Source organism: Ceratotherium simum, chromosome 25 (assembly GCF_057802395.1).
Source record: "Ceratotherium simum simum isolate JZ-2026a chromosome 25, ASM5780239v1, whole genome shotgun sequence".
NCBI classification, from domain to species: Eukaryota; Metazoa; Chordata; class Mammalia; order Perissodactyla; family Rhinocerotidae; genus Ceratotherium; species Ceratotherium simum.
In genome coordinates this window covers 10,952,093-11,002,969 of record NC_141924.1, presented here as the reverse complement: position 1 = coordinate 11,002,969, position 50,877 = coordinate 10,952,093, and the positions used below count along the sequence as shown (strand labels likewise).

The following is a 50,877-nucleotide window of genomic DNA, read 5'->3' as shown; positions in this document are numbered from 1 at the left end:
TTTTTTTTCCCCCAAAGCCCCAGTAAATAGTTGTACGTCATAGTTGCACATCCTTCTAGTTGCTGCATGCGGGACGTGGCCCCAGCGTGGCCGGAGAAGCAGTGTGTCGGTGCACGCCCGGGATCGAACCCCGGCTGCCAGCAGCGGAGCGAGTGCACCCAACCACTAAGCCATGGGGTCGGCCCCAGTTTTACTTTTTATTTACTTTTTTTTTTTTTTTTTGGTGAGGAAGATTAGCCCTGAGCTAGCATCTGTTGCCAATCCTCCTCTTTTTTGCTGAGGAAGATTGGCCCTGGGCTAACATACACGCCCATCTTCCTCTACTTTATATGGGACACCTGACACAGCAGGCCTTGATGAATGGTACGTAGGTCCCAGCCCAGGATCTGAACCTGTGAACCCCAGGCCGCCGAAGCGGAGCACGTGAACTTAACCGCTGCGCCACCAGGCCGGCCCCCCTGCAGTTTTACTTTTTGCTTGCTTTCCCAGTGGTGCAGGGCCACCCCTGTCCCTGGCTTCAGGTGGGAGCCTGGCTCAGGTTCTGTGTCTTGTGGAGCGTCTTCCTCTATTACTGTGCACAGGCCAAAGCTTCAGCGGCTACGTGGACCGGGAGCCCATGCCCCCGGGGCTTCAGCCCTCTCTCTGTTTTGTATTTCTACTCCACAGGGTTGTTTATTTTTGAGCATATTTTGGTCTGTTTAGTTTTCCCATCTTATGTTTTAGTTACCGCTGCTCTGGGTATGGTGCAGAAGTTTCTGTTGACTTGTTATGTTGTCATCTATTGCTGCACAACAAACGACTCCAAAACTTAGTGGCTCAAAACAGCCATTTTATTATATGTCGTGACGTTGTGCTTCAGGCGTTTGGTCAAGGCTCAGCTGAGTGATTCTTCTTTTCCATGTGGCATCAACTGAGCTCACTTGGTGTATTCAGCTGGTACATGGGTCAGCCTGGAGGGTTCAAGGCAGTGGTGGTGACGGCTAGAAGGCTGGACTCAGCTGGGACTCTTGACTTGAGTATGTGCATGAGGTCTCGGTGGTCTCAACATAGTCAGACTTCTTACATGACGGCTCAGGACTGAGAGGGTTCTAAGAGATGGACAGGGCAAGCCGATATTTTCTTAAGGCCTGGGCCAGAAAAATGGCACAATGGCATTCTATTAGTCAGCTAATCACAAGCCTGCCCACATTCGAAGGGAGGAGACACAGACTGCACCTCTCTACCGGAGGAGGATCAAACAACTTGAGACCATATTTCATCGTCACCCTTGTTAATTTTTTCCCCTGGGCTGTAAGATCCTTTAGGGCAGAGACCATGTGCTATGTTACTGTTGGATCCCAAGGGTCCTCAATGACCTGGTACACAGTGGAGTCACATATATGTTGAACAACTGTCTAGATGAGCGTGCACTACATAGTCTTAGAGCTAACGAAATCTGTGCGCACTGCCTTCCTCCCTTCCTGGAGAAAAGAATGGGATTGCTGGATCAAACGGCACATTCTTTAGTCAGTTGAAACGCATTGCCAAACAGCTCTCCAGAAAGGTACCCGTGGCAAATTTTTAAGATTATAATTATGCTGTGGCTCATTCATCAAACGCAGTGAATGCGTTTCCCCCTGCCAAGGCAACTCCACGCTCTCAACACCCAACAGACCTAACACCGTCCATACGAAAGCCGCCTCCAGGGGGCAGCAGAGAAGGAGCAAAGACAGATGGGGCGGGGCCTGGGCTGGGAACTGGAATTACCAGGCAGAACACGGCAAGATCCAGACAGCTCTGGGTTTGCAAAAGCTTGACCTACAAAGAACAGCCTGACATCCTCCTTCGACCTTGCACTAACGCGGGACACATAAATACAGACGGTAGAAGAGGAGGACATTTCTATAACCTGCAAGGATAGGTATAAAGTAGATGTTCATGGGCGAGCCGGGAACCTACCCACCGTTATAGATTTGTGTTTCTAAGAAAATGCCTACATACCTTATTGCACAGACCCACCTTGAAAACCAACCGGGAGGGGGAGGCTAATAACATTTCCTGAGCTCATTCTTTGTATCAGGCACTATTCTAAGCACATTTTGTGCATTCTCTCATTTAATCCTGACAGGATAAATAAGCATAGTACTATGCTTATTTCCATTTTTCAGATGAGGAAACAGGCCCAGAGAGGTGAAGCCATTTGCCCAAGGTCACACAGTGAGTGGGGGCAGAGGGGGCGCCAGGAGTTCCGCCAAAGAATATCTGAATCTGAAGCTCAGGTTCCTAAACATAACCCTTTCTGAGATTTAATTCATTAGTATGATCAAATCTTAGTGCTGGAAGGGTCTAAATTCCTCACCCTTTATGCCCCCATGCCTAGCACACTGCCCTATGCAAGGTGGGCTTCAAATAAATATTTACTGAATGAATAAATGAATGAATATTACTCACTGATCTGAATATTACTCACTGATTCCACCCATCACACTTGCACATCTTTCCTCCATTTTTAAAAAATTAGGTATAATTTACATATAGCGAAAATCACCATTTTTATGGACAGTTCTGCAAGTGTTGACAAACACATGGTCAACTGTATAACCATCACCACAAACAGATATAAAATTATTCCATCATCCCCCCCCAATTTCCCCACGGCTCCTTAGTAGTAAATCCTACACCCTCTCCCCACGCCAGCCCCACTCCCAGCCCCTGGCACCCACTGATGGTTTTGCTTCTGTGAGAATGTCACATAAAGGGAATCATGCAATCTGTAGCCCTTTGAGTCTGGCTTCTTCCACTCAATATAATGCATTTGAGTCTCACTCATGTTGTTGAGTGTATCAATGGTTCATTCCTTGTTATTCCTGAGTAGTATTCCATTACAGGGATGTTCAATGGTTTGTTTATACATTCCAGGTGAGGGCCATTTGGGTTGTTTTCAGGTTTTGGCTATTACAAATAAAACTGCTGTCAACATTCCTGTATAGGGTTTTGTGTGAACATAACTTTTCATTTTGCTGGGGTACATACCTAGGAGAGGGACTGCAGGGCCATATGGTAAATGAAAAGTTAACTTTATAAGACATCGCTCAACTGTTTTCCTAAGTGGCTGTACCATTTATTTTCACCAGCAATGTTTCCGGTTGTTCTAAATCCTCATTAGCACTTGATATTGTCAAATCAAAATCTTTTTAGCCATTTTAATAGGTGTGTGGAAGTATCTCATTCTGGTTTTAATTTGCACTTCCCTAATGACTAATGATGTTGGGTATCTTTTCATGTGCTTAGTTGCCATCTGCATATCTTTGGTGAAGTGTTCAAATCAAATCTGTTCAACTCTTCTGACCATTTTTTAACGTGGATTGTTTGTTTTCTTATTATTGACTTTTTAGAGTTCTTTATATATTTGGAATACAAATCCCTTATCAAATATATGTTTTGCAAATATTTTCTCCAGACTGTGGTTTGCCTTTTCATTAATTCTCTTAATAATGTCTTTCCATGAGTGTTCTTAATTTCGATGAAGTCCAATTTATCGATTTTCTTTTATGGATCGTGCTCTTGGTGTGGTATCTAAGAACTCTTTGCGTAACCCAAAGTCGCAAAAATTTTCTCTTATGTTTTCTTCTAGAAGTTTTATATAATCATAGTGTATATAAAATCACCTCATAAAGTTGCTGTCTTAAAAGAGATAATTGAGATAATGCATGTAACGCCCTTAGTACAGGGCCTGGAACAGAGTTAACATCCAATAAACATAGCCTAGGATGGCCATTTGCCCCTAATGTTTATAAGAGGTCCCCTCAGGCCCACTGCACATTTCCTCCGCACAGATCTGGTGTCCTGTCACCACCAGGGCGGCAGAGGCCTCTGTAGGCATCCTTGTCCAGCCTGCTCCTGGAACCACTGTAGGTACTGGAGGCACAGAGAGAGGCCCTGAGGCCTACGGGTCACCGGAAGAGCCAGACCTGGAAGGTGGTTCTTTCCACTGCACCCAGCCCTCCTCCATCCAGCCTGTTTCCATGAAACCTGGAGCTCTAGCCCAAGCCATGATGGGGTGATGTGGACTAGGGTCTATTTATTGAGCACCCACCGTGTGCCAGATCTTTGACTACAGCAGTGAACATGACAAGCAAAACCTACAAGCTAGCAGAGGAAAACAATGAACAAATAATTACATAATAAATTATTGGATTAAGGAAAAGGGTAGGGTGCTGCAGGGGGTGGGAGGGATGTCTCATAAGAATTTATTGCCCTTCCTCATCCCCCGCCTCTGTGCCAGGTGTCTCGGGCCCCTCCAGGCTGGGGCTGGGAGGTGCTCAGACACAAGGACCCACGTGACGTCAGCGTGAAAATAAGGTGGAAAGGGCGCTGGGGCGGTGGGGGCTGTGCTTTGGGGGGCGCTGGGAGAAGGGTTATTAGTTCGTGGTTCATCGATTCATTCAAGAACTCTTCCTGCGGCTTCTACTGTGTGCCAAGCACCCTGCGAGGAGGACAAACGCGGCCCCTGCCCTGTCACTATATTGGGGGCAGACAGAGCGACCGGAAACAAGCAAACATAAATAACGAAGATGGTTTCCGCCCGAGCCTTCGGCTTGGAGGGGCTGTGACGGGAGCAGGGCGCCCGGGGACCTGCCGCCCGGGGGCGGGGACACGGCCCGCGTTTGCGGCACACACGCCCCGAGCCCCCCGCCCCCCACTTGCAAAGAGGTCACCGCGCTAGCGACGCGCGCGCCCTGCGCCCGGCCCGCAGCACACGCGCCCCCGCGAGCCAGGGCGCGCGCGCGGGCCCCTGCCGCCTGCCGCCCGCCGCCCGGCCCGCGCCCTCGGCGCACGACGCCCCCTCGCGGGAGCCCGGGGCCGCGCAGAGGAGGGGGCGGGGGCGCCGCGCACGCGCACGGGTCGGCGGCGCGCGCCGAGCGGGGGGCGCCGCGCGGGTGCAGCCACGATGGAAGGGGGTGCGTACGGAGCGGGCAAAGCTGGGGGCGCCTTCGACCCCCACACCCTGGTCCGGCAGCCGCACACCATCCTGCGCGTCGTGTCTTGGGTAAGGACGGCTGGGCGGCCCGGCCTGGCCGGGGGTGGGGGCGCGCGGGCAAGGGCGGCGCGCCCGGAGGGACCCCGACCCCAGAGGACCCAGGGCCGGGGCGCGGCAGCCGGCGGGGAGCCGTCCTGCGCGGTGCCGGCGCCCGCCCCTCCCTCCTTCCTGGGCCCCGGCGGGGGTCCCCGCGCTCGCGGGGGCGCCTGCTGCCGCTCCCGGAGCCCTCGCTTCCCGGCGCCCCCCGTTCGTGCGCTCCTTCCCCCCAGTCGTCGTGGCCTCCAGGCTGCGGCCCTGGGGTGCCAGGGCCTCTCCAGGCTGGGGTGCAGCTCGCGGCTCGGGTTTCGCGCGGCCGCCCGGGCGGACCGGCGACCGTGGGGACGGAGCCCAGGTTTCAGGTGGCCTTTTCGGGGGGTGGACCAGGGCGTGGATCATCTCGTGGGGGTGCACGCCGCGCCTGCCGTGGACGTTCAAGCGGGAGAGGGCCGGGAACCGGGTGATTTGGCTTAGCCCGGCCGGTCTGGAGCGATGCGTCCGGAGCCGGATACCTGGCTTCCCCCCGAGAACGGCCTCTCCTTGGCGGCGTGACCTTGGGCTGGAAACCACTCAAGAAATGTTCACGGGAAACGAGGAGTTAAACTCCGGCGTGGGGAGCGTCACCTCCTCTCCCGTGCCTCAGTTTCCTGATTTGTAGAGAGGTGGGAGGAGCCTCCTTGAGGTCTTCTTGGGCTCTGATATTTCATCAATCTCTGACGACCTCCCCAACATACACCTGGATGCCTGTGGGGGGAGACCCGGGAGAAAGACCCCCTCCCCACAGTGAAGAGCAGAGAGACCCGCGGACCTCCAGTCTAGTGGAGGCGGAGTCCCCCGCTGGGGTGGGGGAGAGGAGGATGGGACAGAGTGAGCACAGAGGGAGGGGTTCACGTGGCCGGGGCAGCACCCCAGGGCAAGGAGGCCCGCTGCAGTGTGGGGAGGGGTGCCTGAGGCTCACTAGAGGGTCTTGCTCTACAGCCCTGGGGCCTGTTCCTGTGGGATGCTGAGCAGGGGCACTGTCAGTGACTCCAGGACGCTACACCCAACGCCAGCTGTGGCCTTGGGGTGTTCACACTGCCTCCTGTCTTGGGTTTTCAGGGCCATATTAGGGTCTGATGGGTGGGACAACTCAGGTGTTTACCTCCAGCCTCCAGGAGGGAAAGGGGCTACTTTTCCTTTGCTTAAAAGCGTTAAAACCTCCTCCTGGTGCCACAAGAAGGGTGGTCACGTTTAAACCCCTTTTTGCTCAAGTGCCCACCAGGTGGAAACTCTTTGAGGGCAGGGAAGCCCTGTTCTGTTATTCTTTGCGGCCCCAGTGACTGGACGGAGCCTGGCACCTCCATGCGGGTTTGGGGTGCTGGCTTCATTCCTCTGTGCCACCCCTAGCTCCCCCAAGACCCTGCAGGCCCTCGGCAAAGGTAGAGCTCTGGGGGGCACCTGCCTGATCAGGGGCTGGCTGTGTGCACTGCTCCCCTTTGCTGGTCCCTAGGCCCCTGGCCTGGGTGAAGGGTGCAGTGAGGGTGAAGCCGCAGGCTTTGTGAGGGGGTCCCTCCCGCTTGTGATGGCTTCATTTAGCAAAGCTTGACTGAGTTTTCGAGGCCCAGAGGGAAGGCCAGCATGACTCAGAGGCAGCCCTTCGTGCTCATGGAGCCTAGAGTCCCACTGCAGAGTGAGCCAGGGACCCCCAGGCAGTGGCTGAGAGAGCCAAGAGAGGGGCCTCCCGCCACGGGAATCAGAGAGGCTTCGTGGAGAAGGTGATGTCCGTGGAGATGTCCGTTGGGCCTGGAAGGATGAGGGGAGTTTACATATGTGCACCTCGGGATGCGAGGAGGACGTTCCAGGCAGGAGGAAGGAAAGGTAACTCTGATTGAGCACCCACTGTGTACAGGGGTGCTCTCACGATTACCCAGCTGGTTCCCAACAGCCTGTATCCCGCTTGAGTAAACTGAATCTCAGAGAGACCCAAGGTTGCTGAGCAAAAAGTGGCAGAGGGAGAATTCGAATCCAAATCTTCCTGTGTCCAAAGCACAGTGCTTACCCTAGGGCAGGAAGACTTCAGAATCCTGGGATTTCAGGATTGGAAAGGATAAGAGTCATCTGGGCTGACCCCCATCCAATGCCCAAATGTCCCCCTAGCCTCCTAGCCCTGCTCACTACCTCTGTTGGAGGAGAGGTATCTGACAAGATCTGATTGACACCTTTAAAAAATATATAGTTTTTTTTTCTGATCATAAAACTAATACCTGCTGATTTGGGGAAAATATAAAAATCACTTGTGATGGTTGCACAACAATATTAATGTACTTAATACCACCGAACTGTTACACTTAAAAATGGTTAAGATGGTAAATTTTGTTATGTGTATTTTACCACAATAAAAACAAATTTTGGGGGAAAAATCATGTGTGACCCCCCCATTTAGGGAGGGCTGCTGTCTCCTTCCAGTCTTTTTCAAAAGTCGGCGGTGCCCCGAGACAGTTTACACATCGGGGGGCGTGCAGTGGATGTGGTTGGCGACCTGCCCTCTGCCCTGGCGCTTGCTCCAAACACCGTGGGGTCTGGCCGGCGTCAAGCTTCCCCATGGAGCTAATGAAGCCTGAGCTCAGGGGCTAGGGTGACCAGTTTTTCCTGGTTTGCTGGAACTTTCCAGGCTTTAGCACTGAAAGTCCCGTGTCCTAGGAACTACTCAGTCCCAGACAAGCCGAGACTGGGTTGGTCACTCTCTCCAGGACTCCTCCTGTGCTGCCCAGAGCCTGCCCGCAGCCCTGGAGGGGCCCAGCCATGTGTGCACGTGGGCTCATGATTTTGTCAAGTTTGCAAAAGACAGATCTTTTTCTGTTATTTTTCTGAAAGAGGACCTCCAAACCCTATAAGCCTCAGGGCCTCACCAAACCTGAACCCATCCTGCAACCTGAGCCCCCTGAGCCCCAAGCCTGGCTAGGACCTTGTCTCTCGACTGAGTCCTGTGCCCCCCCCACACACACACACTCCTGACAGGGTGATTACTCACAGCAGGAATCGAGAAATTGGCTGTGTTGGTTGAGGTGGGGAGGGAGCTGGCGAGCCCTCTGGCAGATCCCAGCTTGGACCCTCCCTGCCCTGGGCCAGGAGGAGCTGCTGCCTCTGACTCGGGTTGGGGGGGAGATCCACTGCCACTCTCAGCGCCCCCAGGCACCAGCTGTGCCCACCCCCTGTGCCTCGGTCTCCCCATCTGAACGAGGAGGCTGGGCGAGGTCAGAGGTGCCTGGTGGCTGCTCCTGTCTTTGTTCTGGAGCCGGGTGGGGGAAGTGCAATTCCAGCAGGGAGCTTACTGATTTCTTATGAAGGACCACCTTCTCTTTGGAATTTATACTCTGACTTTTAGAGGGTTGAAATGACCTTTGGGAAAAGAATACTGGTGTTGGTAGATGAGAGGGTTTTTTCCATTAATGCTCTGTTTTGGCAAAATAAATGACAAAATGTTTGAAATTTTGCTGTTTTCGGGGTTGATCTCTTAAGGGCGTTGGCTGTAACACCCAGGATTCTGGGAGTAGAGTGGGTGTCGTCCCTCCAGATGGCAAAAGTGAGGCGCAGGCTGGAGGTGACTTGTCTACTGGCTCAAGGCTCGGACTGTCAGAGCCGCAGTTTGGACCCGGCCTGCAGGGTCTACATTCAGGGTACTCCCTGAGGCCTCCATCTCTGGGTCGCAGTGGAAGGGGTGGCTTGAGGGGGTGGCTTTACACCCTCATTTTTAGAAGCCCCCCCTCAGTCATCCCAGGTGAACACTGAGTATAAAAGCTGAGCTGGCTTTGCATACACAGCAGCTTCGAGATGAGACCCCTCGTCCCTGCTCCCAGCAAGACTGCCACTCCTTAGCCGTCCTGGGCAGAAATTCTGGAGCCCGCTGCGGCCGTGGGTGAAGGGGGCCCAGGGTGGAGACGGAGCCTCTGGGCATCGTTCGTTTGTTCCTTCCTTCCACAAATAGCAAGTCCCTGCTCGGTGGCAGCCTGTGTGTCCCCCTGGAGATGCCCTCAGTCCAGTGAGAACAGAGTTGACTCGACAGGCACCATCCTGTCCAAGCCTCCTCGACAGGAGGCTTGGAAAGGAAATCCACTAGGGAGTATGTAGCCACCTCTGCCAGGGGACTGTGGAGGGCTTCCAGGGGGAGGTGACTCCTGAGCTGATTCTGATAAAGAAGTGGGGAGGGGTGTTGCCGGTGGACGGAACAGCACGTGCCAATGTCTGGAGGCCCGAGGTGTGAATAGGTTTTAGAGATGATGGTGAGTTCTTGGGGGCCCCGGGTGTGTGAGTAAGAGTAAGGAGTCAAGAGGCTAGGCGGGGGTGGGCAGCCCAGGAAAGGCCTTGGATGACAGCTGCACAAGCTGGGCCGCATCTGCGGGCCATGGGGAGCCACAGAGGGGCCTAAGCAGAGAAGAGGCATGTTTCAGAAGCTCCCTGTGGCTGCCATGTGGACGCGTGGCTTGAAGAGGGCTCTGGGGGCAGGTGTCCTGGCAGGAAGTGTGTGGTCTCCTCCAGCCTGTCCTCTCCCAGCACCAGGCACGGCCCCGTCACTTATTTAGGGAGCTAGGTCCATGCAGGCAGGTCCAGTGCTCCTTTGGCATTTATCACTGACAGTGCTGGAATCTTCCTCGCCTCTTCGCCTGCCCATGGCTGACCCTCCGCTGGTCCGTCTCTCTCGGGTCTAGGGTAGGGTCAGGCACAGGAGGTCTTCGGGAGATGTTGGCTGATAGGTTTCTGCCGCGTGTCTTGGGCATTGCCTCGTGTACAGTGGGAGTTTGGGGAGACTGGGAGAGCCCGGGGTTTGGATCGAGAGCAGGAGCACCAGCGCGGGACCTGGGAAAATCCCAGGCCTCTCTGAGTCTCCGTGACCTCATCTGTAACATGAGGTTGGAGTGCCTGGGTTTGGGGCACATGTGAAGGTTTGTGCAAATGGACGTGTAAAGGGCCCATGGTACAATCCGCCCCTCCTAGGCACGTGGCGTCCCCGTCAAGTGGGTTTTGTTGCCCCACTTTAGGTGAGAAGCTGAGGCCCGGAGAGGTTAGCTGGAGTTGCCGGGATCGTAGCCTACGCTGACTTCGAGGATGGGGCCCCTGCTTCCTGCTTCATTTGGGGAGTCCCTAGCCACACGGGGAGTCCCACACGGCCCGCTGTGCAAAGCTGTTCAGCAGGCCTGAGCCTGGGGAGAAAGAACAAAGGCTGGGGCAGGAAGGGCGGGGAGGAGGAATAACCAGGAGAAGGAGGGAGGAAAGGGAGAGGCAGATGGCAGAGCTGGCACGGGAGCCACCCTTGGCGCCCAGACCTGAAGAACCAGCTGTCTGGTGGGAGGAGAGGCAGGCAGGGCGCTGGGAAGTGCCTGGGCCCAGAGGCGTCATTCTGCACTGACTCCGACCCTGACTTGAGCAAGATGCCACTCTCTCTGGGCCTCAGTTTCCCCATCTGTCAAATGGGAAAAGCATAGTCAGATTGGACTAGTGGTTCCCAACCTTTCCACCCTCAGAGAACCCCACTCATGCTCCTAGTGGATTGTAGGCTGGGAACTTTTGGACTGGTCGGTCTTTAAAGATGTGATCAAGAACCACTGCCCCCCAAGGCTTTTTGGGGATCTGCAGTGGGGGAACCTGGGCCCCGGGTCCATGCACGTGAGCAGAGCAGTGTCAGCTGGAACCGGGCTGGGCGGCTCACGCCCCTTGTTTCTGGAGGAGCCTTCCCTTCTGGGGATGGGATTTTGCTCAGCTCCCCTCTGCCGGGGAGGAAAGTGTGGGGTACAGGGGACTGCGGGGCAGGGGTGGCTGTTTGGCTGGGACAGCACCAGGCTGTCAGACCCAGACTGTTTAGAACTCGATCATCCAGGAACGCCAACAAGCCGGGGCTCCTCAAATAACTCACGGTCCTGGGAGTGAGAGGACATGGCCCGTGTCTCTGAACATCCCTAATTGTAAATTGCACAGTAACCTGGCCTCCCCCAGGACCCTGCTACCCCGGCAGCCCCTTAGTGGGGCTCTTCTTTCCCTCATCCCCTCCCTCAGCTGGGCGTGGAGGTGGGGCAGGGGCCTCCAGCTCCTGGGGCTGCTTCCAGCCCATTCTCCCCCAGCTTTGAATCTCATGCCAGCCCTGGATCAGCTACTCCTCTCATTGTAGGCCAGCAGAAGATGCTGACCCTGGCCGGGCACCTGCTCTCTCCAGCCGCACTCCGGCCTTCCTTCCTGGTCCTTGTAGTGCCCACTCCCATGGTCCTTCTCACACCTGGCCTCCACTTCTGGGCCTCCCCTCCTCCCACAGTCGCGTCCTCACCTGCCTCAGCCACTCTCGCCGGGTCTGCCCCGGGCCCGGCCGTTCTTTCCAGTAGCTGCACACACTCAGACGGCCGCCTCTCCCCACCTCTCCTGTCTCTCCAGCTCTGCCCCTCACCTACCCCCATTCCAGGGGTCCTCGGGGCTGGAACCTCTGAGCTGTTGACTGTCCCGCTGTGTGCGGGCCCTCACCCTGGTCCTCCCGTCCCTGTCCCCAGCCTGGGCTCCCCAGCGGTCTCACCCAGCTGCTCCCAGCTCCAGCCTTCTGTCGCTGCACTCACCTGGCACAGCTCTGCTTACGTCCACCCTCGGCCCCCTCCCCTGGGCTCCCTCCTGTCTGGTGGCCCAGGCCAGCCTCACTGCGGCCACTAGACCCCACCCTCTCAGCTACTCAGGGACTCAGATCCAGCCACGTTCCCTGTCTCCCCCTCCGCCTCCCCCTCCTCCGTCCCCGGGTTCACCTCCACTCTGGCGCTTTCCCGTGAGCTTACAGATGTGCACGGGCGTCATTTCCATCCCCTCACCTGTTCCTCTGGTCCCTCAGGAGATGCGTCTGTGGTCGCCGTCTCCAGTGTTTCTCTGGTTTTCTCTCACATGCTCCCAGCTCAGGCTTCCTCCCCGACCTCTCCATCATCCGTGACCTTCACGTTGCCAAGTCCCGTGGCCGATGGTTGTCAGTGGCTCTCTCAGCCGCATCGAGCAGGCAGTGAGGGGTTTATCTGTCCTCCCGCTGGGTCCCACAGCCGCAGGACGGGGACACCGTGTCGTCGTCTGTTTCATTGCCACGTCGAGCACGTGCTGGGTGCCTGCTCTTTGTCGAGGGCTCACAGCCTAGGAGGGAAATGTGGTGGAGACGCTAGTTAAAATAGGGAGGTGAGAGGAGACCCAGAGTGAGGGGCCCTCACTCAGGTCAGGGACAGGGAGGGGACAGTGGAGTTGAGATGAGAGGGAGGGCCCCCAGCGGAGAAGGAGGAAGGAGTTCCAGGCAGAAGGAACCGCATGGGAAAGGCCGAGAGGTGCTGCAGAGCAGCGATGGGAGGCTGCCACCCTTGTAGGCTGTAGGCTCTAGGGAGTGGGGACCGCGTCTGTTACATCACTGTTGTATCCCCAGTTCTAGAAGGTGCCTGGCATCTTGTGAGGGTTCCACATGTGCGTGAACGAGGTGGGAAATGACACTGCTCTGCCCTCCTCCTTCCACCCACCATCCCCATTCAGGTCTCCCACCCAGCCTCAAGGCCCAACTCAATCATCACCTCCCCCTTGAAGCCTTCCAGGGTTCCCCCCAAGCTGCTTTCTCCTCCCCGCTTCCCTTGTGCTCTTTGTGAATGGCTGAAGAATTCTCAAAGCAAAGGGTTTTCCCCTCTTTTTGTCTTTCTTTTCTAGAAGGTGAGGCAGGGCCTGGGACAAGATTATCTCTCCGAAGGCCTGGAATTTCCACGGAGGGAGAGAAACAGTGATCACTCTCAGGCATGTAGGGCTGGAGGACAGAGAAGAGCCAACAGAACTGGGTGGTTAACTCCACCCTCTTACCAGTTGAGGGACCTCACAGAGCCTCAGTTTCCCCATCTGTAAAATGGGGACAGCAGTGCCTCCCTCATGGGGCCGTTGTGCACTTGTTCTAGGGGTGGCATTGCTCACCACCACCCCTCTCCCCGCCTCAGAAAGGGCAGAGGTGGCAGAACCTGGGGGAAGAAGGACTTGGGGTGTAGAAGGTTAGGGGGTGGACATCCGGATACTCTGTCACCGAGTGTGAGCCCTGGCCCCTCTCTGGGTCTCAGTTTCCCCCTTTCTGACGAGGCCCCCAGCCCCCTTGTGGTTTTGCAGCCGCAGGAGGGTGAGGATGGGGACAGTGGGGAGGGAAGGGGGGTCTTGCAGATCCCCGGGGCCCAGTCTCAGCACCTTGGGGACAGAGGTCCGCTCGCCCAGGCCCCTGCCCAACAGAGCGCCTTCCCCGCCCCCGAGAACGCGCACGGACAGCTTGCAGGAAGATTACGGCTGATCCCCAGCAGGTCACTTCCAAGGCTGCAGGACATAGTGCCAGGCAGGGGAGGAGAGGAGGGACCCCGGAGACCCACCCACGCTGCCTCGGCCCTGCGGGGCTCTTCAGGAAGCTGGGTGGCTGCCCACTGCCCGTCACGCGCCCTGCGGTGGCTTCGGCCGTTTTCCTCACATGACCCTGGGGGAGGCAGGGCCCCGTTCCCATGAAGGGGGGCCCTTCACAGCCTGACTCATCCCTCAGAAGCATGGCTGCCCCTTTCTTTGCTCAGCCTTTCCCTGGGCCCAGGAGGCAGGATGGAGGACTTGGGCGGGGACACTGGCAGGAAGGCGGGTTCAGCTTGTGGTGAGGAAGAAGACTCAGCAGCCCCCTTGTTAGGGAGTGAGCTCCCCGTGGTCAGAGGTGTGCAAGTGGGGAGAGTGCAAGCCAGGGATGCTGAGGAGGGAATAGTCTTTTCTCTTGACTCCCGTGCTGTCTGTGTCTCTACCCATCTATCAGGCCTGCTGTTCGCTCCCCTTGAAGCCTTTCCTGACCCTCCCTCTGGGTCTGGGAGTGAGGCATACACCCAACAAGTAAAGAATAAGTAGGAAAAATATTCTATAATGATGTTATCAAGAAAATAAATGGAGGTATTGGAGAATATTATAGATCTGGGAGTCACGTCTAGAGGACTTCTCTGAGGAGGTATCTTTCACTGAGATTTGGATGTTGAGAAGGAACCAGTGGGAGCCAGCCAGGATCTGGGGATATCTAGGGAACAGCCAAGTGCAAAGGCCCTGAGGCAGGAATGAGCTTGGGAGGGAGCGAGAAGAGTGGTGGGAAGTGTGTCTGAGAGGAAGGCAGGAGCCCTGGGGGTTGTGGGGGTTGAGGGGACTTCACTGTGGGGTGTCGGAGGGTGGGGGATGGAGCAGGGGGTGACGTGATCTGACAGGTTTAAAGAGACCACAGCAGCTGCTGTGCAGGGGGTGGGAGTGGACATACAGGGACTGGGACGCTGCTGTCATCGCCTGGCAAGAGGCGGCAGTGGCCGGGAACAGCCTGGGGGACGGGGAGTGATTTGAGTTATTTAGGGAAGGATGGAGAACTAGGCCCCACTGCCAGATTGGAGCGGGTTTGAGGCCAAGCCCAAGGTGGGAGCCAGAGCTCGGATGGATGGGGACGCTGGAGGCCACTGGGGGCTGGGAGAGCCCGGAGGTGAGACCAGCGGCCCAAATAGGGGGACAGAGCTGGCCTAGGGGCTGGACTTGACCCTCCGCCTGGGAAGGGCCTGTGAGAGTTGGGGTTGGGGAGCGCCCCTGGCTGCCGCCTGGAGCCGGCTTGGAGGAGTCGAGGAGGCCGAAGGGGAGGCTGTTCTGAGCTGCAGCCTAGGAGTGAGCAGCGGCCAAGACTACAAAGTGGAGAGTCAGCGAGCAGTCAGCTGGCCGCCTGCAGAGTGGGGCAGGGACCGGCGCACCTAGCTTGGGAGCAGATGTCCCTGTACAGGTGAGAGACACTGTACAGGTGCCATGTGGAGCTGGCGGGACCAGAGGCCGCGGGCTCCAGACTCGTCTCTCTGCAGCTTACCTGGGGGAAACTCGGCACGTGCCTAGAGAGGTTTAAAGCCAGGCCTCTGGGAGCTTCCCGGCGGACAGCAGTGACCTCTGCCCTTCGGGCTGGCTGGGCCTGGCTCTCCTGGAGCCAGGTCAGCCTCGTGCCTGGCAGTGGCCCAGGCGCAGCCTGCTAGCTCTGTGTGCAGATGTGGAGTAAAGTGGGCCCGGGTCCTCCTGCTCTGTGGGTGGTGACGCGGCTCGGGACCGCAGGTGTCCCTCCTGGGTGTCATGCTGGTCCTAGAGTCTGGGATCTGGAATTCGCTCCTCCATGGGGAGGCAGCTGAAGGTAGGGGTCTGGCTCACATTCTGGAATGGGCTGGAGGGGGACAGGTGGGCAGGAGGCCCCGTGCCCTGCTTACCTGCTACAGGCCTCTTTGAGCCTCAGCCTCCTCTGTGAAATGGGCTAAGGAAGCCTTGCCCTAGGGGACGGTGTTTTCAAGTTTATTTTTTCTTTAGAGGTTTTGATGAGGATTAAATGAGATGATTTTCATTAAATGCTCCCAATCCATGCAGGGTCCTCATGGAGGCTGCGGGCTGGCTCAGGGTCTCGTGGGGAGACAAACCCATAAATGAGCCCCAAGCAGAGTGTGTGCAGGGTCCGGGTGGGGGAGAGTGACTGGGAAGGAGGGTGTCCCAGAAGGCAGCCGGGAATCGCCACCTCCCAGCAGGGTTTTGAAGGGTTAGAAGGAGTTTGCTCCTATTTGAAAGATGGAAAAGGTGGGGAAGGGCATTCTGGGAGGTAGGAACAGCTGGTGCAAAATTATCAAGCAGACTGTGTCTGTGCCAGCCACGGCCCTCTGGGATGGCTGAGTGGGATGGGGGAGGAGAAGGGGGGCCAGAGCGGGTCTGGCAGTTCTGAGGTCTCCGTTTCTGTGCATCACTGAATCCACTAGCCCAAGATCCTAAAATTCCAAGATTCTGAGATTCCTTCCGATGTGTTTTCCTGAGTTTGACACAGCTCTGTTCCAAGTGCCATCTGGAATCCCTTTTTAAAAAGACTAGGATTGGATCATAAAAATGGTGGAAAAAAACAAGAACCTCGGCCCGTTTACCTTGGTGCTTTCTTTTTAGCATTTTCTTTCTTTTTTTTTTTTTTTTTTTTGGTGAGGAAAATTAGCCCTGAGCTAACATCTGTTGCCAATCTTCCTGTTTTTGCTGAGGAAGATTGGCCCTGGGCTAACATCCATGCCCATCTTCCTCTATTTTGTATGTGGGACACCTTCCACAGCGTGGTTTGATGAGCGGTGCGTAGGTCCGGGCTGGGATGGAACCCACGAACCCCGGGCCGAAGTGGAGCGCGTGAACTTAACCACTACACCACTGGGCCGGCCCCATTTTTATTTTTATTTTTTTTAGTATTTTCTTTAGCGCGAGGGAGAGTTTGCTTTTCCTGTGCCTGCTGAGGACCAGTGCCTCCCTGGGTCCTCCCGGAGGCTGCCCTCCATCCCCTCCTGTTTTGGGCGCTGAACCTGCCTCTGCAGACCTGTCCCCCGTCACCGTCCCCAGCACAGATCCGCTTGTTAGGCGAGTCTTCCCCGTGCCTCTGCCTCTGGCCAGCGTCGAAGTTCATTCTGGTTTAATTTCCGGTTCTCCGGTGGCTGCTGTGTGCCCCTCGCTGTCCCTGCAGATCCGGCCTTGGTGAGTCACCCCGGGGACCGCCTGACTTGGAGCAGCAGCTTTGGGTTCAGAGACTCGGCGTTGAGTCTGGATCCACCCCAAACCTGCTGCATGACCGGGCGGGTCCCGGACGCGGCTGTGAAATGAGAATGAGGACCGGACCTCGTGGAGGTCAGAGCGTGTGGTTCAGCCACGCAGCTGGTCCTGAGTGGGTCCCCCTCCCTCCTCCCTCGGACTCTGAGCTACTGAGGGAGAGAAACTGAGCCGTGCCCTGCTCCTGGGGGCTCCCTCCCACCCGGGTGGGGAGACGGCAGCTAAATGGAGATGTTAACCCAGGGCTCAGAGGGTCCTGGGGGAGTTCGGGAGACCCAAGGGACGGGTTGTGTATCCTTGGCAACGTTTCTTCCCTTCCCCGAGCCTCAGTTTCTCCATCTGTAGACTCTCAGGCCTGGTCCAGGGGAGGCTGCCTGTCCTGGCCCAGCCCTGTGGCCGGCAGGGGACCTGGCGTGCAGGCCCCTGTTCTGATTATCTTCACGCCAACCCCCGCACACAGCTCCCTGCCCTCCTGCTCTCTCTTCCTCTCACTCCCCACAGATGTGTCACATATTCTGGGGGCCTCACCTTCAGACTATATCCAGCACCCCACCCCTTCTCACCATCACCGCTGCTGCGCCGCGCCAGCTCCCTCACCCCTCACCTGGGCCCTGCGTGGCCCCCAGCTGGTCTCCCTGCTTTCCCTGTGCCCCTACAGTCCTTTCTCTCCATCACATGAAGTGGCTCCTGAACTCACCCTGCCCCTCAAGGCCCTGGGGCCAGCCCCTTCCTACCTCAGTGACCTCACCTCCCTCACTCTGCTCCGGCCACACTGGCCTGCCCATGCCTCCTCAACACACTGAGCTTATTCAGGCCCCAGGACCTTTGCACTTGTGGTTTCTTCTCCCTGGAACCTCCCTCCCAGATATCTGCAGGGCTGTGCCTCGCTGCACTCGGGCTGCTGCTCAAAGGTCGCTTCATCAGAGCCCCGCCCCCTCCAGGTCACCCAGTCTGTCTCCTCCCTCCCTGCTTTATGCTTTCTCAGGACACTTGTCAGGACTTGGGCACAAATTTGTCGGCTTACTGTTATCTCCCTCAGTGAGAGCAGGGGCCTTGCTGCCTCCACAGCCTCTGGCACAGGGCCTGGCACATACCAGGGGCTCAGGAAACCATGTTGAGTGAATGAACAACCGATGGCGAACCCCGGTTCTCTGGCCCCTGCCATGAGGCCTCCCAGGCCCCGGACGCAGTGGGCCCTGTGGGTGCAGAGAGGTCAGCTCCCTGGACGGCACATGCCTAGCGGAGGGGCCCCTGGCAGCTCGCCCCACCTCCCCCGGACATGAGCAGAAGAGTTAGTTCCAGCTCAGGACCTCGGCGTGGTGGAACAGTCTTCCAGAGAGGAAACAGTGAACGGGGCGGGGTGAGAAGGTGGGGACGCGGGTGGTGGTGGGGAGGCCCAGGTGGGCGGGGCCGGTCCCTGCACGGCCTGGGCCACCAGCCCTAGAAGCTCGGAGTGCACCCACAAGGCCGTGGGGAACCTCCGTGCTGCAGGGTGCGGACCGTGGTCCACAGAGCCAGATCTCGTCACCCCCCGTGACCTCTCACTGCATGTCAATCCCGTGTCCTCGCTGCGGCCCCCCAGGCCCTGTCCCCCTCCCGCCCCCTCCCCCTCCCCCGTACTCTCCAGCCCCAGCTCCCTGGTCACTGCCCCAGCCACCACCTCCTTCTCCACCTTCGGCCTTTGCCTTTTCTGTTCTTCTGCCCAAAACACGCTTCCCCCTGATCTTCGCAGGGCTGGCTCCTTCCCGTCTCAGCTCGAAACTCACTGCTCAGGGCCCCCTTCCCTGACCACCGCCGCCTCCCCCCAGCCTCTGCCAGCGTCCGTCATTGCCTTAATCGTCTGCTCCGCTTGTTCAGCGTCGGTCTGGCCTTTCTGGGTGCTACTCCACGTCCTCTGCTCCCTGCACGCACGACCGCATTCACTCCCCGCAAGACGTCAGGGAGACCACCAGGCGCCCTTGTCCCACTTCACAGATGAGGGAACTGAGGCTCAGAGAGGGTAGGTCGCTGGCTCAAGGTCCCCCCGCTGGACAAGTGGCCAAGCCGGGATTCAGCAAGCCCAGGTAATCTGACCCGACTCTTGCCCGCACTCCCGCCCCTCCCGACAGCTGCCCGCAGCAGGGCTGGCACGGACGGCCGTGGTACCCCTGGACCCGCCTCCCGCACAGTGCCAGGCGCAGAAGCCGTTGTCCTGTGGTGAATGCCTGGCCCGGGCGTGTCTGCGGGCGCCGTGGGATGGAGAGGCGGCTGCAGCAGCAGGGAGCTGGCGTGCAGCCTCCTCCCTCGCTCTGCCTGCGGTCCCCGTCCCTCAGAGGGTGTTTTCATCTTGCTCCTCACCCTCCTGGGGAACACGTCGCTTCCAGCACAGTCCTGTCCGAGGACTCCCTGCTTCCCTCCCCTAAGAGGCCCCGTCCTGATGGTTCCTCCTCTGCTGTCCCCAATGCCCGGACTTGCGCGGCCTGCTTCCCCTCCTGCCTCCTCCAGGCCTGCTTGTGGAAGCAGGTCCACCCTTGTTCCCACCTCCGGCAGCAGCGGTGTCTCTTCAGCCCCAGGGAGCGTTGTCTGTCAGGAGGTGCTGCCCAGGAGCCTTCCTGGCCTCTCCCTCTGTCCCGGGGCCTCAGGAGAGGGGAGTTCACCCTCACTACGCTCCTGCTCTGCACTGGGCACTTCGTGTACTTCTCCCATCAGCCCTGCAGGGAAGGCTGATTTTTACAGAGGACCAGTCGGAGGCTCAGAGAGGTTAAGTCACTTGCCTGAGGCCACACAGCATGAGCATCAGGCCAGGGATTTGGATCCAGCAGGTCTTTGTGATTCCTCAGTGTCTGAAGTCTCTCCCTAATCAAGAGGCTTTTGCATTCTGCTGGATCGGTGGCATCTGGTGACACTGGGACAGGGCCTCAGATTTCCGACTTGGCAGTTTTCTGGTAGGAACCTTGGACTGGTCTCGGTGCACAGGTCCCAGGGGCTGTGTGAATGGCGGTCCCTGGAGTTGTGCAGTGCACGGCCCAGGCAGCTGGCTGTCAGAGCCTGCCTTTGTCTCCAGTGTCCAGTATCTGCCTTGCGTGTCTGGACCGTGTCAGTAGCCCAGGGGTCCCTTTGACAATTGCTGTGAGGTCAGGACTTCCTGTCACTCCCCTCCAGTGCCCCGGGGCACCAGACTTGGCACTCCAGTAACACCGCCTGATGCTTTCCTGGCCTGCACGCCCTTGTCCCTGCTGATCCCCCATCTCTGGAAATAGCACCCCTTCTTCAGGGCCCGCCTCCTGAGGCTGCGGGTCAGCGTGGTCGGGTGGAAAAGAGCACGGGGCTGAGAGACAGGAGAGCCGGGTTCAAGTTCAGCTCGTGCTGCTGGCAACAGCGTCACCCCCTTTCCGAGCCTCAGTTCTCCTCCTCTGTTCATCAAGTGGGTACCATTTGCCTCTGCTTCTCGGGGCGATTGTGAAGATGCAGGACCTGTGACGGGGCAGGGCCGTGAGCCGGCAGGCCTGTTTGGGTCTGTGGATGTGGTTCTGTGTACATTCCCAGATCAGCAGCCTTATGGCTCACGGGCCGCTTCTGCCCATGGCTGCACCAGGACACGGCCCCACCATCCTTTTTTTCTTTCTTTCTAATTGCAGAAAAATTCACATAACATATAATAAACCATCTTAAAGCATACAGTTCAGTGGCATTTAGTGCGCATTCACAGTGTTGGGCAACCACCACCTCTCTCTGGTTTCAAAACTTTTTCATCACCCCGTAAAAACACTCCATGCCTGTTAAGTAATCACTCCCCGTTCTCCCCTCCCCCATCCCGTGGTAACCTCCAGTCTGCTTTCTGTCTGTATTTTGTCTATTTCAGATGTAGTATATAAGAGGAATATAATATTGACCTTTTGTGTCTGGCTCCTTTCACTAGTGTTTTTCTTTAACTTCTTTTTTCACGTGTTTTAAGGTTCATCCAGTTGTAGCACATATCAGAATTTGTTCCTTTTTATGGCTGAATAATATTCCATTGTATGGATATGCCACAACTTGTTTCTCTGTTCATCTGGGATGGGTATTTGGGTCAGAGTCCTTCTTCTTTTTTTTTTTTTTTTGTGAGCAAGACCAGCCCTGAGCTAACATCCGTTGCTAATCCTCCTCTTTTTGCTGAGGAAGACTGGCCCTGGGCTAACATCCATGCCCATCCTCCTCTACTTTATATGGGATGCCGCCATAGCATGGCTTGACAAGTGGTGAGTAGTGCACGCCTGGGATCCAAACCTGCGAACCTCAGGCTGCCAAAGCAGAGCGCACGCACTTAACCACTGCGCCACCGGGCCGGCCCCTAGAATCCTTCTTAACACAGTATCGTGAGCCGATGATCTCCAGACTTTCGATCATGCACTTCCTCAGGAAACATTTTTGAATCAATCCTCCCATTAAATGTGGACTTATTTGTTCCATATATATTATTACTACACTAATATATCCAGCACATTATAAAACCTGTGTCAAGTGTAGACCTTGTAAAAAGATCAGATAAAGTAACATTTCTCATGTTTTTTCCCACACCAACCCTGGGCGTTAGGTGAGGGTGGAAATGTGCGTGGCTTGTATTGAAATTATAGTTTCTATTGTAGAAAATTGGAAAACAAAGAGAAGTGGAAAATGGACAATAAAAATCCCCTCTGGCCTTCCTCTCAGGCTCACTGCAGGCCACACCCGAGGCTCTGCTGCATGCGTGTGTGTGTGTGTGTGTGTGTGTCCGTGCGTCCATCAGGGCTGAGCCTCCTCAGCCTCACACAGTTTCAGGGAGGTGAGGCAGGAGCAGAAAGCATGAGCTTCAGAGGCGGGGCTCCTGGGTTGAAGCCTGCTCTGCCACTCCCCAGTTGTGTGACTCTGGGCATGTTAACCAAAGCTTGCACCTTCACTGTCTCATCTGCAAATGTAGATGATACTGAGTGTGTCAGTCAGCTACTGCTGCGTAACAAAGTACCCCTGAAGGTAGAGGCTTAAACAACAAACATTTGTTACCTCGCAGTTCCTGCGGGACAGGAATCTGCTTAGCTGGTTGCTGCCGCCTCGGTTCTCTCAGGTTGCTGTTGCAGCGTCAGCCAGGGCTGCGGTCTCCTCTGAAGGCTGAGGGTGGAATCATTTTCAAGCTCACCTACGTGATGCTGGCGGACTCGGTTCCTTGTGGCAGCTCACAGCGTGGCCGCCACTTCCATCAGAGCCAGCTAACGAGAGGGGGAGGAGAGGGCGAGCAAGAGGGAAGCCAGAGTCCCCGTAACCTCCTCGCAGAAGTGACATCCTGTCACTTTTTGCCTTATTCTGTTAGAAGCAAATCCCTGGGCCCAGCCCACAGTCAAGAGAACAGAGATGGCACAGGGCGTGAATGCCAGGAGGTGGGGTCACGGGGGGCCGTCTCGGCTGGCTGCCTCCCCAGCTGAAAGAGACTGTCGCAAAGGTTGTGGGGGTTAAATGAGGTGCCGCGTCTCACGCACGTGGGTCATGCAGGTTGCCCTGTCACTGGCAGGATTGGACTGGAGTTATTCTTTCATTCGTCACTCCTTCCACTTGCCAGGGCCCGGGCAACAGGGAAGGGTCGGACCCAGGACGGAGCTTGAAACCTCAGCAGCCCATGGCTCCGCAGAGGGGCCGGGAGCACCAGATGGGGCTGGGCAGGTGCCAGCATCTGGAAGAGTCAGCTGGGAGGTGGGGCCTTGGCAGGTTCTCCTCCCAGGAGGGCATGAGACCACTTGTTCTGGGAGGCTGCGTCCGGTCCTAGGGGAACCTTGGTGTCAGGACCCAGGAAGACCTCTCAGGACCTGGCTGGCTGGAGGGGAGGAGAGGAGGTTAGGGCCAAATCTATGGTCAAAGAGCCCTCAGTGCCTGCAGCTGAGGAAAGAAGTGATTATTCCCTCCTGTGCTGTGTGACCTTAAGCAAGTTGCTCACCCTCTCTGGGCCTCCCCTCTGAAATGCCTGCTTAACACCAGCCTTGTGGCTGTTTGGAGTGAAGAGGGCTCACAGAGGGGCAGGCAGTAAGCCGAGGGGGTGTTGGCAGCACCCCCTCCTCCAGGGCTGGTACTGCGTGGGGGCCGGGTCTCACGCGCACCCTCTCTGCCCCTGCCCCTCCCCCCCCAGTTGTTCTCCATCGTGGTGTTCGGCTCCATCGTGAACGAGGGCTACCTCAACAGCCCCTCGGAGGGCGAGGAGTTCTGCATCTACAACCGCAACCCCAACGCCTGCAGCTACGGCGTGGTGGTGGGCGTGCTCGCCTTCCTCACCTGCCTGCTCTACCTGGCCCTGGACGTGTACTTTCCGCAGATCAGCAGCGTGAAGGACCGCAAGAAGGCTGTGCTGTCGGACGTCGGTGTCTCGGGTGAGCCCCGCCCCGTGGGCACCCCGCACGGCAGTCTGCAGAGCGCTGTCCCCGCCACGGCCCCTTTGTCCTCACGAGGTGCAGGCGGGCGAGGGGACAGACTTGGGGCCACGTGGCTGACAACAGGGAGGGGTGGGACTGGGGCTGGCCTGAGACCCCAGAACAGCCCACAGCTCCTGCGGGGAGGGGAGCGCGGCCTCCGGAGGAGTCGTCTCTTTTCTCAGTGGCCTCTTCCAGGCCACCTCTCTGGTGGGGCCCCACGAGAACTAAACAAGGGGGGCTGAAGGCCCCGGCACAGCTGGTGCCCTGGGAACGCCAGCCAGACCCGGGGAGGCTCAGGACTGGAGCTGGGGAGCTGACGCGACCCCCTGCCCTTGCCCTTCAGAAACGGCCCTGGGAGAGGTACCCTGACCTGCGTCCCCACAAGTTCTGAGAATCTGATTGGTTGGGGGTCAGTGAGGCTTTGGCCTCCCTGGCCTGAGGCCGTGGTCTCAGGTCTCTAGTTGGGACCTCCCCCCAGGTCCAGGCGTGGGACTCTCAGGATGAGCCCAGCAGTGAGGCCTGGGATCCCTTAGACTTGAAGGAACTGGAAGGAAATTAATAGTTCTCAAACTGTGTTCCAGGGAGCCCCGGGGTTCCCCAGCACTGCCTCTGGGAGGGGCCAGGCTCTAGACTCCCCCAGGCACACACGCACTTTATCCTGAGCAGCTCCTGCCCCTGGGCACCCACAGAAGATCTTGTTGCCACAAGTCTTCCACTCCTAAACCCCCAGACCTCGGCTCTCAGAGGGCCCCTCACTAACCTCGGGGCATTGTGAGGCTGCAAACTCATCAGAGGGCGAGGCTCAGCCCACCTGGTTGAGCCGCCAGCCTCGCCCCAGCCTCCCCTCATCCTGCCCCATGGTCGGGCGGGGGGTCGGGCCGGTGCTCCTCCCAGATTGCTGCAGGCCTCAGGGGTGGGCCAGGGGTCACCCAGGGGTTCCGCTGGGAAATCTGTGTTCGACTGAGGTTAGAGAAATGCCGGCCTAGGCTGAACTGACTTTTCTTTTCTCTCCGTCTCCCCCTCCTTCCCTCCCCATCACTGCCCCTGGCTCTCCCCGGATCTGCTCCCGGCCTTGCTCTCTGCTCGGCCTGGCTGGCTCCTTTCCCTGGTCTCTCTTCTGCTCTGCCTCTGCACAACCTCTCTGTTCTCGCCTCACCTTCCCTGTGCTCCCGCTTGCCCCCCCCCCCGCCTCTCCTGTTGGGGGTGGGGGAGCATGGGAGACGTGCTCTCGAACCTCTCCCTGGTCCTCGGTTTCCCATTTCCTCCCCGTGCGTGGCCCGTTCTGCCTGGCCCTGGTGGACACCCCAGCCGTCTGGGCCTTCCTCTGGTTCGTGGGCTTCTGCTACCTGGCCAACCAGTGGCAGGTCTCCAAGCCTAAGGACAACCCACTGAACGAAGGGACGGACGCGGCCCGGGCCGCCATCGCCTTCTCCTTCTTTTCCATCTTCACGTGGGTGAGTACACCGCCCGCCCAGCCCACACTCACCTGCCCAGCCAGGCTCTCTGGCTGGCAGCCTTCTCAGCACCGCCAGGGACTCCATTCTGCTTCCTGGAGTGCACTCGTCCCCCCGCTTCCCTCCTCCACGCTCACGGCAGGCTGCTCCCCAAGGAAGGAGACTGTAGCCGATTGCCAGCGAGGACAGTCACGTGGTGATGGCAGACCCTCGCTTAGGTGCAGAGCACCCTTCCTGTGCTCTGGGACCCCCTCCCAACCACTCCGGTAGTTGGGTGGTCAGTATTTATTTCCCTCTTTTACAAACAAGAAAGCTGAGGCCTAGATGGGAAGATAAGGCTGCAAGGTTCTGAGGCTGGGAAGGAGCCCAGGCCTGGGTCACGTCTTGGGGCTGCCTCTAATTTTCCGGGCCTCTGTCTTCCCATCTGTAAAATCGGAGATTGGATTTGCGGGGGGGCAGTCACAAACTCAGATGCCCACAGGGCAGGCAGGACGTGAGAAGGCAGGAGTGGGCGGGGGGCACGTTCATGCCCGTCCTAAAAGGACACCGTCTCCTCAGCCCCTGTTCTGAAGCAGGAATGGGCACCCACAGAGGCCAGGTCTTCCTATTTTTCCAGAGAAGCCAGAAATCTATCTGTATGTGTTAGCAATGTATTCAAATTAAAAAATATATATTGTATGGGTCAAAGAAAGCATGTGTCCGGGCACGCCTGGCCAGAGGGGACCCCTTTGTGGGCTCTGGACCCAGTGGTCTCAAGTACCCACCAGCATGACGGCAAGGCTGCCCCTCTTTCCCGCTAGTTCCAGGTCATCTCAATGTATTTCTTCTTTGCTCATCTCCCTCCTGCAGATATCTGGGGTCACATCGGCTCAGTGCCCCCATCCCAAAGGTTCTCCCCTCCCTACCTGCAGCCCCCTCCCCTCCAGGCCCTCCACAGTCCTGGGCCCAGCCTTCTGCAGGGGGGAGACGCCGGGGCTGTATACAGGCAGCCAGCCTTCCCTGTCCCCCACCCTCCTGGGCCTGTCCTGGGGCAACTTCTTTCTCCTTTTGAGGGTCCCTGGATATCCATTTTCTCCTGGGAACCCTGCCCCCCACCCCCTACAATATTGGGAGCTAGAGTTGGGAGGAGGAGACCTATGGTTTAGGCCCCAGCAGGCCAGTTGTGGTCACTCCAGCTCTCCGTGGCCTCAAAGCTGGGCAGGAAGAACCAGGTGACCCCAGGGATCTCAGACCAGAGCAGGTGCCCCGCAGTGGGGGGCCTACCCAGCCCTGCAGGGAGGAGTTTGGGAGCAGCCAGGGCTGAGATGGGAGTGGGGCTCACAGAGGAGGAGCAGGTGATTGGACAGCAGGACTTTTGGGGGCGGGTCTGAAGGTCTGACTGACAGGTGCCCACGGCCGCTGAAGCCAGCCTCCCTGCTGGCCCTTTGCCCTTCCCGGCTCCTGCCCGCTGGCCTCACCCGTGCTCTCTCCTGGCAGAGCCTGACTGCAGCCCTGGCCGTGCGGAGATTCAAGGACCTTACCTTCCAGGAGGAGTACAGCACGCTCTTTCCCGCCTCGGCCCAGCCGTAGGCCTGCCCGGCTTCCAGAGCAGGGAGCCCCGTGTCAGGCCCGGTGGGAGGCTGTGGGGCAGCCTGGGGCCTGGAAGAGCCAGGGTGCCAGAGCACGCGGGGCAGCAGAAGGCCGGCCTGAGAGGCCAGTTAAGATGCGCCCTTAGTCATTTGCTGCCTCCTCTGTTTATTCCTCATGTGTCCATCCATTTAGTAAACATTTATTGAGCAGCTGTCTTGTGCCTGGTGATGAATCAGACAGGGTCCCTGGCCCCAGGAGCCCGCAGGCTGGGGAGGGGAAGACAGACAAATGGAAATCTCCCCCAAATGGGCTGCCACGGGCTGCTAGAGGGTTGGAGGTGGCTGCATACGTGGGCTGCCAGGGTGCGGAGCTGTGGACAGTGAGAGCCTGTCCTGAGCTTACAGTCCCCATGGAGGCTGGCTGCCAAGGGGGGCCTGGCTGAGGACATTAGAGGACTCCTGGCCCGGATCTACTCTCGTGTGTTGTGTGACCCTGGCAGATCCCTGCCCCTCTCTGAGCCTCAGTCACTTCCCTGGACTGAGGAGTGATCATGGGCCAACCTCTCAGGGCTGTTGTGTGGATGAAACAGAGGCTGGCACGGGGCTTGGCACAGAGATGCTCAATAAATGGAGGCTCTTTCTTCTTTGATTCATTCACTCGTTCTCCAAGGAGTCGGGGGCACCTCCATAATCTCTGCTTTGGGGATGATTCACATGTGATGAGTCCTTATTCTTGCAAAGGACTTTGCCGTCTGGTCCTACACGGGTTCCCTCCTTGGGGCCTCAGCTGCCTGGGCAGGAACCCACTGATCCCTCCACTCTGCAGGAGTTGAGCAGGTAATGGAGCACAAATGGCCCCCAGAGCAAAGCACACAGAGAGTGAGCATCCTGACACCAGAGGCATACAAGTGCAGACTGCCTGCTGCACAGTGAGGAGGCTGCAGAGAGTGTACCTGCTCTGAAGAAGCAGGGTCAGGCAGACCACCAGGTCCCTGGGTTCTGAGCAGAACTCCCAGCCTCGCTTCCGCACCCCCATCCAGCAGGTGCCCACGCCTCTTCCTTGCTCCTGTCTTGTGGCCCCTTGAACTGGATGGCTAAGGGAGGCCTTGGCTCAGTGGGGGCAGAGGAGTGACCACAGAGAGCACTAGGTGCCTGTAGCCAGAGGCCTCTCCCTGGAAGGGTCTGCAGAGGTCATCTGCACCAGCCCTCTGCCTCCGCGCAGGAAGCCAGCCTGGACAGTGGAGCCAGGGAGCTCCGGGAGAACCAGGTCTGTAGGTGTTCATCTCGGGGACTCGCTCATTCATTCCCTGTGCGCTCTAGTGGGCTTGCCGATTGCTCCAGGGTGCTGAAGACCTGGCCTCTACCCTAGGGGGGCTTCTCAGCTCCTGCTTCTCCAAGCTCCTGTGTCTGAGCCCCCGGCAGCCAGGACCTCGTACCCACAGAGTGGAAAATACAAGAGTACCTCACCTGGTTTCCCCAGTCTAGCTCCCCTTGGCCTGGTCTGCCGTTCCCAGGCCCCTGGCACTTTGCTTGTAACATCCACTTCCCAGGAAGGGCTGCCCCTCAGAGCTTTCTCCAGTGACACAAATCAAAAGTTAATGCCTAGTCACTGAGCTTCTGGAACTTTCGGGAATAAAACGCCAAGCACACTTTGCTTCCTGAGTCTACCCGGTGGCCCTTTTGGGTTCCTGGTTGACTTAGTGCCTTGTCAGGGGGCTGACCAAAGGGAAGGAGATACGGAGGGCTCTGGCCTGGGAAGGGGCGGGACCCCCGTGTTCAGGTCTGGCTCTTAGCATTTTTCCATCCCAGGCAGATTACCTGGGCTGGAAAGATCTCTGGACAAGGTTTTCAATATAAACCTATAAACTGTTTTTTTAATGACAGATTTAATTTATTCTCTAGCTTGGTGTGGTCAGTGTCATTGTCCTTGATAACAATGTGATTGCTTTTACCGAGAAAGTTTCCCACCTAGGCATGTATGCTGTAGACAAGTCTTTGCCAACTGGATCCTGTGAAGAAAGGGCTTCAGTGGTCAGATAAGGTTGGCAAGTGTTGTTTGCCATAGTTTCCCCTTGGGGATCCCAGCACACATTAAATAGTCAAGGCTCTGACAAGTCCTCTGATCCTGAAACTTGTTTCACTCTGATTAACTCAGTTTCCCAAACTTGTTTGACCAAGTGTTTCAGTTAGAATTAGGTTCAGCAGCAAATGACAGAAATCATGCGTAACAGTGGTTTAAATGAAGTCCAAGGGCCGGCCCTGTGGCTTGGTGGTTAAGTGCGCGCGCTGCGATGCTGGCGGCCCGGGTTCGGATCCCGGGTGCGCATCGAGGCACCACTTCTCCGTTCATCCTGAGGCCGAGTCCCACATACAGCAACTAGAAGGATGTGCAGCTACGACACACAACTATCCACTGGGGCTTTGGGGGGAAAAAAAAATAAAATAAATAAACAGGAACCTCCTGTATACTAAATGAAGTCCAAGTGTGGAAAGACAGTCCAGGGCTGGCATAGTGGCTCCAGAGGTCTTTAGTGACCCAGACCTCTTCCATCCCTACAATTTGGCTCATGGATCTTGTGGTCCAGTATGGCAGCTGGAGCTCCAGCTATCACATCTGCATTCCAGGCATCAGGTCAAAGGGTGGGACAAAGAATGTGGGGTGCCCCTTGGCCACAACTTAGTCATATGGCTACGCCTAGCTGCAAGAGAGACAGAACAGCCTTTAGGAGATGCCAACAGTTCTCTGTCCCAAGAAACTTTTTTTCCCCATTCCACGTGACACCCCTGAGAACACAGTTTGAGAAGGATGTTGTGGGCCTTTGGGCCATGTTAACACTCCACAGTAGAGACCTGAATTTTTGGTGGCGCAGAGTGACCTCTGGGACTGGGGGACATGGGGCAGGTGACTTCTGAAGTTCTTTCTGGCTAGACAGTGTGGTTCTGGGCCCCTTGAGGGCTGGCTGCAGGGATGGCCTGCCTTCCTCCGTCAAGCTTGGTTTCATCTTTGGTGCTTTGAGGATATTTAACCTTCTGTTGCCTGTGTCCTGAACTAACCACCACTAACCCGGTGCTCTTGTCTGTCTCTCCCCTAACCATCCCCTCCCGCCTGTCCTTGTTCCCACCGGCCCCCGTCCCCAGGCGGGCCAGGCTATGCTGGCCTTCCAGCGGTACCAGATTGGCGCCGACTCGGCCCTCTTCTCCCAGGACTACATGGACCCCAGCCAGGACTCCAGCATGCCTTACGCCCCCTACGTGGAGCCCAGCGCCGGGCCTGACCCCGCCGGCATGGGCGGCACCTACCAGCAGCCGGCCAACGCCTTCGATGCCGAGCCCCAGGGCTACCAGTCGCAGGGCTACTGAGCCGCAGTGACCGCCTGCCCCCCGCCTGCCCCAGCCGCCCCTGCCCCCTCCCTCCATACCTAGCCCCCTGCTCCCTCCCTGGCTGCCCTGCCCAGCACCTCATCAGCCTCCGGGTTCCACAGAGGTCCAGGGCAGCTCGGGGTGGGATGGGGCAGTAAGGTGGTGGGGGGTCAACATGTGTGTGCAATTGTGTCCAGCAGGGGCCTGGGGGGTTTGCATTCATTCACTGTGTCATTGAGCATTCATTGAGCGCTTACTGTGTGCCAGGCCTGTGCTCGGCTTGGGTGGTGAAAGAGAAATGGTCCCTGGAAAGGGAGAAGTCAGGATGTGGAGGAGGCCCTGTTGGTACCAGAGCTGGGGGTGGTGGGAAAGATGGAGGGGGATGATGCCGGGAAGGTTTGGCTGCAGGGTGAGTGTGAACCCCCACAGGACACTGGGGGCTGTCCCCTGCTGGAGTGGCACAGCAGCCCTGCAGGAGTGTTGGGGCTGTCTCCATTCTATGGTTGAGGAAACTGAGGCCTGGAGAGGTCAAGGTCACTCACCCAAGGTCACTCAGGCGGCCAGTGGTGGAGGTGGGGCCAAGCCCAGGCCGCCTGACTGCAGACCACCCTCTGTCCCCCGTCCTCCTGCCTCCCTGTCTCTGAGCCTGGGGCTGCACCGCTCAGTGCTACCGTCCCTCTGGGAGGCCCTGGGGACCTTAGCCCATGAGACACCCTGATTCTGCTGCAAGCCAGGGGCCTGTTCTGCCCCGGCTGTCCCCCCAGCAGGGCAGCTCTGCCTCCAGGCCCTTCTCCTCACATCCCCAGCGGCCCCTCCCCTGGCCTCCTCCCAGGCTGGGAGAGCCAAGAGGCTCGCCTCACTCACGTGTTTCCCGGGTTCTGCGCCTGTCCCACCGGGAGCTCCAGTGCCCCGCCTGTGGCCTCCCGAAGGACTGACCACTGTCCCTGCCTTTAGGAGGGGCTCACTAGGTCCTTGCCCAGGGCAGGGTGGAGGAGGAGGCCCAGAAGGGGGAGTGACTGGCCCAAAGTCACAGTGAGTGAGTGGCAGAGCTGGGCTGGCTGCCTGGGGCTCTTGCCCCAGCCACCCAGCAGGTGCCCCGATTCCCTGCCCTTGTGACCTCCCAGGAAACAGAACTGATCTGGGACACTGTGTCATCTTTCCCTCAGCCTGCGTCAGCCAGGGGTTCAGGGGATGGAACAACCAAGGGCATGGAGGGTCCTTCCCCTGGCCTTCCAGTAGGCCTGCCGAGGGGCCAATCTCCCTGTACGAGGCAGAGTAGAGGGGACAGGGACTCTGGGCCCAGCAAGGGCAGCCTGTGAGCTGCTACCGTGGGACACACTGCCCCCAAGATGAGCAGTGAGAGCCTCTGGGGCATGGTAGAGGCCACTGGCTGTAGGGGAAAGGGTAGCAGGTGTCCCCAAAGGCACAAGGAGGGTTGTGGGGGGCAAGGAGGGACTCTTGCACAAGATGGGCTCTTCACTGAGCCTTAAGGACAGAGAGGCCTGGAGGGTAGAGAGAGGTGTGGGGAGGCCTGGGGCCCAACGCCCACCAGCTGGTGCCTCAGGGAGCAGGGCAGGGGGATTGTGGGTTGGCACCTGCGGGGTGTGCCCACTACCAGCACCCCATGCCCCCACAAGAGCCCTAAGGGGCCAGTCATATTCACTCACTTGCCGGTTGATTCAGCAATTAGGGTGTACCTGTGTGGTGAGGTCCCTGTGCTGGGGGAGCTGACAGTCCATCAGAGACGAGCACTAAAGCAACAACTGGACCCAGGGTCCCTTACGGGGGCGAAGCACAGGACAAGTGCACGACGGGCTGCGGCTCCCCTAGGAGGGGCCCTGAGGATGGGCAGGAACTAGCCTGGTAACAAGGGAAGGAGAAGGAACTTCCTAGGCAGAGAAGTAGCATTGTTGTCCCCACTTAACAGAAGGGCAAACTGAGGCTCGGAGCATGAGTTAGCAGTAGAGCACAGATCTGAACCAAGTCTGTGCAGGTCCTCCCAGGGGCAGCAGTGATGGGGGGACCCCAGACAGCGACAACAGCTGGTTGTTGCTGACTTCAATTTTCCACTTCTGGGGAAGGGGCTCTGTCTATGGTTCTTCCCCCCAGGTGGCCCAAGTGGGGACAGGATGGGGTCGTGGTGTCCACCAGGCTGAGCAGTGGAACCTGTGCAGGACCAGAGGTTTTTGAAGCAGGTGAAGGTGTGGGCGTGTTTCTGGCGGAGCAATGTTCTGTGTCCAGGCAGGAAGCTGTGAGAAGTCCTCCCTCTCGCCCATTCCCCACCAAAAACCCCCCTGCTGATGGGCACTGGAGGCCCTAGGGCACTGCCCACCTGTGCTCCCTGGGCACTGACCCCTGCCTAGTGATGCTGGGCTGGAGGGCAGGGTACCATTTAAGCTTCACACAATCCCTGGGTGTTGATTACAGACGCCCCCTGCCGCCCCAGCCTGGGAAAGTTTACAAGACCTCTGCCAAGAGCAGGGGGTGCTGACTCATCTCACTCCGCATTCCTCACTCGTTGAGGTACAGCCCAGACACAACCCCACCATCAGGCTGGGCGCTGGCAGGGGCCGGCCCATGGTGGTGAGAAAGGGCTAGGGATGCTGGAGGGCAGGATTTGGGTGGGACCCAGGGCCCCTGACTTCCCTGCTGGGAGGCTGGCGGGGAAGCCCTGCTCCTTCTGTTGGCTGAGGACAGCCCCTGGGGGCCCCAAGCTTAGAGCCTGTGCTCACAGGCCAGCGGTGTCCCCTTTTCCTTCCCTGCTGCCCCCCTCTGTCTCTCCCTTGCTTCCAAGCCTTCCCTTGGACAAGGGTCCCCTGCAGTCTGACCTTGCAGAGTTTTGGCTCCCTCCTCCCATCAAGCACAAGAGAGGGCCCAGGAGAACTGGATTGCACAGGAGTTTAGAGCTGCAGGGACCCTTAGAGACGGCGGAGTCTGGGCCAGGAAGGCAGCGACTGACCCAAGTCAAGCACAGAGCTAGAGGTTGGAATCCAGGTTTCCTGCCTCTGAGTTGACACTCATCCTGCGCAGTCACACGCCGTCCGGGTGCGGCTCCTGGTCCACCTGGGGTGTGACAGTTGAGGGACTAACTCCCAGGGGCCTGGCATCCGCTCCCCACTCCCACCTTCCCTGGTGATTCTTGACCTTCAGAGACTCTTAGGGGTCCCAGGCTTTCCCCATGTAACCGAGAACCCCCACTTGTGACCCCTTGGGGGCCCCCCAACCTTGGCCTGAGACCCCTTTGATTCTCTAAGGAGCATGAAGGAGGAGCACCCCTCCTAAGAGTTTGTGGGAGGGTAGGCTGGTCCAGCCATCTCCCAGCGCTGCCCCTTGCCGTGACACTCCCCGTCCCCTGTGCCCACAGCCCTGGTGTGGGTGCCCTGGCCCCTCCCGCAGCGTTACTGCCTGTGTATAGTATAAATATATATATTTTCTATATGTAAGATGTATAATATAAGGCTCCACAAATATATCGGTGTGTGTGCGTGTGTGCAGTGAATGGTGGTCCCCACCTTGGGCCCCCACTCTGAACTCCCCACCACCTGGTTAAGTCTCTCAAGAGTGAATCCAGTGGCCCTGTGGCACCCTCCTTTATGACATCTGTCCATTTGTGATGAACCAAGTAAAGGTGGTGACTTCTGGTGACACAGTAATAAAGGAAAAATTCAAAACCCACCAGCTGGTTGCAGCGTGCAGCGTGTCGTGGTGGTTTTTTTTTGTTCCTCATGAGTGTGGCTTGGGATTGCCCATCCTCCCTGTCTCCCCTGACCTGGGACACGCTTTATTTGTTCATTATTGTTCAGTAGAAAGTGAAATCATTACAGCTGAAGCTGACACCCTCCAACTTTGCATGTGTGCATGCACGCACATGGGCATACACATGCACACACCCTGTGACCATTCCCCATCCTGGTCCCTTCCCCAACCCCCAGAGGCAAGCAAGATTAGGAGCTCGGCCTCATTCCTTCCAGACCATTCCCGTGCTCTTATGCACACGTATGTTTGCAGGATGCTGTTTTATTTTATTTGTGTGTGTGTGTGAGGAAGATCAGCCCTGAGCTAACATCCGTGCCAATCCTCCTTTTTGCTGAGGAAGACTGGCTCTGGGCTAACATCTGTGCCCATCTCCCTCCACTTTATATGGGACGCCACCCCAGCGTGGCCTGACAAGCGGGGCATCTGTGCGCACCTGGGTTCCGAACCTGGGCCGCCAGGAGTGGAGCATGTGCACATAAGTGCTACGCCATGGGGCTGGCCCCTGCAGGATGCTGTTTTTAAAGTTAGTGGCCCTGAGCTGGCACAATATTTATCCAGACCCTATAAAGTGCCAGACGCTGCCCTGGGCCCTACGAGTTCAACCATGAACGAGGTAGATGGCCCCTGCCCTTGCAGGGACGGTCTTCCAGCAGGGGAGACGGGCGGTAAACCAACATGCCAGCAAAGATGTGACTTGTGGTAAGTGGAGAGAAAGTCAGGAGATGCGGTTAGACCTGGGCTCAGAGCCCCTCCGAGCAGGTGACACTTAACCTGAGCTCTCTAGGATGAGCAGGGGTTGAGTGGCAACGAAGTGGGCTAGTGAGCATTCTGGAGAGAGGAACTAGAACGCGGAGACCCAGGTCAGGGAAGAGCTTGGGAGCGGTGGACGCCCAGGAGACAGTGAGGAGGGACAGGCCGGAGGGTCCCACCGCGCAGCGCCTTGAGGCCTCCGTGGGAGGTTTGGTTCATACTAAGTGATGTGGAACTCACGGAAGGGCGGGTGACCATCCTGGTGTGTGCTTTAAAAAGCCACTCTCGTGGTCAGATGGCAGTCAAGGGGCTGCTGCCCATTGTTGGGACAGGAAGGTCACCATGGCGTTGGGGAGAGTGGAGGCAGTCAGGATATGTTTGAGGAATATATCTGTAAATGATGGGCGGAGTAAGAGGGGTGAGGTAGCTGTGAGAACCACCGCCGAGTACAAGAGGCGCTGGAACTCAAGACCCGAGGGGACGGCCCGGTGGCGCGCTCCGCTGCGGCGGCCCGGGGTTCGCTGGTTCGGATCCCGGGCGCGCACCGACGCACTGCTTTGGCAGGCCATGCTGTGGCGGCGTCCCATATAAAGTGGAGGAGGATGGGCACGGATGTTAGCCCAGGGCCGTCTTCCTCGGCAAAAAAAAGAGGAGGATTGGCGGATGTTAGCACAGGGCTGATCTCCTCACAAAAAAAAAAAAAAAAAAAAAGACCCGAGGGGAGGAGCAGGTGAGCCGGGCCTCCATGTGGGGCTGTCAGTCACAGTGCTGGCCCCGCCCACACCCCATGACTAAGCCAATCAGACTGCTTCCCTCCACAATGGGGTGGCGCGGTTGGTGGATCCAGTGGGAGGAGGCACGGACTCCGAGAGAAAGCGGAGAGCGGCGGGTTCCTGTCCACCCCGGTCCTACCCGCCGTTTGCTTTAAGGAGGCCTGAGGGCCGCAACTGCTTGCAGTCAAGAGCCCGCCCACCCCCAGAAGGCCCGGCCCTGAGGCTGCTGCCCGCCAGAGGAAGCGGACCCCTGGGACACAGAGGGGCCGGGCTCCAACCGCTGGCCAAGCCTCCCAGCCCTGCTCCACGGGGCCTCGCCTGTAACAACCCCTCCCCGAGAGTCCCCTGCCCCGCCAGGCTTCAAGATTAGTGGGATTGTGATCCACCAGACAGCAGGGCAGACGTGCGGAGTCACTGTTATGGTTGTCATTACCTAATAGTCGCACCGCCCCCATTAGCACTTTCTGTCCTGTCATCATTATTCAGGTATTTCCTCCACTCTACAGTTACCAAAGCACTTGTCACATACGTCACCTGCCAAAGAACTTCAAAAGTTGGAATCCAGTGGATTCGGATCTGCCACCTTGGGGGGCGGGAGGGGGGCGACTCAGAAGAACGAGTCTCAGGGGGAGAAGACGGCTCCCAAACGGATGAGGAGGACGTCACGGTGCAGTGTCAGCCTTCCAGGATGACCAGCCGTCCACAGCGAGATGTGGGTTTTAAAAAGTGATAATGTGATGGCCTTTCATTGGATTTGGAGGAACTCAGTAAAAGCCTGGTTTTAACAGGGGAAATATGAAATTCGGGGAAATATGAAAACCCTTTCAAAGAAACACTAGTTTTCAGAATCAGGGCCCCTACATAATTTGCAGGGCCAAGTTCAAAATGAAAATGCAGGGCCTCTGTTCAAAACGCAGTAAAAAAAATAGTGCAAGGGCCAGCCCGGTGGCACAATCGGTTAAGTGCACGTGCTCTGCTTTGGCGGCCCGCGGTTCGTGAGTTCGGATCCTGGGTGCACACTGATGCACTGCTTGTCACGCCATGCTGTGGTGGCGTCCCATATAAAGTAGAGGAAGATGGGCACCGACATTAGCTCAGGGCCAATTTTCCTTGGCAAAAAAGAGGAAGATCAGCATTGAATGTTAGCTCAGGGCTGATCTTCCTCACAAAAAAAAATATATATATGTATATATATAGTGCAGTTAAAGGTACTAAAATGCAAAGCTTTTTCCTTTCAAAATATTTTTATTACTTATAAAATGTAATGGGGTAATAGTGATACATGAGTAACACCATAAACTTAAAATTGCAAAAAATAATATTTTGTTGTCATAATTTTATATAATACAACAAATAATAATACCTTGTTAATATGATACCTGATTAATCATTAGATTTTTCTGGCTCTCTTTTCTGCAAATTCATTTATTAGGTCATCAAAATGTATACATTTGCCAACTTTCTTTCAATTGATGTGATTGAAAGCTCCGACAGTCATTCCTGGCAAATGCAAGATCACAAATAATTTTTTATAATTTTTAATTTTGAGAAGGATCTTTCTGCTGATGCAACTGTTACCAGAGCTGTTGAGAATATTTTATAGGCTGTCACATTAGGAGATGTTTCCAATAAATTATCTCAAAATATAAATTTTAGTACATCTAGAGATGATGATTTTTCCAAAACAATTTTTCTAAAAAGATTTAACTCTTCATACAAATCAATTTCATAAGTCTAAATGTAACTTTATATGTAAAGTTATACAGTGATATTTTAATGTTTCCTCTAACATTTTCTATAACTTGTGGAGGCTGTACAAGAAACTGAAAGTGACTTCATGATTTGCATATAATTTTAATAACCTGTTCATGCATTTCATTGCTGTATCTTTGATTACAGGGCAAAATTAATTTTAAAATTGCTTTCCTCACAAATAATGAAACTTCACATGAAAATAGAACTATTTTCAACTTCGTTTCTGTTTCTAAGCCTATGAATATTTGCTTTGCAATGTCGCATCAGTTTTCAAAACCAGAGATTCTAAACTCTGAAGAATTCTAACAACTCTCTGATACGCTTTATTGCAACGCCCACGTGTGTGCTTTGGTTTTGTAATAATTTACTGACAGTTTATTGCGTGAGTGCTGGCGGTTCCTGTCCCAGACTTAGGCTTTAGACCTCATATCTGTGCAGATGCTACAAGATGCGCTCTTCCCTGCAGGGTCCCTTCTCTCACCACGGCCTTGGTGGACTGCAGCCATCTTCTGCTGCTGCCAGTCTGGGCACAGATCCTGGCCTGGCCGCCGCTTTGCAGCCCCACGGTCTCCCAGACTGTCCAGCCATGTGGGTGCATGCCGGGTGGCCAGGCCAACTGCTCAGCACCCACGCTGCCCACTGCCCACTGCTCTTGTTGGCAGGAGCCTGCCTGCTGCCACCTGGTGTATCTTCTCTGCTCACACACATGCTTCATTGTCCCGTTGGACTTACAAAACACAAATTCAAAGAGAAAATTATGAAGAATTTCAGGACGGTGAAGGCCGAGCGTGAAACCAAGAGCTGGGTCCACTCTGAGAGCAGGGCCCTGGGGGACGGCACAGTTTGCATGCCCACGAGTTCAGCCCTGCCCCGAAAACTGATTCCAGCCCCCTCTCCCTCTCCCCTTTATTCTATTCTGAATCTTTTTTTTCTTCTCCTTTTAGTCTCCTTGTCAATTAGATGCTATACCAGACTGTGGGCCTGCAATATTGTGCTGTAAGAAGAAATGTATGTTCTATCTTCCTCCAGTCCCGGTTCCTGGCTCAGAGCTCCTAAAATCCTTGGAATTTCTGAAGGATAGGGTAAGAGGAGTGCCTTTTTTGTGTGTGCGTGAGGAGATCAGCCCTGAGCTAACATCTGCCAATCCTCCTCTTTTTTTGCTGAGGAAGACTGGCCCTGGGCTAACATCTATGCCCATCTTCCTCCACTTTATATGGGAGGCCGCCACAGAATGGCTTGCCAAGCAGTGCGTTGGTGCACGCCCAGGATCCGAACCAGCAAACCCTGGGCAGCCACAATGGAGCTCGAGCACTTAACTGCTTGCGCCACTGGGCCGCCCCGAGGAGTGCCTTTGTTACTCATAACAAGTCCCTTTCAACCACACCTGAGCATACGTTAATGAGGTGACTTTTGGAAAGCCCCTAAGGATGGGTGGTTGGTTGGCTGGGGAACCATCCTTGTGATGAGAGGGTTGGAACTTTCAGCCCCAGCCCCTGACCTCTGGGGAAGGGAGAGGGGGTGGAGATTGAGTTCAATCACCAATAGCCAATGATCTAATCAATCATGCTTACGTAATGAAGCCTCCAAAAAATCCTAACTGAAGGGGTTCAGAGAGCTTCTAGGTTGGTGAACACATCAAGGTGCTGGGAGGGCATGGAAGCTCTGTGCCCCACCCCACATATTTTGTCCTATTTATCTCTTCCATCTGGCTGTTCCTGAGCTGTATCCTTTAATAATAAATAGGTAATAGTAAGTAAAGCACTTTCCTGTGTTCTGTGAACCATTCTAGCAAATTATTGAACTCGAAGAGGGGGTTGTGGGAACCCCCAATCTATAGCCAGTAGGGCAGGAGTACAGGAGGCTGGGACTTGCGATTAGCATCTGAAGTGAGGGCAATCTCATGGGACTGAGCCCTCAACTTGTGGGATCTGATGCTAACTCCACGTAGACAATGTCAGGACTGAAATGAACTGTAGGACACCTAGCTGGTGTCAGAAAATTGGTCGGTGTGGGAAAAAACCCACAGGTTTGGTGTCAGACGTCTTGGCGGAGTAGCAGTGGAGAAGAAAACAGTGTGTTTGTCTCTTAGGGCCAGAGCTATGCTGAGCACTTTGTTAGTATTCTCTATTTCACTTCTTTCAATGCCTGTGAGGGAGGCACTAAGCTGATCCCATCCTGCGGATGAAGAGCTAGGCCAGACAGAAGTGGCACAGCCAGGGTCACACCCGGGCAGAGCCTGAAGAAACGCAGTGCACCCACCTTCAAAACCCAGACTCTTTGCCACTTTGCTGCTTTTTGTTAAATTATTTTTATACATTTTCAGTAATTCATATATCCTTAAAGCCTGCTTTACGTAAAAATTCCCCCGGCTCCGAATGTTTCTGGATCAGCAAAGGCTGCAGCTTCGGTTACCCATCCGTCCTCCTCTGTGCCCCACACATCCCTGCTGTCTGCCCGAGCCTGTCCCAATTACGTGTCCTAGAAATGCTGCTTCAAACGTTCGAGAGAGCTGCGACAAAACCGGAAGTCGTTCTCCTCAGGCTTTTTCAAGAGTCTGCAGGCTCTGCAAAAGTTACATCAGTTGGGCGGTGACATCGGGCGAGCCCTCGCTGTCAGCATGGCAGACTCCCAGGCCCATCCTTGGCCCTCTTCTCCATCCGTACTCACTTCCTTGGTGAGTCCATCTGGTCTCACAGCTTGACGTATCCACAGGAAACTCACCACTCCCACGTGTACATCCCAAGCATGGGCCACTTGTGTATCCAGCTGCCCTTACACTGAGATAACACACTCCCAGCCAACCTCCTGATGTTCCTCCCCGAAACTGCCCCTCCCCTTCCTGGTAAATGGCAACTTCATCTTCCATGTGCTCAGGGCAAAATCCTTGGGGCCGTCCCTAGCTCCCCCTCCTCTCCTGCCTCACATGTGATCCTTGGCAAATGCTGTCAGCTGGTCTTCATTCTGACCCGTCTCTCCACTTCCACTGTGGCCGCTCTAGTCCAGCTACTCTCATCGTTCTCCCGGACCACTGCATGACCTCCCAATGGTGTCCCTGCTTCCACCCCGACCCCCTCCGGTCTGTGCTCGGCACCAGCAGCCCTGACAGTAATTATTATCATAATAACTGCTCCCACTCTACAGGGCTTAGAATGTGCCAGATACTGTGCTAAGTGCTTTCTTTACGTTAACTGTATTTAATCCTCACAATAACCGTATGGAGTACTATTATTATCCCCATTTGACAGATAATGAAACTGAGGTACAGAGAAATAACTTGTCCAAAGTCACCCAGCTAGGAAGTGGTGGAATGAGGATCTAAAGACCAAGGGATTCTTCATCATTAAGCTTTTAAGATACAAGTCAGCTCATGGTCCTTTTCTGCTCAAAACTGTCCAGAAAGTTTTCCTGTCTTTCTCAGCATAAAAGCCAGAGTCTCTGCAATGGCCCACATGACCTCAGAGGATCTGCCTCCACTACTTGTCCCATCCCACCGTCTGCCACGCTCCCCCTTGCTCCAGCCACTCTGGCTTCCCTGCTGTTCCTAGAACACCTCTAGCATGTTCCTGCCTCAGGGCCTTTGCACTTGCTGTTTCCTCTACTTGCAATGCTCTTCGCCTCTCCAAGTCTCTCTGCCCACATGACACCCTCTCAATGGGACCATCCTTGGTCATGCCTTTGAAAAACTGCAGCCCCGTCTCCCACTTTATGTTCCTCCACAGCACTTTTTACCACTTGGCAAATGTTTACTTGCTTATTCCTCTATTGTCTCACTGTCCTCACTGTAAGTGTTATGAGGGCAGGGATTTTGTCATTGCTCTTTCCCAAATACAAGAGCACCTGGCAGATAGTAGGTGCTTAATTGAGAATTGTTGGGTTAATGAATTAATCTTCCCACCAAACTTCCCCCCTTCGCTGTGTTCACCATCTCGGAAGAAGGCACCATCAGCTCCAGCTCCCCTCCCTGGAGGTATTATCTGAGATTTGCCCCTCTCTTCAAAAATCCAAGCATCAGCTAGATCTTGTTGACTTAGTTTCCTGAATATTTTTCAAACCATCCACTTGCCACCAATAATACACTGAGTTTTGCACATTTTGAATTTTTCAGTGTCTTCTCCACCCCGACCCCGTTCCACCGGTCCCCTAGTCCTCCCCAACCCAGGCCCACACCTGCTCTTCCTCTAGCACTCCTGTCTCAGTAAATCCTCCACCACCAACCCGCTGCGCGAGCCAGGCACCCGGGAGTCATCCTCAACTCCCTTCTCTTCCACATCCGATCCACTGCCAGGCTTTCTATTTTACCTATTTGGATAGTTTGAAAACGGCCCAATTCTTTTCTTTTCTTTATTTTTTATTTATTCATTTTTCCCCCAAAGCCCCAGTAGATAGTTGTATGTCATAGTTGCACATCCTTCTAGTTGCTGTATGTGGGACGCGGGCCTCAGCATGGCCGGAGAAGCGGTGCGTTGGCGCGCGCCCGGGATCCGAACTCTGGCCGCCAGCAGCAGAGCGCACACTTAACCGCTAAGCCATGTAAAACGGCCCAATTCTTTTCATCCTCATGGCCCCCTAGTCTGGGCCATCCCCCCATCTTACCTGGGTTATCTCAGCAGCCTCCTAGTACAGTCTCCCTGCCCGCCGTGTGGCCCAGGTGATGTTCCTAAAACACAAGCATGATCTTGTGACTCTCCCACTTAACTGAAGCCCCCCCTTCCCCTGACTTGTCCTCAGTCTCCCACCACACGTGGCTCTGCCACTGCCCAACCCCCAACTCTGACCATGCTGTTTCTTGGCCTGGGGTGCCCTTTCTCCCTTCTTTGCCTACCCAGTTCCTCACCCCTCCTAGACCCAGCTCCAAGGTCACCTTCCCTGTGAAGTCTTCCCTGCCCATGCCACCCCCAGCAGTCCCCAGCACTGTATAATTACCACCTTCTCCCGGGGGCTCACCCATTCAGTCCTCATGAGCAGGGTCACCTTGGCTGAGGCAGGAACAGGCCAGAAAGCAGTTTTGGGGGCCAAATGGCGAGGCCTTAGTAAGCACCTGCTGCATATCTGGAACTGTTCCCAGAGTTCCACGGTTAAAAGGCAGAAGCATATGGCACGAGGAGGGGGAAACGGGTCTGGAAAAGAGAAGAACCAGCAGGTCTGGAGCAGATTCCACATTCTAGGGCTAAAGGCTCTGAAAGCGTTGTTCCATTTCATCATCATAACATCCCTGGGAGGTAGGCATTTTAAACACAAAGGAACTGGTGTATCAGATTCACAAAACTAATAAAGGGAGCATTTTGAAGCAGTGGGGGAAAGAAGAGATTATTCAATAAATGACTTTAACATGAAACTGGCTGGGGGCCGGCCCGATGGCGTAGCAGCTAAGTTCACACGCTCCACTTTGGCGGCCCGGGGTTTGCAAGTTCAGATCCCGGGGCGGACCCACTCACCGCTCATCAAGCCATGCTTTGGCAGCGTCCCATATACAAAATAGAGGAAGATGGGCACAGATGTTAGCTCAGCAACAATCTTCTTCAAGCAAAAAGAAGAGGATTGGCAACAGATGTTAGCTCAGGGCCAATCTTCCTCACCAAAAAAAAAAAAAATATATATATATATATATATATATGAAACTGGCTATGTATATTGAGACAATCAAGTTGGATCCCTTACACTGCATGAAAACTCCAGATGGAGTAAACATGATCATTGAAGTGAATATTTATGTGAATTTGGGGTTGGGAAGGTCTTTCTCAGCATAGCACAGAAGGCAGAGACTGTAAAGGAAAATACTCAGAGATTTGGCTACGCAAAATGTAAATATTTAGCATGTCAAAAATAAAGTTAAAATGAAAATGGAAAACTGGGAAAAATATTGCCCACATCAGCAGATAGAAATACAGGTTCATGGGGCCAGCCCGGCGGCGTAGTGGTTAAGTGCTTGAACTCCACCTCGGCAGCCCGAGGTTTCAAAGGTTTGGATCCCAGGCGTGCACCAACGCACCGCTTCTCAAGCCACGCTCTGGCGGCGTCCCATATAAAGTAGAGGAAGATGGGCACGGATGTTAGCGCAGGGCCAATCTTCCTTGGCAAAAAAAAAAGAGGAGGATCGGCATCAGATGTTAGCTCAGGGATAATGTTCCTCACAAAAAAAAAAAAAAAAGAAATATAGATTGATGATCTAAACAGACAAGTCACATAGGAAGACATATAAGTGGGCCAAAGTTCAATTTTCCTAGTAATTATAGAAATACAAATTAAATCAAGTTGAAGTGCCATTTTTAATCTGTCAAATTGTCAAACATTCATTTTAATAAAATGATAGCATCGTGGGGTGCCATGGGAGAATGATCTTAAAACTACTGATGCTAGAAACTGCCATTTTAAAGGTTATAAACAGCTTTTGCATTCTGGGGCAGGAGAGGGAATCTGTTTGCAGAGAAGACCCTCCCTTTGTTCTGGATTGTTCTGGAAAGACCACCTCCACGGGCTGTCTTGGTCAGGCAGCTGTGAAATAAGAGCCTCCTGCTGCTCTTGGGGAAGCCCACAGCCACCTGCTTTAGACTAAGATGTTAAGTATTTTATTCATTTATATAAACTAGGTCCGTTAGTTAAAGAACTTTTTTTTTTCTAATCTAGATTTTGGACCACTCTATGCAGGAAAATCGTGTGTGTGTGTGTGCGCGTGCGCGTGCGCGTGCGTTGATCCCACCCTCTGCAAACGGCAGGATGACTGAGGGAGGAGGCCTGACCTCAGTGGAACCACTGGAGGGAGGCTGTCCATGAACCACTGGACTGGGCTGTGGGGCTGCGGGTGGAGGAACCAGCCTGACGCGGGATTTGCAGCAATATGATGGTTGTGATGGTCTGGCCTGACCAGGCCCCAAGATGAGGGTGGTGGTTTCCCCCACAGAGAACAAATGTTCCCACCGTCAGTGCTTCAGGGGCAGGAGCTGACGCAGGCTTTGGACAGGAGGCCGGGATTGCTCCTCCCCATGGGGTGGGGGCTGTGGAGGTCTGTACTCTGGGCACTAGGGACCCAGTTGAGGGCATTCACACCTGCAGGAGGTCAGCCACCCCTGCGCTGAGGCTGATGGGGCTGAAAAGAGAGCAGCCAGCGCGGCCAGATGGAGAATCCCACTCTGTGGACTTCCGCGGCAGCAACCTCCAGTTTAAATCTACCTTCTATTCTCCCCAAACCTGCGGTAAGGTGTTGTCAGGTTGGTGGCAGCCATGTTTTAAGGAATTCAGGAGGGGCGCCGGGCCCAGAGAAGCCATCCTGGGAGCTGAAGCCTGGAAATGTCACCAGATGGCAGGAGATGACTCATTTGTGGGGAGTAGGGCAGTGGTCCAGAGGAAGGGAGGTGGCCGAGGTGACAAGTGACAGGTCAGAGCAGGGAACAGGAAGCACCGCTTGGAAGTCACCTGGCAAAGTGAACCTGCGAAGGCTTGGTCTCATGGGCTGACACTCGGGCTGTTTTCGTTCAGCATCAAAGAGCAGAGCGGCCTTGGGGTGGAAAATTTGAGGACCCCCGGCTGCAGGTAGCAGGCAGGAGAACAGGTCCTTTTATTCTCTGGGTGACTGGAAATTGCAGATGCAAACTGGAGGAAAACTTCCCAACTGCTAGCAAAAACCTTCAAAATGTGCATACTCTGACCCCACAAAATCTGAGTCCTAAAAAATTTACCCTCAAGTCAAAGAAAGGTTACTGTGCAACAGGGATCTGTGAACCCTGATGGGGAAGAAAAACAGTACACCTTTATTTTCAGGGACCTCTAGATGAAATTCAACACTTCCTGAACTTCTGAATGTAGGCAGCAAACCACAGCGGAATTAGCAAAACTGTGGCTCTGTCGCCAATAGAAGTTACAATTGTCCCAGAGTTCTTGAACTCTCATCATCATTTCCAAGTCTGTTGCTTTTAGCCCCGCTATGAGATCTTGCTATTAAACGTGTTAAAAAAGAGCACATCTGTAACCATAGCCTGATTTTTTTGTATGTTTCATGATAGGCATTACTTTTCAGAGCTGTTTTAGGTTTATATAAAAATTGAGCAAGGGCCAGCCCGTGGCTTAGCGGTTAAGTGCGCGCGCTCCGCTGCTGGCGGCCTGGGTTCAGATCCCGGGCGCGCACCAACGCACCGCTTCTCCAGCCATGCTGAGGCCGCATCCCACATACAGCAACTAGAAGGAAGTGCAGCTATGACGTACAACTATCTACTGGGGCTTTGGGGGAAAAAATAAATTAAAAAAAAATTTTTTTTTAAAGTATAAAAAAGAAAAACTGGTAAAAAAAAAAAATTGAGCAAGAAATACAGAGTTCCCATATACTTCCCATCTGCCTGTCCGCAAAGTTTCCCTGTTATTAACATCCAGCATTAGTGTGGAACATTTGTTACTGTTGGTGAACCAACACTGATACATTATCACTAACTGAAGTCCATAGTTTACGTCAGGGTTCACTCTTTACCTTGTATATTCTATGGGTTTTGACAAATGCATAATGTCGGGTACCCACCATTACAGTATCATACAGAGTATTTACACTGCCCTAAAAGCCCCTGTGCTTCACTCTTCATCCCTCCCTTTCTCTTCCTGAACCCCTGGAACCACTGATTTTTTACTGTCTCTAGTTTTGCCTTTTCCAGAGTGTCATATAGTTGGAATCATACAGTATGTAGCCTTTTCAGACTGCCTTCTTTACTTAGCAATATGCATTTAAGGTTCCTCCGTGTCTTTTCATGGCTCGAGAGCTCATTTCCTTTTATCTCTGATAATATTCCATTGTCGGGATGGACCACAGTTGTTTATCCATTCACCTGCTGAAGGACATGTTGGTTGCTTCAGTTTTGGCAATTATAAACAAAGCTTCTATAAACTCCGTGTGCAGGTTTTTGTGTGGATGTGATTTTCAACTCATTTGGATAAATACTAAGGAGCATGATTGCTGGTTCATACGGTAAGACTATGTTTAGCTTTTTAAGAAATGGCCAAACTGTCTTCCAAAGTGGCTGCGCCATTTTGCATTCCCACCAACAATGAAGGAAAATTCCTGCTGCTCCACATCCTCCCCAGCATTTAGTGTCGTCAGTGTTTTGGATGTTAGCCATGCTAGTAGGTGTGTCATGGTATCTCGTTGTTTAATTTGCAATTCCCCAATGACGTGTGACGTGGAGCATCTTTTCAAGTGTCTACTTGCCATTTCTGCTCCAGCTTTAACTATCAGCTCAGATGATGCTCTCTGCAGGAAAGCTGCTCCCCCGCACTGTATCCAGCACTCTTTGCTGTGTAACAAACCAATCTGAAACTCCGTAGCTTAACAATCACACATCTGTGGGTGTTGTGGGGTTCAGGTGACTTTGGCTGGGGGGGGCTGGGTGGTTATGCTTCAGGCTGCGAGGCTGGGGCTGTTCTGCTTCTCACTGTGGGTTCTCGGGTCTGCTGGGTGGCTCTGCTCCCCATGTCTCACACCTTCTCTGGATCACTGTAGCCCAATTTTAAAATACATTTTGATAACTGTGTTTCAATATAATTGGTTTCCTTTGTAATCTTAGGTATATTATTTTATGCATTTTAAAATATTATCTTAAGAGGTGGCCCCTCCAGGTGGCCAAAGAAGTTCTTGCACAGAGAAGGTTGAGAAGTCCTTGTCTGTAGGGATACGCAATGCGACATTGAGTGTGATCCTGAGAAACAGGAAATGACTCATACATCACACAAGGGGAACTGGTTAATTAAGGCTGGGTCTATCTTTACAATGGGATACATTGAGGGAAACAGAACTTTACTGTAGAAGAATAATGAAATAAAAAATTCAAATTTTAATATTCAGTGGAAAAAACGTTATAAAATAGTATGTACAGTGATATACAATTTTTGTGAAAGAAAAACATGAAATATACATGTATTGGTATATAGATATGTTTATTGCTGTGTGTGTATATATATATGAAAGGCTGAAGGGATATTTACCAAATTAACAGTAGTTACATCTAGGTGGTGGTGGGATATGGGTGATTTAATTTTTTTCCCCTGCTCTTATTTGTCTTATCATTTTCTGCATTAAACATGTATTATTTTTATATCATAAAACCACATTAAAAGTTCTTTTTTATTTTTTTAATCAGTTTTCTTGAGGTATAATTTATATACAATAAAATTCACCACTTTTAAAGTGTACAATTCGATGAGTTTTGAGAAACACATTCAGTTGTGTAACCACCACCACCATCAAGCCACAGAACATTCCAGGACCAAAAAAAATTCCCTTGGGCCCTTTTGCCTCCCCCCACCCTTGGTAACCACTGATCTGCTTTTGGTCACTGAAGTTTTGCCTAAGAGTTATATTAAAGAAAATAAACAAGTGATCAGATGCTTAGAGAGGTTAGCTAATTTGCCCAAGGTTATTGCCTCCTCTGGGGAAGCCTTCCTGGATTTCTACCTCTCTATCCTCTTTACTCCGTCCTACCCCCGACCCATCCAGTGTGTCTGTCCCTCTATGCTGAACCCATGGTGTGTTCAATAATGACTTACTCATGCTTGTCTTTCTCCCCATTTGCTTCTCAAGGGCAGGGACTCCACCTTACTTACCTCTCAACCTCTAGCACCTTCTACAGCAGCAATGAGGCTATTATGGAGTACTCACTGGGTGTCAGGTGCATGCTAAACCCTTTACCTTTACCATATCTACTCTATCTTCTCAGGATTCCTGCAAAAAAGATGGTAAAATTACTTCCATTTAGCTGATGAGGCAAAGGAAGCTCAGAGAGGTTAAGCAACTCATCTAAGGGCACACAGTTGGTAAATGGCTGAGCTGGGACTTGTACCCGGTCTCTCTGCATCCAGAGTCCATGCACTCAACCATGTTGTATCTACTGCCTCCTATAAAGGTCTGATGCATAGCGGGTGCTCGGTAGATGTTTGCGGAATGAATGGCTGGATGGAGTACCACACAGACAGCAGTGCTCCAGCTGAGATTCCAACTCTGGTCTTTTTTCCATAGCCCTCTGGATGCTCAGGAAAGACACATTTTGCCTTCTTCTTTGTCAGCTCTTGACTGTCTTCCAGCAAACTCCCCTTCCTGTGGGCTCCTGAAGCCTAGGGTGGGCGGTGGAGCCTAGCGGGGCTGAGGGAGGGATCTGGAAGGAGAGGCCTTGGCTCTGGGAGCCACCAGGTGGGGAAACAGCCTGCCTGGAAGATGAGCAGCCTGGTGGCACTGGGCTGGCCTCAGGAAGCACCTGCTTCCTTTGGACCACTCAGAAGCCAGGAGCCTCCACAGACCAAGCTGAGGGGCAGGGGCAGAGGGGCGGCCACAAGTGGACCCTGTCCTGAGGATGGCTGGCCAGAGGGGCCACCTGCACAGATATCCTCCAGACGACTGCGTCGTGGGAGATAAACTAGAATGGATCTTCACAAGGTGGCACACTGGCCAGCAGCAAAGCTGACCAAGGACAGGAGTGGAACCCAGCCTGGGAAGGATCCCATCCTTGTCCACAGTTGGATGGAGGCCGGAGCACGTTCCCACAGGAATCACTTCCTCTCGTTGTCACGCTTGGCCATTTCCAGGGGGCTGGCAGGGACGAGAGGAAGTCGGATCCACCTGCAGCTCCGAGGGGCCTGGGTTCAAATCGTGACTGTGCCGCATTCTAGCTGTCACTTCAACTCCCTGGGCCTCAGTTTCCCTCTCTGTAATAATAGCATCACCTTGCCTTTCACAGTTAGATGTCCTTGCACACATTCCTCCAGTTAGACGTCCTTGCACACATTCCTCCGCACAGCACGACCCCCGTGACAGCCCTGTGAAGTAGGTACTATGGCTCCACTTTAGAGATGAGGGGTTCGCAAACTAGGAAAGGGGTGGGGCAGGGCAGGGAGCACAAGCTAGCCCAGGGCTTTTCCCACTAAGTCTGTAGCTGCTTCTCAACCTCAAGACCTCAGACGTCTTTGTGTGTTTAGCTGCCGCTAAAGACGTTCACACCTGTATTCGTTTGCTGGGGCTGCCGCAAGCAGGTGGCTCAAACAATAGAAACTTATTCCCCACAGTCTGGAGGCCAGAAGCCCAGGATCATGGTGTGAGCAGGGTTGGTTCCTTCCGAGGGTTCCTGGCCTCTCTCCCAGCTCCTGGGGGTTTGCTGGCCGTCTTCAGTGTTCCTCGACCTGTAGACCCATCGCTCCCCTCTCTGCCTTCGTGTTCACGTGGCGTTCTCCCTGAGTGTGTCTCTGGTCCAAATTCCTCCTCCGTATAGGGACACCAGTCCTATTAGGGGCCTGCCCTCCTCCAGCGTGGTCTCATCTTCACTAATCACATCTGCAAGGACCTTTTTCCAAACAAAGTCACATTCTGAGGTACCTGGGGTTGCGACTTCCACATATGAATTTGGGGGGACACAGTTCAGCCCACGACAACACTGTTATGGAGCAGGGGTCACAAAGATGGCCTCTGAAGCAAAGGAGCTCCACTGCTTCCTAGCTGCGTGACCTTGGACAGGTGACCACACTTCTCTGGGCCTCAGTTTTCCGGAATGTAAAATGGGGTTGTGCGTGCCATTGACAGCCGCTCCGGTCACTGCCCTCCTGGACCCACCCGCACGCTCCTGCCCAGGTTGGGGGAATGGGCTGCTCCCAGCAGTGAGCCAGTAGAGGGGGGCTAAAGCAGGCCGTTTCCGGGAAACACAGGACTCCTTCACCAGCAACTGGCTGCAGAGCTCTGCAGTCGGCCTGGCTGACACTTTCCTAGGACTGCAGGGTCCCACGGCACCTGCCTTCTCTGACGCCCCTCCTTTTCCCTTCACAGGTGTCTCCCTGAAAATCCTGTCTTGCTGTGCGCTTCCTGGAGCACCCGAACTAACGCAGAGATAATAGTACCGTATTCACAAAGGGGGTCACGAAGACCCCGCGTACGAAGTAACGTGGAAAGCATGAGAATAGCGCCTGGCGCCTGTAGGCGCTCAACACAAGTTCATTCATTCACAAAGCAGTTATTTAGTGCTAAACACTGGGCGCCAGCGATGAGTAAAACCTAGCCCCAGCCTCTTTAAGAGGAAAACTGCAGAGAAAACAGCAGCAGTGACAGAGGAATCAGGGCACAATGTGGGGGTGAGCATTCTGGGAATGATCTTAAAGGAGTAATTGAGAAGCCAAAGCTGCAAATGTGAGAATGCTCAGCCCCTCTCCACCACCCACAGTCCATGCTGCACCCAGCAGTGACCGTCCCCACACCTGACCACGTCCTCCCCAGCTGCACAGCTCACGAAGCGCCGCTGGCCGGCCCCTGCTGTCCGCTCTAGCTTTGGCTCAACCTCACCAACACTCAAGCTGGACAGCCCACGGCTCCAGGCTTTGTCTGCAGTACTTCCTTCTCCAGCTCTTTGCTCTTGCAGGTACCTCGGCCTGGAACACCCTTCCCTTCCCTGTCACATGCCCACCTCCTATGCATCCTTCAGGCCTCAGGTCACTTCCTCTGGGAAGCCTTCCCTGATTTCCTAAGTCGGAGGTAGGTGGCCTCCTCTGGGTCCCCTAGCCCTGGCGTGGCACTGGTCACACTGCTCTGCCAGGGCCCCGTTCCTTGTCTGTTTCACTGCTGGACTGTGGGCTCCCCGAGGACAGGGACTGTGTTTACATTTCTATTTTTAATTTTTTATTATGAAAAATTTCAAACATATACCAGAAAGGAGGCGAATGGCACCGTGACGCCCCATACCCCATCACCCCAGATCACACAGATTTTATCCCATTGCATTTCTCCTCTATTTTATTTTTCTTTTTTTCCTTTGCTGAAGTATCGTAAAGCAAATCACGCCCCTCCCCATTTATTTCATCGTGTTTCTCTAGGAAATTCCATAAATAGTTTTAAACGCAGGAGTGACAGTTTGTCACAGAGTTGTCTGTGAAAGCTCCCAACCAGGAACAAGCTTATCTGATGACATTTGACAACAAGGCTGTATCCGCTCAAAGGACTACGAGACATCCACGAAGAAGATCAATCCGAGGACCACACAGCCACAGGACACAGTGCTTGTGACCAAGAAAAGCCCAGAAAGGCAAAAAACCCTGTCCAAGGTGGTCTCTGCGCTCTCATTTGGCAACCAGGTCAAAATGCCTGCCTGGGCTCCCGGCAGGAATGGAGACGGCAAAAAGATAGGGGAGGATGAGGACGGTGGGCTCACGGACAAAGGCGTTACTCTCCTTTCAAAAAATCCTTCAGCGTCCTTAACGTCATCTTTCCAAGCTGTCCTCTGCAAGCCAGGGTCACTGCAGCGGCTGTCTGTGAGGCTGAACAAAGGACGGACCGGGTCTGCTGGCTCCCAGGGAGCTGGCCGGAGGCTTAGAGAGCCTGGCTGCCGACCTCACGACGAGGGGCGGTTCCCACCTCCGCGCACAGCCCTGCTCAGTTCCCAGAAGGTGGCCCACACGCGGCACGGCTGTTTATTCTTCTGGCGTCTGCAG

General features: G+C 54.8%; 1 protein-coding gene across 3 annotated transcripts; it reads left to right on the top strand.

Moving 5' to 3' along the window:
- The first annotated feature begins 4,873 nt into the window (after positions 1 to 4,873).
- On the top strand, positions 4,874 to 33,244 carry SYNGR1 (synaptogyrin 1). Of its 3 annotated transcripts, none has more exons than XM_087448905.1 (4): positions 4,874 to 5,029; positions 22,752 to 22,989; positions 24,340 to 24,485; positions 29,192 to 33,244. In XM_087448905.1, the coding sequence occupies exons 1-4, from the start codon at positions 4,931 to 4,933 to the stop codon at positions 29,411 to 29,413; spliced, it is 705 nt and encodes a 234-aa protein (XP_087305031.1). In that variant the 5' UTR covers positions 4,874 to 4,930; the 3' UTR covers positions 29,414 to 33,244. The 3 variants fall into 3 exon arrangements, with proteins under 3 accessions (XP_087305031.1, XP_087305032.1, XP_087305033.1); XM_087448906.1 differs by having other exon boundaries at positions 29,258 to 33,243; XM_087448907.1 differs by lacking the exon at positions 29,192 to 33,244 and adding an exon at positions 25,962 to 26,706 and having other exon boundaries at positions 4,875 to 5,029.
- The last annotated feature ends 17,633 nt before the right edge of the window (positions 33,245 to 50,877 follow it).

What these genes read in the sequence shown, in the direction of transcription:
- SYNGR1 (XM_087448905.1), top strand. Translation starts at nt 4,931, where the DNA reads ATGGAAGGGGGTGCGTACGGAGCGGGCAAAGCTGGGGGCGCCTTCGAC. An exon ending in TCCTGCGCGTCGTGTCTTGG is followed by an intron (nt 5,030 to 22,751) that starts GTAAGGACGGCT and finishes CTCCCCCCCCAG; the next exon opens with TTGTTCTCCATCGTGGTGTT. An exon ending in GTCGGACGTCGGTGTCTCGG is followed by an intron (nt 22,990 to 24,339) that starts GTGAGCCCCGCC and finishes TGGACACCCCAG; the next exon opens with CCGTCTGGGCCTTCCTCTGG.